The sequence below is a fragment of the Lynx rufus genome, unplaced genomic scaffold, assembly GCF_022079265.1.
Source record: "Lynx rufus isolate CCGP_SWC_20201006 ecotype Redwood Valley unplaced genomic scaffold, mLynRuf1.p SCAF_9, whole genome shotgun sequence".
NCBI lineage: Eukaryota > Metazoa > Chordata > Mammalia > Carnivora > Felidae > Lynx > Lynx rufus.
Window position 1 is genome coordinate 21,945,803 of NW_025814897.1, and position 69,269 is coordinate 22,015,071.

The window sequence follows — 69,269 nt, forward strand, 5'->3', positions numbered from 1 at the left end:
GCTTCTCGGCTGCCAAACGGGCGGCCGCGGGGTAAAGGGGTGGACGTGCCATGCAGTTATTCCCCACCCACTCCCAACTTCCGCTCCAAACCACCCCAGCCTCCAGCACTGCGCCGCTAAGACCCCGGACTTGGGAGGAAATGAAAGCCAGGGCTTTGACAGCCAGGGGAGTGTTCTTGCTCTTTTGCCTAAGGGCCGTTAAAAGAGAGATGGGATTCTTGTTTTAAAGTCAGTCATAAGGGCAGAGTCCGACAGAGCCTCGCCCCTCATCTTGGCTGCTTTGAGAAAGGAGGGAAACTCTCCTGCGGTGTCCAGAACCCGACCCAGGACGCGGGGCGCGGGGCGGGGACTCCAACTCGCGCGCTACGCAACTCTAGTCTCTGGCCCTGCTAGTGGCCATCCGGGTGGGGATGGGAGGGTGGAAGGAGGCGGATTAATCCCTTAATTACGCCGTGATCGGCGTGGCACCTGCTTTCCGCCCGCCCAGCTCCCGGGGGACCCCGGCACTGGGGGGTGGAGAGAAGGACGAGGGAAGGAGGAGGGCACGCGGAGGCACGCACCGTACCCAGGCGCGCCGGCAGGAGAGCGGCACCGTGGCTGGGGCAGTGCGCAGAGGCTGTGGAGGGGCTTTCGGCTCCCGGCCCGCGGGTCTCAGACCCAGGGGCTGGGCCCCGAGCCCCCCGCCCCGGTCCCAGTTGGGTCGCGCCATGCTGCGCTACCTGCTCAAAACACTGCTGCAGATGAACTTGTTCGCGGACTCCCTGGCGGGGGACATTTCCAACTCCAGTGACCTGCTCTTCGGCTTCAACTCCTCGGTAGCGGCGCTCAACCACAGCCTGCTGCCCCCCGGCGATCCCTCTTTCAACGGTAAGACCTTGCTCCATGGGGACCTCAGATCAAGGGATGGTGTAAGGTGGGAGGGCGTCGTGGAAGGGGAGGTCAAAGAGCTCCTGTCCCAATAACTGGGACCAAGCGGCGCCTCCTAGCGCCTCCTCCGGATTGGGGACCAGGGGATAATTTGGAGCTTCTAGCACCCGAGTGGAGGTATCGACGGAAGATCGAGGGCTTGGGAGGAGATGGCTGCTAAGTCCGTTGCTCTCCACCTGCCCCACCGACCGCCACTGCCGCCCCAAGTGAGGAGAACCGTGGCTGGTGACGGGCAACTACGGAGCTTAGAGTGGCTGGGACCCACTGCAGGGAGGACAGAGGAGGAAACGCGGTGACCAAGCCGCACCACTTAGTGACTCACCCAGGTAGCAAGTTTTCCTTCGGGACCCTAAGTTTTCCAAGAGCTCACTTAGGATTAGGATGAGGAAGCTAAAATGTTGGGCGTGTTTACTACAGGGGGCGACAGACGCTGAGACCGTTTTAGGGAAACTCAGAAGTTTGCCCCTCAGAGGTGGAACTCACCCCGGCCCACCCCGCGGAACTGCGGCGGGCTGGCTGCGCCGGCGGCGAGGTCGTTACCGCTAATTACGGTGATTAATAAATGACTAGACAGCGCGCTCGCCCCTAGCGCGGCGGGGAGGCGGCCAGAGTCGATCTCCCGGAGTCTGGGGAGAGGCCCGATCGCGCCCCCTGCGGGCGGTGTCGGGAATCCCCCGCTTTCCCGGACCTCTTTGCGGGTGATTTCCCCCGTGGTTCCTCCCCAGTCCCCATCCCTTGACATCCACCCACTCGAATCTAGGGGCAGCACGGTCCTGGAAACTCGAAGATGACGGTAAAGGAGACCTAGACAATGTGCATGTGTTTGTGTCTGGGGTACTCCAGGTGCTGGGGGAGGAGCCCCAGAGCCCTATTAGCATGATCATTAGCTATTCATTAGCTGCTGTCTGAGCCTCTCCTGAGACCGGGAATGACAGGGAAGAAATTCCAGGGAAAGGGCGCCTGCAGCTGTGTCTACAGGAATTAGGGGGAAAGGGCCGACCAGAAGGGTGTGGTATGTACACGAAGGAGCAGGGACGAAGAAAGTCGGAAATGAGCCGGAGGTCTCCAAATTCCTGACCCGCTGTAGATTCCCAGGAGGGTAGGCACAGAGAGAGCCCTTCTCACAGACGCCCCAGACACACCTCCGTTCCCCCAGCGCTCTTAGGGTGTAGGTTCCACCATACACTGCCTCATTCAAGCTGGAAAATGTAAGGAGGTATGTAGGGAAGGCGTTGATGGCCACATTTTGCAAGTGAGGAAACAAATTCAGAAAAGATGAAAAGTACCCCAGGGGTCACAGAAGCAACATAAAGCTTAGCAATAACAAACCTATTTCCAGTACACTCTAATGATTTGTGAAGGGGAACAAAGGAATATTGGGGCCTTTTAGAATCTGAGTCAGGTATAGACTATAGTAGCCAAGATAAGCTAAGGTAGGCCAGGGAGGGAGAGCCCTCAAGTCATCACAGAATTGACATATATATTGAGCCTTCCCTCAATTGCTTTACATATATTATGATCTGAAGACAACCCTGTCACTACTCCCATATTTAAAATAAATAAACTGAGACTCAAACAAATTCAATAATTTGCCCAAGTTCTTGCAGTCTGGAAGTGTCAAATCTGAGATCCCATCCCTACTTGGTTCCAGGACGACCCCTGAGCTCTTCACCACTCTAGTGTCGCTCAGGATGGAGGTCTGTCTAAACCGGACGGGGACGAGGTGCAGGGGAAGAGACGACCGAGAAGCAGAGATCTCCATTTGGAAGGAAGCAACCGGAGAAAAATTACTCCCTTCCCTAAGTAGGAGGGACACTAATCTGGTCCTAGCCAGTTAAATAAATTCTCCCCGGGACAGTACCAGCATGGGGCAACCTCCTTCCGGCCTAGTCTCCATAAGAACTTCTCAGGGTAGGGGTGGGAAAATGAAACCCGATCCCACACGAAGCGTGAAGCTACAGGGAGGTCCCTGCGGATTTTGGAACAGAGTGGGAGGGGCGCGGGCGGGGAAGGGTAAGGTAGAAAACAGAAGCGGGGGTAGTCCCTGGTTATCGGAGGACACCAAATCACGCGAGGCAGCAGCGGCGCCTACTGGCCGCCATGGGTCACGAATCCACTTCAGAAGAAGCTGGAAGTGTCTGAGCCTAAGGGGTTCCAGGATCCTGGATCCCAAGGCAAGTGCAGAGGATGAAGCCAGCAGAAGTCTGTAGGCCAAGTGAGAGGCAGGAACAGAACATCCAGGTGAATGGATCTGATGAGACAGGAAGGAGAGGAATCCCCTTCCCAGTGGTTCTTAGCCTCTATCCGTCGATCAACCTGTAGAATAATCTGTTGAAAACTTTGCACCTCTAGAAAAGGAGCCACTACTAACATTTTCACTACCATTTTCACTCAAGTCCTGTGACTCTACAGGTTTTTCCAAGCATGATTGTCTGGGGTGTCAGTAAGAGGGGCACCTGGCTGGCTCAGTTGGGAGAGCAGGTGACTCTTGATCTCAAGGTTGTGAGTTGGAGCCCCATGTTGGGCATTGAGTTTACTTAATAAAAAAAAATTTTTTTTTAAGAAATGAAAAAGAAGAAGAAGGGCTCCATGTCCATGCATTGGCTCCAGGTTAAGAACCCCTTCTAGTCCAGTCTCTAGTCGGATCAATCTCCTCTTACCTTTCCTAAGGGAGGGACTCCAGGCTTGTCCCCATTCTCCATTTTTATGATCCGCGGCCATGCAGAGGGCCAAGAAACAAGTGTTAGCTCTGGTGCAGGTCTTCAGGGGCAAGGACAATCTGAAAACCAGTGAGGGTGGGAGACTGAATAACACTGGGCTGGAGGGGAAGCCCTGTCACTCAAACTTGGCCAGAGAGAAGGCTAGTGTCTGTCTTTGGGCAGCCTAGAAAGCCAGCCTAGGAGTTGGTGTCCTGATTCCTCTACCGATCTGCCTGTTTGTAACGTGTGTCCTCACCAGCCCAAGAACGTGGGAGTGCCTTCCCAGAGGAGACAATGGACCCTACAGAGAAAGGGTGGGCAGGGTGGGCAGGAGTGGTTATTTTTCTCTCTGGAGCCTCAATCTCTCCCCTAATTTCCCGGTCTAAATGCTCTGTGCCAACACCCCTACTCTTAGCGTCAAGGTTCGAGCCGGAGGACGCGATGCCGCGCATCGTGGAGCAGCCGCCTGATCTCTTGGTCTCCAGAGGCGAGCCGGCCACTCTGCCCTGTCGCGCGGAGGGCCGGCCCCGGCCCAACATCGAGTGGTACAAGAATGGGGCGCGAGTGGCCACTGCGCGCGAGGACCCGCGCGCGCACCGCCTGCTGCTGCCCAGCGGGGCACTCTTCTTCCCGCGCATCGTTCACGGGCGCCGCGCGCGGCCCGACGAAGGTGTCTACACTTGCGTGGCGCGCAACTACCTGGGGGCAGCTGCTAGTAGAAATGCCTCGCTAGAAGTGGCAGGTGAGAGTCCGCACTGTCCGCTGGTTGCTTCCCCAGCCTAGGGGAGGCGGGAGGGTACCAGATAATCCGATCCAGAACCAGCCCGATCTCAGCTCCTTCAACATCTTCTTTGGAGACCGTGACCTTTGGTCTCTAACATCCATGCCTTGACCGGAGGGAGGAAGTGGCCCTGGTATTTTGGCCCCTGGGCAAGAGTTCCCGTCTGCGGTGATACAGCCCTCCCCAAAACAATTGCCTTGTGTCTTAACCCAGTTACTCCCGTTTATTCCCCTGGTCATTCATTCTCACTGTCTCTTTGTCTCTGTCTCTGTCCTTGTCTGTCTGTCTCTCTTTACAGTCCTCCGTGATGATTTCCGGCAGTCTCCTGGGAACGTGGTGGTGGCAGTGGGGGAGCCAGCGGTAATGGAATGCGTGCCCCCCCGTGGCCACCCAGAGCCTTCCGTGTCTTGGAGGAAGGACAGTGCAAGACTCAAGGAGGAGGAGGGAAGGATCACGGTGAGGAGGCGTGCCCTGGCTAGGGATCTGACTAAGGGCCAGGGCCAGAGCCATCATGAAAGGTGGAGCCACAGGTTAGGGGGTTGGGTATGTCTCAAAGGAGGAAGCAGTGAATCTCAGGGTCTTGGAGGGGCGAGGAATAATGTCTTAGATGTGATAAGGCAGGAGATTTAAGGTCAGGGTATCAGCTGACCAGAGACTGAGAGGCAGCTATTAAGTAAGGGATAAGTTAAGGATGGATAGGAAGAAACTGGTATGAATTAGGTGGGGAGCAAGATGCCCCAGGGACTTGTGGGAGGTGGTTTGGGCTGTGGGAACAAACACAGACCTGAGCCCCACCTTGGGTAAATCACTTAAGGATTCCTTATCTGATAAGTGAGTCAACTTTACAGGTTTTCATTAGTTTACTAGGAGGATCAAATAAATAAATATACTTTGATGGTTACAAAAGACCAAAGTTACCATTATTACTCTGCAGATTCGTGGAGGGAAGCTGATGATGTCACATACACTCAAGAGTGATGCAGGGATGTATGTGTGTGTGGCCTCCAACATGGCAGGAGAACGGGAGAGTGGGGCAGCCGAACTTGTGGTCCTGGGTAGGCACAGGGAGTTTGGGAATTATGGGGGTGTGCAGCCTGGGCAGTAAGAAGCTGTGCAGATCCCTTGATGATTCACTCCTTCCCGATCCATAGAGCGACCCTCATTCCTGCGTAGACCTGTGAATCAGGTGGTCCTGGCAGATGCCCCCGTGGATTTCCCATGTGAGGTGCAAGGAGATCCGCCACCTCGTCTAAGATGGCGCAAGGAAGATGGGGAACTACCCACAGGCAGGTGAGAAGCCCCCTCCTCCTGCCTGTAAGGAGACCCAACCACTCAAGAGCACACCCTGCCCTAGAAAAGGGACAGGCAGACACCCTCTCACTTGACAGCTCAGAGAAATCTGTTACCCTGGAGCCTGTGGCCCCTCCCCTCTCCAGTCCCCAGCTCCTTTCATGGGTCCGTGGGTACCAGCCTCTGTCCCTGTTGAGGCCTACCTTGTCTTTACGTACCCTGATCCTGGTGTCTGTCTGGGGGAGAGAGAAGGGGTCTCTAGCTGTGGCCAACCCATTCTGGGGGTGGGGAGTGGAGCAGGTATGAGATCCGGAGTGACCACAGCCTTTGGATCGGGCGTGTGAGTGCGGACGATGAGGGGACGTACACCTGTGTGGCTGAGAACAGCGTGGGCCGTGCCGAAGCATCTGGCTCCCTCAGTGTTCACGGTGAGGGCTGGCCTGGGACTGTCAGAAGCAGGGATGAAATGAGGGACCAGGGAGGATGGGATGAAGAGGAGAATGAGGGACAAAGGACAGAATGGGAGATATGGTGGTGGGGGGGGATCCCTTGACACTTCTAGAAGGAGAGAGCTGAACAGGCTTGAACAAGAGATGGATATCTGCTCTTACTTAAGCCAAGCTTGGGCTTCTCTCTCCTGTTCCCTCAGTCTCCCTTCTGAGTACCCTGACTCCCTGTTCCTTTATCCCCTCCCCCTTCCCAGTCCCTCCCCAGCTGGTCACCCAGCCCCAGGACCAGATGGCAGCTCCTGGAGAGAGCGTGGCTTTCCAATGCGAGACCAAAGGAAACCCCCCACCTGCCATCTTCTGGCAGAAGGAGGGAAGTCAAGTAGGTGGCCAGCTGCATGGTGGGCCTTCCCACAATCTTCTCCTCTGGGTCTTAGCCTCCCCGCTTCTGTATTCTCTGCACACTTCTCTCTGTTTTACCTTTGGTCCTCCCAGAAACCCTTGCAGGTTATTTGGGTGGGTCAAATAAGATAATGAATATAAAAGGGCTAGCTAACATACCGAACACTTTAAAAAAAAAAAAAACTGATAATATGTTTAGGTGAAAGGAAATAGTCCTGTATGGTAATTCCTTGGAGAATCCTTCTATTTTAGGCAAGGCTGCCCTGAGGATGTAGCACATCCACTTGGATGCCTCCTCTCCCAGACACCTGGGGTCTGGGCTTTAATATGCTGCTCTGGAAAGTGTGTACTGTACCAAAGCTGCCCAGCGAACAGCATTACTTGCTCATCATTTTACAAGGGACTTCCACCAGGGGGAGCTCACAGGCACCCCTCTCCAATCTTTGCAAACAAATTGCTGATTGCACAACAGGAAGGAATATTAACTGAAGTTACAACATGAGTCCCGCCCACTAGGTGAAAGGTGGGCATTTTGCTCCTAGGAAGCAGGGTCAGTATAATAAAATAAGTCTGCCTAACTCCACCTCCCTGGAAAACCAGCTCTCCCACTACCTCATTTCAAATCCACAGCCACAATTTTCCAATATCTTCTCTAGCATCTGGGATTGCTGTATTTTAAATGAATAAAAATGCTGGTGGTAGTAGAGGGTGGGAGTAGGTATCCATCAGGGGATCAGCCTGGTGCCATTTACCTGTGACCCAACCACCTTCCCTACCTTCCATGTATCTAGGTAACGTAAAATGTTAAAGCCAGAAAGAAGGGGAAAGTTTTTGACAATTATCACACAATGCATTAAAAGATTTTCATATGTTTAGTCATTTAATCCTCATGACTATCCTCATGACTATCAACTTTGTGGAAACTGGGGCTCAGGAAGGTTAAATATGTTGCTCAGAGTTTCCCAACTAGTAATCACAAAGCTAGGAAGTGCACCCCAATATCATCTCATAAAATTTCCACATTTTTGTGAGTCAATCTAACTATTTTGCCCAAGGTCATATAACTGGCTGGGGACAGTATGAACTAGAACCTTAGGGATTCTCTGAATTCAGGGGTTGATGGGAATGGGGATCTCTCTGCCAGCTGCCTGTTCATTCCTTGTCTCGTGTCCTGGCTTTGTCCACAGGTCCTGCTTTTCCCCAGTCAGCCACTTCAGCCCAAGGGGCGCTTCTCAGTCTCTCCCAGAGGCCAGCTGAACATTACTGATGTGCAGAGTGGGGACGCTGGCTACTATGTGTGTCAGGCTGTTAGTGTGGCCGGCAGCATCCTGGCCAAGGCCCTGTTGGAGGTAAAAGCAGGTAAGTGCTCATGGAGAGAGGCCTGGCCCCATGGCCTGGAAGGAAATCATGGCTTAAGGACATCTGTTTTTCTTGGGTTCTGTATCATATGTCTGCAAGGGGAGGGGCGTGTTCCTGAGACATGGCCTTGAAGTTAGGAAATCAGCTACAGAAGCCAGTAATAGATGGCTGGTTCCAGGCAGAGACTACAGATGGTTATCGAAACCCTTCCAATCTCCAGGGGAAGGAGGGCTGAAGGAGCAGAGAAGGAGGACAAGGGGCTGGTTTCCTGAACCCAGGATCCTCTCCTGAGGTGCCCAAGTTCTTCCTCTCTCAGCCTCCTCCTTGGACGGGCTGCCTCCCATCATCCTCCAGGGACCAGCCAATCAGACGCTGGCACTTGGCTCCTCTGTGTGGCTGCCATGCAGAGTGACTGGGAACCCTCAACCTAGCATCCAGTGGAAGAAGGACGGGCAGTGGCTGCAGGGGGACGACGTGCAACTCAATCTAATGGCCAACGGTACCCTGTACATCGCCAGGGTGCAGGTGAGTCTCACCCCTGGGCCCTGAGTAACCGAGAATGGCCACACAGTCCACATGCCCAAATCTCGGAAGTACCCTCTGGGACTAACTCCATTTCTACTCCTCTGCTTAGACGGCCTAAAGTGTACAATGCCCTCACCACCCTTCTGTATACCCACTGCCACCCCCTCGCCCTACCTTGATCCACTCTGTTTGCCAGTCCTCTACCCTCTCCCGCAGGAGATGGACATGGGTTTCTACAGCTGTGTGGCCAAGAGTTCCACAGGGGAGGCCACATGGAGTAGCTGGCTTAGGAGGCGGGGTGAGTTTTGTTTGTCCCCTTGCTTTGCCAGCACCTTCATCCAAACCTGCTTCGAAGGTACTCAGTACCTCCCTGAGCCCCAGAACTGATTTATCTTCCAAATGCCACGGCCATGGTGGTGAGGAGGAGCTTGACACAAGTGATGCCCTCGGGAGGCAGATGTGAGGAGGGGTCAGTTCAGTAACCACGTCCCCGTCTCCACCATTACCAATGCCACAGCCCCAGAGCTTCTCTGGGAAGGAGGCTGGTGACGCAGGTGCCGTCCCTTTCCCATCCTTCTACTGAAAGATTATCGCCTCACTGCAGAGGACTGGGGAGTTTCATCAGAGCCCCCTACGGAGCCCAGTACCCCTCCAGGGCCTCCCTCTCAGCCACTGGTCACTGAGATCACCAAGAACAGCATTACCCTGACCTGGAAGCCCAACCCGCAGGCGGGGGCCACAGTCACCTCTTACGTGATAGAGGCCTTCAGGTATGGAGAAAATGTTGAAAGCAAACCTGGAAAGATGGAAGAAGGGAATCTTATGTCCTTAGGGTCTTTGCTATGGTGGGGAGAGTTTTGCCAGTTCCCTCTCCCAGGGCAAGGAGATAGTAGGGGGCCACAGAGAATGGATGAGGGGTCCCCAGGCTCAGACAAGTCTGTCACCCCATTCCTGTTGCAGCCAAGCAGCTGGCAACACGTGGCGGACAGTGGCAGATGGCGTGCAGCTGGAGACACACACTGTCAGCGGTCTGCAGCCCAACACCATCTATCTGTTCCTGGTACGAGCTGTGGGAGCCTGGGGCCTCAGTGAGCCCAGCCCTGTCTCTGAGCCTGTCCGCACCCGGGGTGAGTAGGGCCAGAGTCCCTGGCTCAAGGCTATGACATGAAATGCTGCAGAGCACGCCTCCCCCCAAACCACGGGAGCACAGCCACTCTCTTCTGCTGTGTCATGTCTCTACTGTGGCCCAGCCTGGAGTAGGTCAGGCCTCCCTCTCATCTAGGGACAAGAGAAGAGGGGATTACCCACAGATAACGTAGCTTATGAGGACTGGAAGGGACACTGGAGAGTTCATCTTCATGTTAGAGATGAGGAACTGAGGTCTTTAAAGGCTACATATGTGGTTATGCAGAAAGTAGATTCACATTTGCTGGACACACAGGCCCACCTCTGGAAGCTATTCCCCTGACCAGCCCCCTCCTGAGGCTGGGGTGTGCTCTGGAGGACTGAGGATACAGTCGGTACAGCACACTTTCAGTCTGACTCTATCCTTGGTGGCCCTTGCTGAGTGGGCTTTTTGGTCAATAGACAGCAACCCATCCAGGCCAGTGGAGGACCCATGGAGAGGCCAGAGGGGACTGGCTGAAGTGGCCGTGCGTATGCAGGAGCCCATAGTCCTTGGGCCCCGGACCTTGCAGGTGTCCTGGACTGTGAGTGTGGCATGGGGATGAGGTTAAGGGCAGGGACTATGATGGGGGTGGTAGAGATCTCCAAGAATGGGTACGGGAAAGTGGGAAGTGAGTGGCTGGGAAAGACAGGTAAGTGGAGGAGGGACAGGACCTGGAGGACTTGTGTGGTCCTTACTTCTCCTTCTGGTATGCTTTGTCCTGTCTCCTGTAGGTAGATGGCCCAGTCCAGCTGGTGCAAGGTTTCCGAGTGTCTTGGAAGGTAGCAGGCCCTGATGGGGGACACTGGACAGTACTGGACCTACAGTCCCCAAGCCAGCAAAGTACTGTGCTAAGAGGACTCCCCCCAGGGACCCAAATTCAGGTCAAGGTGCAAGCCCAAGGCCAGGAGGGGCTGGGGCCTGAAAGTCCCTTCATGACCAGAAGCATTCCTGAGGAGGGTAAGGGAGGTGGTGCACAGAGCTGATGAATAGACAACAGGAAAGAGGGAGTGGGGGAGGATAAAGGTTTGCAGGGGGAGAGCAAGGGGAGTTGTGGGAAGAAAAGATACCTTCCTTCCCTAAGATGTCAACCTGGGAGGGGGCAGGTTGGGGCAGGAAGGGTAGCTGGCATGACTGTGTCTTTCTCACCATGCTCTACCCTGGCCCAGCCCCCAGTGGTCCCCCCCAGGGAGTGACAGTAGCCCTGGGGGGTGAAGGCAACAGCAGTGTCACAGTGTCCTGGGAACCTCCACTCCCTTCCCAGCAAAATGGGATCATCAAGGAATACCAGGTACAGGGTTTGGGAAGGGACTGGGGAGGGGAGGGAGAGGGAGGATCTAGGGGCTAGGATTAGGGAGGAGGAAACCCAGGACTGGCTTTGGGGTTGGAGATGAGGTTGGGGGAAAGGAGAGAGGTTTCAAGAGTATCCCTCCAGGCTGAACGATGCCTGGCTAAGCCCCGTCTACCATTCAGAGCTTCAAGTTTCCACGTGAGGCCAGGATCCCATTTCAGACTCTCTGAACCCCGGTCTCCTCTCCCCAGATATGGTGCCTGGGCAATGAGAGTCGCTTCCACCTCAACCGGTCTGCGGCAGGCTGGGCACGCTCTGCGGTGCTCCGGGGACTGCTGCCCGGTGTTCTCTACCGGACCCAGGTCGCGGCGGCCACCAGCGTGGGCGTGGGCGTGGCCAGTGCCCCGGTGTCAGTGCAACTGCGTGAGTCCGGGGGTGGGAGTGGGAGTGGGGGTGGGGGTGGGCGCGCTGGGGAACTGAAGTGGGGTCCTAGTGTAACCGTGCCTGCGGGGTCAGGGATGACCCCTTCCTCGCTCCCGGGTTTCCAGGCCCCTAGTCCCCTCACCTTTCTGACCCCTACAGCTTCCCCGCCGGGATTGGAGCCTGGGCTTGAGGTGGGCCCGGGGCTGGCGGAGCGGCTGGCGAAGGTGTTGCGGGAGCCTGCCTTCCTCGCGGGCAGCGGCGCCGCGTGCGGGGCGCTGCTCCTCGGGCTCTGCGGCGTCCTCTACCGGCGCCGGAGGCAGCGCAAGGAGCTCAGTCACTACACGGGTGAGCGGGACCTGGGGGCCTGCGCGGGCCGAGGGGCGCACTTGGGCTTTGGGAAGACCGAGAGGAGCGCCTTGGAGTGGGCGGAGCCTGGAGGGAGGGAGGCGGGCGGAACCGAGAGCGGGACGGGAGGGGCTCACGGCTCGGTGAGTGGGGGGGCGGGGGAGTCAGAAGGAAGGGGTCGCACCACAGCTCAGCCCCTTGCAGAGGGGCGGGGTACGCAAAGATGGGGCAGGGAGCCGACGGGACTGGGGGAACGGCGGAGCCCGTACCTGAATCTGGGGACAGGGGTAAAATTTCCCCCTAAGATGCCTCGATAAGACAGCGGGCTTTGCCATCCGTCTCTGTATAGAAGGGGCAATTCTGGAGAGGGGGAAAACTCATTTCCTGAAAGGCGGGGCCTAGCAGCAGGTGGGTGGCCAGGACCCTGGACGTTAAATTGTGGGGCGGGATCTGGGTGGAAAGGTGGGGCCCGCTGAGAGGGGCGACTTGATTTCTGCTACTCCCCGATAAGGGGCGTGTCTGGAGAGATTCAGAGGTCTCTGAGATCAGGGGGCCCCCCCATCTTGGCTACACATAAGAATCACTTGGGAACTTTAGAAAAATACTGATGCTTGAGTCCCACTCCTAGAAATTCTGATGAAATTGGTCCAGGGTACAGGTTGAGTGGTGGAATTGGGACCGGGGCCAAGAAGGGGACAAGAATGTGAGTATTTCTGACCCTTTCTCCATTTACCCTCCTCTTTCTCCCATGGATTCCTTTTCGGAAGCCTCCTTTGCCTACACACCTGCAGGTAAGATATCTCTGCTCCAGTGGGGTTCAGACCCCAAGTACGGGCCCTTCTCTCACTTAGTGTCCCCCTCATCTTCCCCAGTGTCCTTCCCACACTCAGAGGGCCTCTCTGGTGCCAGTTCCAGGTAATCCTCTTAATTCATCTCTCAAGGATAATCCCCTCCATCAAGAGACTATTCTCCTTCCTCCCCAGGCCTCAGTGCCTCCCCACGCTGCCTACCACCTGTCACCCCCAAATTCTCCATCACTGCCCTAGGACTCCTGGTTACTGTTACATTCGCTGGCCTGTTCGGCCTCTCAGTCCCCAGCGTTCACGTGCTTTCCCTCAGGCCACCCATGGGCCTTGGCCCCGCCCCCTACCCATGGCTAGCAGACTCGTGGCCCCACCCATCTCGAAGCCCCTCAGCCCCGGAGCCCAGGGGAAGCTGCTGCCCCAGCAATCCTGACCCAGATGACAGATATTACAATGGTGAGGAGTTCTAATTCTCTCAGGGGCACACCTGGCCCCCAACACCCTTCTCTCCTCTCAACCTACTGGGGCAAACTGAAGGGAGCCGAGGATTGCCAGTCTTCCTGAGGTTGGTCAGTCCTTGGGGAGGATATGAGTTGGGGGAGCCTCTCTCATGCCTAACCTTCACCCCGGTTTGGAAGTAAGGTTTGGGAAGGGGGAGAAGTTGGTCTGGTGGGATCTCCTTTTGCCCTCCATTCTCCTGTTGTCCGCTATTTTTCTGTCTCTGCCCCCTGCCCCTTGCCTCCCCCCCTGGCCTCCCTCTTTCTCCTCCTCAGAAGCAGGAATCTCCCTGTACCTGGCTCAGACGGCCCGGGGTCCTGCCGCCCCGACTGAGGGTCCTGTCTACAGCACCATTGACCCAGCTGGGGAGGAGCTGCAGACCTTCCACGGGGGATTCCCCCCAAATCCCTCAGGGGATCCAGGCACCTGGAGCCAGTACGCTCCTCCAGAATGGAGCCAGGGGAACAGTGGTATGACTGTGGTTCCAAATACCCCCCCCCCCTTTTAGCTCTGAGCAGAGGATCCCCAAAGAACATCCTTTACCGTTCCCCTCTGGGACCTAGCCCAGCACTTTCTTCTGACATTTCTCATCTGCCTCCTATCTTGGTGTGTCCCCATCCTACCCTCCTCAGGAGCCAGGGGAGGCAAAGTAAAGCTTCTGGGAAAACCTGTGCAGATGCCCTCTCTCAACTGGCCAGAAGCCCTGCCACCACCTCCCCCTTCCTGTGAACTGAGCTGCCTCCAGGGGCCTGAGGAGGAGCTGGAGGGCGGGTAAGGATGTGCCCTGCTGCGGATGCCCTATACAGATGGGACTGCAGGGCCTCCTGCAGGGGGAGGGCAGAGGTGCTGGGAGAGGAAGGGAAGAGGGCAACTGGAAGGCCAAGGGGAAGGTATGGAAGCTACTCAGTCACCCCTGTTTGCCCCCAGCTCAGAGCCAGAAGAGTGGTGTCCACCAATGCCTGAGAGGAGCCACCTGGCAGAGCCCAGCTCCAGTGGAGGGTGCTTGGTCCCTCCGTCCCAAGGGGAAGCCCCCTCTCCCACATCTTCCTATGGACAGCAGTCCACAGCCACTCTTACCCCCTCACCTCCTGACCCTCCCCAGCCCCCCACTGACATCCCCCATCTCCACCAGATGCCCAGGTAGGGAGGTATATGATGCCTTGCACATTATAGGCCCTGGGTACATATCTATGGAGTGGATGACTGGATGGATAGATGAATGGATGGATGGATGGATGAATCTGGGACGCAGAGGTCTCATGGCCACGTCACAGTGGAAGTGTGATTTGGGAAGGAACGTGGAGGCTGACAAGGTCTCTCACTCCCTTCAGACTGTTTCTCCATTGGACTGGTTCTGCAAGCTTCTCGGGCATTTCAAAGACATGGCTCTCCTCATACTTCACTAGCTGGGGAGCCTTGTTGGGGGCAGGCTGTGCCTTATTCGTCTGAGTGTCTAGCACATGGTAGGCACTTAGCGTTTGTCACGTGAACAAATGCTGAGGCCTCATGTCATTGCAGGAGGGTGCCCCTTGGTCCAAGTTCCCCTCTCAGTGTATCCCAGCCCACTCTGAGTAGCCATGAAGGGAGGCCTGCTGGCCTGGGTGCTGGACCCACAGCCTCCCATCACCTCAGCCCCAGCCCTGTCCCTAGTACAGCCAGCAGTGCCCCAGGTGAGTCTGCAGAAGCCTTAACCTGCTCCTACTTCTCCATACCCTTCAGAAGCTTCTTTCTTCTTCATCCTCAAGCCTCTTTCCTGATCCTCTGTCTCACCTGCTCTTCCTGTCCCCTAATGCTACAGGGAGAACCCGGCAGGTCCCTGGGGAGATGACTCCTCCACTTCAAGCGCCCCGTGCCCGAATCCGGAAACCCAAGGCTGTTCCCTACCGACGGGAGCACAGTCCTGGGGGTGAGGGTGCCAGGGGCCTGAGAGATGGTGAAAGGAGGGGGAACAGGCAGGAAACCAAGGGTGAGCTCTGCTTGGGGGGGGGGTGGTGCTGGAGGAGGAAGCAGGTGCACCCAAATCTTGGGCTGTTCAGTCGCAGCCTCCTGGTGCCAGGGAGTAGGAGTGGGAGGAAGACTGGTATCAGGAGGAGCGGGAGACTCTGCTGAAAACAGGTCTCTCCCCAGACTTGCCCCCGCCGCCCTTGCCGCCACCAGAGGAAGAGGCAAGCTGGGCCGTAGGGCTGAGGGCAGCAGGCAGCATGTCCTCCTTGGAACGGGAACGGGAGCACAGTGGAGAGAGGAGAATGGTGCAGGCCGGGCCCTTGGGGGCCCAGCGGGGTCCCCACCTGGATGGTAAGGAGGGCCAGGAAAGGCCAGAAGGTCATCCCTACCCAAGAAGGTGGGACTGGCGGCTAGTGTAGTACAGCCATGAAGGACTAATATTCACCCAGCTTACCCCTCGTCTTCAGCGGGGTTCATGCACTTGATCAAATCCTACACATGTCTCTGTAGCTCTCTCTGGGAAAGATCCCCAGAAGTTGCCAAGTTGTATAGTTTCCCAGGACTGAAGCCCAGAAGAGGCAAGAGTGGGACTCCATGTTCTGTCCCTCCTTTCCCAAGGCTCCCTCTGCCCGGGAGCTCCCTCTGGGTGTCTGAGCAGGTGCTATGTCAAGGCCATGTGCTGGGTGTTCTATGTCTCCTCAGCCCCCAGAAGGGCCTGGGCCCTATGCCTGCCCTCCACCCTCCTTCCAGATCTGGGATTGCAGTCAATGTGGCACAGTGGGCAAACAGTGACCTTCTGCTCTCTGCCCGGGCCTGGTGGCCCTTCTCTCTTGTGCTGCAGAAGAGGCCTGGCTCCCTTACAGCCGACCCAGCTTCCTGTCCCGGGGCCAGGGCACCAGCACCTGTTCCACAGCTGGCAGCAACTCCTCCAGAGGCTCCAGCAGCTCCCGAGGCTCCCGGGGCCCTGGACGGAGCCGGAGCCGGAGCCGGAGCCAAAGACCAGGACGGAAACGCGGAGAGGTGGGGGCTGGGGTAGGCAAACTATGGGAGACAAGAAGACTAGGAGGGGCGAGCCAAGGGATGATTGGAAACAGGAAAGGAGAGAAGGGCTTTCTGAGCAAGTGTCAAAAAGGAGGGGACCCAGTGGGCGAGGGGGAAGGGAGGGATCCTGGAGAACAGGTGACAAAGGGTGAGGACAAGGTGATATGTGGAGGAGCCTGGGCTCCCCAGAGGAGAGTGGGTTCAGGAGGAGGGCTGAGGAGAAAAGAGGCACGTCCCCCCCTATAGCCTGTTTGCCAGGGCCTAGGGCCTTGCAAACTAGCCTCTTTCTGTCTCTAGGAACCAAGATGACCCTGGATGAGGATATCGGGAGTTCCACGGGGAAGGGCTTGTCCCTGGGCCGGGAGCCTTGGATGGGAGTCCCTCCCCCTGGTAAATGGGTGTGAGCAGAGAGGAGCAGGGGGGGCCCTCTTCCCTCCCAGCAATGATGCTTAAAAGCCAGAGAGCCAGCTCTTCCTACCTGAAACTTTCCACCTCTTTCTACCTGAAACTCATGTCTAAAAGGGACAAATAAAAAGAGTCTGTTCAGAGCTCTGGGCCCTGCTTGTCTGGTTTCATGCGGGGCATGGGGAAGAAAGACTGCGAGACAGTGTAGATCAAGGCACTCGCTTGAAACTCTTCTGTCAAAGCACCAGCTGAGGACAGGGGCTAAGAGATGCTGGCCTGGCCTGCCTCCTGAAGGAGCTGAAACTTGTCCCACCTTCAGATAACTAAGCCAGGCTCTCCCTTGGTGCCCTCCTCTGTGGCCTATCTCCTCTCTAGGGGGAAATATGCCCCTAACAATAATAATGCAAAAAAGGAGTTGGGGCACCTTGGTGGCTCAGTCGGTTAGGCGTCCAACTTTGGGTCAGGTCATGATCTCATGGTTCGTGGGTTCGAGTCCTGCATCAGGCTCTGTGCTGATAGCTTAAAGCCTGAAGCCCGCTTCAGATTCTGTGTCTCCCTCTCTATCTGCCCCTCCCCCACTCACACTGTCTGTCACTCTCTCAAAAATAAATAAACATTAAAAAAAATTAAAAAAAAAATAGAAAGGAGTTGATGGGGGAAACCCTAGCCAAGAAGGGAAAACAGGCTTTTGTCAGGCTCCCTGACCCTGAATGTGTGCAAACAGATACCTCCTGGCCGGGCGAGACCCCAATGTGATGGGTTTGGCTGACACAGGATTTTTTAAAATATTGGCCCCGAATGCCATAGTGACCATTGCTCCCCCACCCACAGCCCATGCCACTCACTGGTTTTCTGTGGTTTGTTTCCTTCTCGTTTTTTCACCCCCAGGCTCAGGAACTGCTCTGGGCTCTCAGGGGATGGCCACTACTCCCCACCCCCACCCCAAGCCCAGGCCTCTGACCTCTCCTGCCACTTTGACCTAAGTGTGCACAAATCCCTTTTTCTCCTTTGGTCTGGCAAACAGGGTTGGAATGTTTTCAAAAGGAATTTTACCAGGAAACTAAAAGAAAAACAAAATCCAAAAAAGGAAAAGCAAATAGAGAGGAACGGATATGTATCCGGAGCACTGATTTCTCATCCTGAGATTATGACATTCCAGACCAGACTGGCCGGTTTAAGGTAGTTCAGGCAGCACCGTGTCCCCCAGGCCCGGCCTCACGCAGCCTCTGGGTTCAGAGCGGCCTCCAGGTAGAGCTGCCTTGGTTTCGGGGGGGGGGGGATTATCACCCCCTTCCAGGGCCTGCTTCCTGATCAGCCCTCCCTAAAGATGTCCTCCGGTGGCCCTGGTCACATGTAGGAACACCATCCCCTGCAGCTTGTGTGTGTCCTGCCCCTGCCTTTCCCACCAAGTTAGAAAAAAGACCAGCCCCCACCTGCCCCGCTTTCTGTGGCTCAGGCTTGTCAGTCCTGCTCCATTTCTCTGTGCTGTTGTTTTGTCTGAAGGGTGCTCACTAGGCAACCATTATAGGTGGTCCTACCTTTTGTGGAATCTAGCTACTTTGTCTATTTTAAGAAAACACCTGTTCTTAACCATCCGGGACTGGTCTCTGGGGAGCGGGGCACCGGGACCGCTGAAAACAGGAGTGTCTTCCCAGGACCAGTTGCTACGACCAGCAGACTGGGAAAATCTGATGGACGCATGTAATTCTTCCCTCGATTGCAGAACAGAAATAAGTGACACGCCCTGAGTGCCAACGAATGCTCAGTTCCGCCCCAACTGAGAGAATTCTTCCCATACCTCCAGGTACCCTCCCCAGAATGGTGCTCTGGGGGATGATCTCAACAAACTCAAGTCATTTCAGTTTAATGGTATCAATTTCTTAAGCTCATAGAGTCCACAGTATGAAGAGGGTGTTGGCCCCACATTTTCCCACCACCCTTCCTTTGGCTCCCTCCCTAGGTCCATTCTGGACCCTCTGCCTTGGAAACAAGGCTGGTCCTCACTGGGTGTTCCTCCATCCTTCCTTTACGGGTGTGGCTGGGGAGAAGTGAGCCTGCCTACGTAGGAAAGGTGCCTTCCTGAGGGGCATGGCTCCATAAAGCTCCTTCCCTAACCAGCCTGTCCCACAAGATGCTGTTGTCGTCTGGGAAGATCTCTGGTTCTTCCACTTCTGGTGATGCAAGTGGGGGGGTGGGGAGATCAGGAGATAAGCCTGCTTCTCACGCCACAAGACCCGGTTTGGGATGGATGGAGCAGAGGAGAAAGCAAGGGGTAGGAGTCAGACCGAGATGACTTTTTGCTCACTGGGGGCTCCAGGTCTGCTTTGCTCTTATTTTGTTTTGCTTTCATTTGTTCTCACAATCCCGGAAGGAGAACTGTCCTGGTGGCGAGGCAAGGTGGTCCCCCAGCTGCAGAGAATACAGGCCAAGACTGACACTCCTCAGCGGGGTGGTTTTGATTCTCCTCTTGGCCGTCTCCTGTCTCAGGTACACTTCATGAGGAGCCTGCAGGGAAGTTGAAGGAGAATGGAGTTACCCTCCTTAATCTCACCTCTCCAACCCCAGGGGTTCCCTCTTGGCTCCTCCCCAGAATCCCTCCATCAAGAGTATGGCAGACAGGCACTTACTGCCGGCCTTGGGCTCAGGACGGCTGAGCTGACTTCTTCCGGAAGAGATCCGAGAGTCGGGGGGCCAGGGAGGCAGCCCCCTTCCCAGCCGCTGGCTGTGGTTGTTCTCCATGTCCTCCAACCAGTCTGACCTCCACTCCCACAGGGGCAGGGAGAGGGTGGAGGTCAGGAAGAGGTCATCCCGCGGGGAGGGAGGTGAGGAGGCATCTGTCAGGGAGGGTAGATTTGTTTGTGGAGGGTTGGCCTTCACTCTGAGGGACCAGTTTAGGGCAGAACACTTAGGACCTGCTTAAGGCATACATCCAACCCAGAAGATAACCTAGCCCCAACTCGGCCCATCAATTCTGGGGGCCACTGGAATGAGTCCATTGGTTTCTTAGGGAAAATAGCTTGAACTGTTTCCTCCTAGCCCACTTCTGGCCTTCTTTTTATTTTTTTATTTATTTATTTTGAGAGAGACAGGCAGTGTGAGTGGGGGGAGGGGCAGAGGGAGAGGGAGACAGAATCCCAAGAAGGCTCCACACTGTTGGTGTGGAAACCATGAGATCACGACCAGAGCCAAAACCAAGAGTCAGACACTTAACTGACTGAACCACCCAGGTGCCCCCCAGCTCTGGCCCTCTATCCATACTCTTTCCCTTCACCCTTCCTCTCCCCGGGCACCTTTCTTCTCCCTCTGTTGTGGGAGCTTCTACCCTGGATAATCCTTGCTTTCCTGTTTACTACAAGCCTGGTTGTTTTTATTGGGGTTCATAAGATGGCGATAGGGGATCTGACAGAGTGTATGAGGAAGGGGCACGGGGAGCCCTGAGCTACCTTCTGTTGCCTTGGAGATAATGGTCCCACTCTGGTAGACATGTGAAGGAGTGAGCCCATCTTCTCTTTACCCCAGCCACAGACAGGACAAGAGGAGGGCTTGCAAGCACAGTGGGAAATAAGAGAGAAAACAGAAGTTCCCATCATGAGGAGAATCTGGAACAGGGGGTTGGAGTAAATAGTAAATAGAAGAGGTGGGGAGCAATCTTTCCTGGTGATCGGTGTCTGGGTAAGACGAGGGACCTGGGGGGAGGGCAATACAACTGGCTGCCTCTGGGCTTTAGACTTGAACATTTTGTCCTTGTTCTTGTGGGAAACCTTGGGCAGGTTAAAAAACCTGTTTGACTTACAGTTCCCTCCTTTGGAAGAGAAAGATAAAGAATATTTTTCATAGAGTTTTAATATTGAATGTATATAAAGCACTTATCACAGGGCCTGGGGCATAGTAATAAAATAAAAAGCTGGCTGTTTTAAGGATAACCACAAAGACAATGATTGGGGGGCGCCTGGGTGGCTCAGTCGGTTTAGCGTCCACCTCTTAATTTCGGCTCAAGTCATGGTCTCACGGTCGTTAGATCGAGCCCCACATCAGGCTCTGTGCTGACAGCACTGAGCCTGCTTGGACTTCTTTCTCTCCCTTTCTCTCTGCCCCTCCCCCTGCTCACGAGGGCTCTCTCTCTCTCAAAATAAAGAAACAAACTTAAAAAAAAAAAAAAAAAAAAAAAAACAAAGACAATGATTAGGAAGCCTGCCTCTTGGTTGGGGAAAAGGAGGGAGGGGTTCTTATGGGATCTGAGTTCATTCCAAGGGGTGGGGTGAGGAGAAAGGCAGGGTGGTCTCACATACCCATGAAGACGCAGTCGGCCTCCCTGGGCTCCAGACCAAAGCCAAAGCTGTCCACAGCCATTGCCAGGGCCCGGGCAAAGTGGGCGTCCGCAAGGAAGGAGCCGTCAGAGGAGCTGACAAGGCTGGCTCTGGCGCTGGGGGCGTTGTCCTCGGAGGCTGAGCCCCAGCCGTTGGCCAAGGAGCCCTCGCTGGGGGTGGGGGTGGGGCAGGGCCGGGGTGGGCACAGCAAGCCCCTCACTTCGGACCCCACCCCTCCTCCGGCCCTGCCCACGTCCGCCAGCTCTGAGGCTGTCGGGATGCTGATGTAGCCGTAGGTGACAGGGGGTGAAGGAGCCCTTGGCATAGGAGAGACACTATTCCTAGAAAAGACAAAATGGGACACAGTGCTATGGTTGAGGTGGGTCTACTGGCACAGCAGAGACATTCCAGTTGAGATAAGCATACCCCTGTTGTGTGCGTATCTGCAGTCCTTTGGTCATCCCTCAGACAACTCACCTGGGGGTCTCCTCACCGTCACTGAGCTCCAGGCACAGGGCCACCTCCTCAGGAGTCAGTACACTGTCCTGATCCTCCCCCAGGGATGACAGCGAGGAGCTGGACAGACGACTGGAAGGTGGACTGGGGCCAGAGAGGGAAGAGGCCTGGGGGCTGGAGGGACTGGGGGGACTGGAGGGGACAGGGATGGGGAGGGGGGCGGCTGGCTGTGGGAGGGAGGAGGGAGCTTGGGGCTCCACCGAGGGCCTGATGGGGGTAAGAGAGTGACGACAGGGTCATTACTGCAGCCCCTGTCCACCCCTCCCCCAGCCCCTGTTCAAGCACAGCAAAGACCCCTCACACCCCAGTCCCCCACCCCTGCTTCCTGACCCCATGCCCTCTTACTGGGTCTGCTGACTCTGAGTGGAGGCTCCTCGAGAAGCGAGGGGTGCTGGGGGGAGAGGGCGCGAAACCAGCTCATTGGAGGATCGGAGGAGCTGCGGTCCCAGGGCCCTCCAGGCAACCAGAGCTTGGGGCACGGCTCCTGGAGAACAATAGCCTAGGGGTGAGAATGGCAGGGCCCCCATGAGCCCCAGCCCCAACCCTGTCCCCCAGCTTCCTGTTCCCACTCCCACCCCTACACCCTGCCTCACCTCCTCACTTTCCTCTCAGGGCCTCCTCTTACCTGGACTTTGGGAAAGGTTCTTGGAGCCTTTACTCCCCAACTCCCAGGCCCAGAACTCCATAGGGTGGCTGGCCCGGAGGGGCGGGGAGCTGTTGGCTTGGTGCAGCTCTGCAAAGGCGAGAGTCAGTGGGTGGGGGGCAAGCCAGGGTGGGCCTTTCAGACCCCAACCACAGGCTCTATGTTCAGCCTTGTCATTCAGTCAGGCATTAGGGTCCCTGAATTCAGAGACAAGAGGGAAGAACCTCCCTGCGTCCTCTGCCCCGCCCCCCTTCCCCCATGCAGGAAGGTAGCACGAGACTTGGAGTCAAAAGACCTGCGCTCACAGCCCAGCGCAGTTACATAGTTGCTGTGTGACCTCAGGCAAATCCACTAAATTTTCTGGGCTCCCGCTTCATTTGGGAACATCCAGTGAAACCATAGTTTTGCCAATTTTAATTTATTTCTAAAAACAGATTGGAAAGTTCCTGGTGCCTGAAAGATACTTGGACAACTTTCTTTTCCTCATGTATACATCCCAATCTTCCTGATCTCTATCCCCCTACCTTGCTACTCTTCTCATGAATTTTGGCTCTGTGAAGACAAATACCCCTTCTTTTCTTGAAGAGAATCTGTTAATTTCCATTTCTCACATTACAAATATCTCACATGGTTGTGGGTAACCTTGCCCGAAAACCCGAGTGTTTTTCCCACTTGGGAAGAAGGGTTGGACTGTCAAGTTGAGCTGAGTAGGTAAGACAACCCCACACCATGCCGAGTGGGACAGGAGTCAGCTGAGGAGGAGAGGACCTCTAGAATAGGAAGAGTGTTGGTCTCACCCAGGGAGACGGTGCCCTACCAATAGATATTCGGTGATATTTGTTGAATGAATGAACAAAGAAATGGATAATATGAGAGAGGTAGATGTAAACACAAGGTGAGAAGAATCACAAGATTGCGGCTACCATCTGGCTCACATGGCCACTTAAGAGACAGGGCTCTCAGTGAACTCTGATAGTGGAGAAGCTGAGGTAACTGAAGAAACAGACCTAGCTGGGTGCAGTGACCCTAGAGCATGCTTCTTGGTCAGGCCAAACCCCAAATGGATCTCAGTTTAAGCCAAAAGGGAACCAGAAGGGTGATGGAAGAGATTTCCTCAAGACCAGGAACCAGGAAACTATCAAGTAAAGGCAAAAAGGAACCAGTCTTCACATTAGTGCCACATGATCAGAAGCTCAGTTAGGAAGGGGGTTCCTTCCTTGGTAAACCAGCGACCAGGCAGGATCCTCAAGGCACAGCTGTCCTCAAAGATTTGGATGCCACCATGGGCAGGTTCAGAGCAGGGAGGAGATCAAGGCTACGGCATTCCCTGAGACTATCTGGCCCCTGGGAATCCCTATACGGTGGCCAGACCTTCTGAGCCTCTGGGATGAAAACCCACACAATGGCTAGACTTCCTCCATCAAAATTTCCTTTTGTACCTAGGCTGCTTTGTTTTTTAAATTTCCTTTAGTTGTTGTATGATCTAGGGAGTTCTGGAGGCCAACTTCAGGTGCTCCAACTCTGCTCTCAACAGCTTTGTCTCGTCTGGTGCCTGGCTTCCTGAGTAAGCTCAGAAATGGGACCCATGTCGGTTGGTTGGTTTGTGTGGAAGAGGAAGAGGAAAGGCCAGTCCTAGAAAAGGCCACATTTGTCCCAACCCATTCATTTCCTCTAAAGGATTCTCATAACAAAAAGCCTCCTTCCACCCTGCTTGTAATTACTTGGATCTTAGTTTCACTGTTATTTGAGCAAACTACACCATAAAAATGTTATGAAGGTTAGGTCAAATCTCACTGGGCACACCTGAATGGCAATTAATATTTGTACTAATTAATTAATGAATTAATTAGGATATTCAGTGGGCGTATCTGGAAGAGTGAAACTAACATCCTTCTATAATGGATGAAACACGGGAGAGTACAGTTCTGAGCATATCAGCGGTGGAGAAAAAAACCCACCTAAAGGCAAATAATAAGAAAAAAGAATAAACAGGTCAAGGGAGCAGGGGGCACTGAGAGAGCTTGCCAGTGTTAGATGACAAAGAATCCTCAGTCTTTTGGACTTACAGCAGCAGAGTCAAACTCCATGGCTCTGACCAGACCATAGCACGAACTTGCTGTGGCTGAGGTCCCAGGAGCCAGAGGTGGGCCATTAAGTGTACACCAGCCCAGGGGCCTTACTGTGGTCAACCAGCGGGGCTGGGGTGAAGAGACACAGGGTGAAGTGAGGACCTAAGTCTCATCTTGGAATTGGAACCTTTCTGAAGAATTGGCTGTAGAAAATTTCTCATTTTTTTCCCAGCAGTATTAACAGTCGAAGATGAGCTCTACATTAAATCCGGGTTAGTGCCGTTCTCCGTGGGAAGGCTGGGTTTTAAATGGGACTGGTTCAACCCCTTTTTAGCTGCTATTTTGTGCCCACTGAGGATTCCTAATGCAATACATCTGAGGCGAAGCTGGAAAGAATGCCAGCTTTGCTAATATTTAGAGTCATAAAGTTCTGGATATTGGACAAGCTCTTAATTACTCTGTATCCATCTTTGTCTCTGTGAAATTTGGATTATATCCACTGGGGGGAAAAAAAGAATTGGCTGTAGGACATTCGTAAGTCTTACTAAGCAGCACAGAAGGCTTGTGAAGACAGCAGGTGGGGCTCAGACCCACGTTCAGAAACAAGAGAAAATAGTGATAGAATCGAATCTTCTAAGGGAGCTCTCAGAGGGTGGCCTTAGGAAGCAGACCTTTTTGGCTTCGAATCTGAGTTCGGCAGCTTACTGACTTGTGGGATTTTGAACAAGTGACTCATTTCTGATCCTCTTTCCCCACCTGCAACATTAGAGAAATAATATCTAGCCAATAGGTTGGGGGGATTAAATGAAACAAATAAAGCACCTAATGTATAGTAGTTCGAAAAGAAACAGAGACTGTAATTATTTCTCTCTGGAAAGGCGAAGCAAGTAGCTGGAATTCAGGAGAGGAATCTGGGCAGAAGGGAATTAATCTTCTCTGGGAATTGAGTGGGGAGTCAGTGCCTGGAGAGGCCCGTGCACAGTGTCCATGGAGATGAGGCTTCAAGCTAGCACCGGTCGCACACCGCCAGGTTCTAGAGTTCCTTATGTGCTGGTCAGGCACTGTCACCATACTCTGAGCCCTTAGATGGCAAGAACTGTCTCTTGTGTCCCCACATCTGGCTTACAGTGGTGCTTACGAAATGTTTGCCAAATTCAATTGCATGCAGAAGGAGGGCCCACTGCTGGTACGGGCCGAGTGGAAGCAGACAACCATGTAAAGAAAAGCGGAGGCCAGCACACCCCTCGCTGAGTGCCTTGGTGATAGCGGAGAGACCTGGTGTCCACCAGGGCAGGGAACTGGAAGCCGTGGGTGGGATACAGCCCACATCTGGCTTCGAGGTCTCCAGGCCCCGGTCCCACCACGTTCCCACTCCTGGTCCTCCTGCCACCCGCTTCGGGCTGTGTCTATGCTCCCCATCCTTACCCTGCTTCTTTTTGGCCTTCCAAGCCTCCACAGGGGCCAGAGGCAAGCGGGGAGAAGAGAGTCCCCTGTGGCTGCAGAGGCTGTCTGGACTGGGCCAGGGGCTGGAGAGCCGGGCCAGCTGGGGCGGGAGGCGCCTGACAGCTGGGGTCCGGGGGCTTGGCCGGGCTGGGGGGCTGGAAGGCAGCTCAGCGATGAGGGAGCCATAAAAAGTGCTGGTGTCGGGAAGCAGGGGCACACCAGGGCTTCGGGGATCCCAGGAGATCACTGTGGTAAAAATGACAGGAAGAATTACGGTGAGTGCCTCCCACCCCCACAACGCCCATCTCCAGCCCTGGGATCCCTGCTCCACTGCAGAGCCCTGGCCCCACTGGGCATGCTCACAGGAGCGACGACAGTCTAGTGGGTCCCGGGGGTCCACTCCCAGCCTGCTGCTGAGGCTGCTGCTGCTGCTCAGGTCCCGAGAGCCAGAGGTAGAGCGCCAAGTGTCTGCCAGCCAAGGGGAGTCACTGTGATCCATCCTGGGACAATGGGGGGGGGACAGAAGAAATGGGGTGAAGCGAGAGCATCATTGGACAAGACCTCCAGTTCAGAGGGTAGCAGAAGGGGTTGAGTAGAGGGTGGCAGCAGCTTTATTCTTGCTGCTTTCCAGGCCTTTACAGACTCCTTAGGATCTCTGACCTGGCATCCCAAAACTCAGTGGTCCTTTCTTATTCTGGGACCGGGGAAGTCCAAGTGGCCCAGAATGAGGAGGCATTAAAGAGAGACAGCTATGTGTTGAAACAAAGGGAACACAGATCCGGGGACAGACAAAGCCAGTGTGAAAATCCCCATCTGCTACAGCCTATGTGTGCGACTCCGGGCAAAGAAGTCTATTAGCCTCTCTAAGCCCTGGTTCTTTATCTGTAAAAGGGCTGCCATATAAGGCTGATGTTTTGAGTTGAAATGAGGAAATGTGAGATCACTCAGCTGGCAGAGCAAGAGTTTGCTACGTGGAATTTGCCTTCTCTACCTCCAGTCTGGTTCCCTTTGAACCGGGCGTCCTGCTGGCTGCCTGAGCAATCTTTCAAGAACAGAGATCATACCAAAGCACTTGTCTGCCTAGAACCGTCAGTGGCTCCCCATTAACCAGCTGCCTAGCAGGGCGAGCAGCACCCTTGTTGGTCTGGCCTTCAGCTCCCTGACCTTATCCTTTACTCCGATACATCTTGCAACCTACATCCTAGCCAGACCAGACAGCTTATCTTTCCCTATGAACATAGCAGGCTAGTTCTTCCCGCTGCTCTTTTGCCTTTCCCCTTCGTACCATCAGGGTAAAAGTGGAATTTTCCCCCACCCCACCTCTTCCACGTGTCTTATACATGTTTCCGCACATCTAGCTCTCGATTGCATGCATATGCTGGCATGGCTGTCCGGTGGACGGAGCCTGTGCTAAAGAGATGGATGAACAAGAGAATCAGAGTGGAATCCCCTTCAGAGACAAGGGATAAAGTTCCAGGGGAGCCAGAGAAGGTTCGGGGACAGAACAAAGGCCAGGAGGTAGCTGGAAGAGAAAGGCCAGTGAGCACAGAATAACGCAGGAATATATGGCCCCAGCCCACTCGGAACCTTGCAAAATGGTAACCCAAGGGCTGGACGTGTCTGGCACATTGTAGGTACTTGATAAACTTCTGTTGAAAGATGCAGACTTGGAACGTGAAGCCCTTCAGAGGAAATCCAACGAGATAAAAGAGCAGAGAGATGAAATGGTTATTTAGTGTGAAACTCAGCCAATAGGACAAAAAAGTACCTTTTCTTTCTTGGCACCCTGTCTCATAACCACAGACTTGCTTTGGCAGCCAAAGACACTTGGAGCAGGTGTACCTGCAGGCTGACCCTGCTACTGAGAACGAGGCGTGAGAGTTGAGAACATAGGGGCAGAGCGCCCTCTGCTGGAACTGTGGGTGATTATTGTGAAGATCACTCCCTATTTGGGTGATTTTCCTGAATGCAAAGGTGCTGCTAGGCAGACCCGGGGTCTACAGAGAAAATGAGAAATTAGGCTGGTCGTCCCGTGCTAGTTATTCCCCACCTAGCAGAATGGGTCAGCAGGAGAGTGTAGTGAGGATTAGTGAAAGGTGGGTGACAAGAGTCCTAGATTGGGAATTCAGAAGGCCAGCTACTAGCAGTGTAGCCTCAGGCAAAGTCACTTAAGTCTGGCGTCTCCGCGTCTCCGTTTACTCAACTGTCAAGCGGTGTGGTAGGAACACTAATGAAAGAGAAATTAATTCTCACTTGGAGTTCAGGAGAGATTTGGGTAGTAGGGTCCCGAACTGCCTGGCAGTAGGGGAGACAGCATTCCATCCAACTCTCTGTCCCAGCTCCATGGCCCCTTGGCCCCTCTACCTGCCCCCTCACCTCAAGCCCCCCCGCATTTCATCTCTCACCTGTGTTTTAGGATGGCGTCCTCACTGGTGTATCTGTACAGACCTGGGAGAGAGCAAAAGGAAGAGAGCTAAATCCAGAGGGCCTAACACCTGGCCAGAGATCTAAGCCCCTGCATTGTGCGGCCTGGGCCACCCGGGGTCCATCCTCTTACCCGGGCCCAGGTGCACCCCAGCTCTGCGCCGGCGGTGGACACACACGGCAGTGCCCAGCAGCAGCAGCCAGAGCACGACACCCCCGCTAGCAATCACTTCTGGCCGCCTTAGGGCGGCCCTCAGCTGCTCCAGGGTCCAGGGACCATCGCTGAGTTCTTGAGTGGCTCGCTCCATGGTCCGCTCTATGTGGGAATTTGAGCTCAGTGGGAGGGGCGGGTGGGGCTATGAGGGTCATGCAGACAATGAGCTGGACGTGTGAGGCGGGAACAGGGCGAGAGGAAGGTGGGGATGGGGGCTCGCGGGGTACGGGTGGGCACTGCCCTCACCTAAGAGGAGGCAGACAGGGCTACTGGGGGGCCCAGCCCCAGCGCCCGTGACCGCAGCCACTTGTACGCAGTAGGAACCTGGCAACTGGGTGGCCATCTCCAGCTGGGTCTGCTCGCCCGCCACAGTCCAGTTGGCTGGGGGCAACGAAGTGTTGCCCAGGCTCCAGACCTGAGGCACAAGGGGAAACGGGCACTCACCACCCCCCGCAACCAACCCCCGCGCCATCCCAGCGGCCGAGTCCTCCACCACTGGCCATGTGGTCATCCTGCCCCGCTGTTCCCCTGGGAGCACTCCCCCACCCGATGTAGCCACACTTCCTATTCCCTTCTCCCTACAGAGTGAGAGAGCCTTCTCTCTAGGCTGACAGCAGGGGGGACAAAAAACAATCTGCTAAAATAGGCGTTAGACCATGGTTCTCCAATTTCACTGTGCTTTCCAGTCACTGGGAGGATTTGTTACCAATCCAGGTTGCTAGGTCCGTCCCTGAGTTTCTGATTCATCAGCCTGGGAAGGACCCAAGGATTTGCATTTCTAACAAGTTGTCAGGCGATGCTGGTGTTGCTGGCCCAAGAGCCACATTCTGATCCCACTGGCTTAGAAGTTGACAGTCAGACACAGCCTGGTTTGATTCCTGCTCTGTTTCCTGCACCTGTGGCCTTGGCCTCACTCTCCATGTCCATAAATTAGGGATAATAACCCAGGACGGACTCTGAGATGAAATGAGATCACGTAGGAAAGTGCCTGACAGTGTCGGGCAGACCCCTTGCTCAGCGACAGCAAGTTTTCCTTGCTTCTCTGCACAGGTGCTGCTTCCTAGTGCCCAGAACAAGGGTATGCAGGATGCCAGGCAAGAGGATGTCCTGGCACCACTAGGCAGGTGGTGGTGGTGGGGTACCTGGTAGCCACGGATGATGCCATTGTGGTTTTCAGCAGGTGGTGGGACCCAGCTTACAAGGACACTGCCGTTGCCAGGTTTTAAGGTCACCTCCCCGGGAGGGGCATTGGGCACTGGAGGGGAGGAAGAGAGGCTGTAAGGGATGCTGAAGGAGGGGACTCTAGGAAAAAGATCTGGGATGGGGACACGGTCAGAGACCACACTGGTAAGAATAGGAGATTCCTGCAGCTCTGCTTGCCTGGCCATGGCAGAAGGGAGTCCAGGAGTAAGGCCTACCGTCCCTCCAAACTGGAGTGGGACAGTCCAGGGACCCGCAGACAAGAAGGCGTCAGAGAGTATACTGTTGGGTCCTTTAGACATCTGTCTCTGACCTTGTTCAGGCAGCCTCAGGAGCAGCACGTTGCTGTCAGGGCCTTGAGCCCGGCCGGAGAACGGTCTCACTTTGAACTCGTAGTCTTTGCCCCAGAGGAGGCCCCCAAGCTCCGCGCTCTGCCAGCCGGCCAGCAGGGCCTCTGCCCAGGGAGCTCCCGGGCCTCCTGGGGCCGTCTGGACCCTGAACAGGGCTGTGTACGACTGAGCAGGTGCAGCAGGGCCGCTCACCTGGGAAAGAGTCCAGAGGAAGGATAGGAGGTCAAGGAGTTGACGGCCGGCTCTTTCTTGAGCTCGGACTGGCACCCATCCCTAGGGCCTGGGCCTCACCTTCCAGCTGAGCCACACAGCAGGCCCGGGCTTGGGGCTCTTTTCGGGGTCTGGGTTCAGCAGGGTCACATTTTCCAGCTGAATATGCACAGCCAGCAACTCCAGAGGTTCCTTGTAGTTCTGGGGCTCTGTGGAGAGCATAGGGCTGGGCTGGGGGCCGTAGGCCAGAGTGATGGGACTGAGGGGTGAAACATCCCCCAGACTTGGAGAAACCACAACTCCTAGATTTCCCAGTCTAGAGCACTCCTATTTCTACTCCAGGATTGGGGAACATCCCTCTCGATGGGGCCCATGTCACTCTGATCCTGATCCCAGGTTGACCCCCACGTACGCTGACCCCAGCCAGAACCAGGCCCTAACTTTAGCTGACCACCCTCGACTTACCCTGGACAGACACCCTGGCTGCCCGGCTCTCCCGTCGTCCTGCGCTGTTGGTGGCCACACACATATAGGTGCCTGTGTCGCTCTTCTCTGCTCTTGCCATCTGCAGCGACCCCCTGGAGACCTGTCAGGGCCAGGCGCTTTGTGAAGTGTCTCATGTGGGAGGGGCTCAGACTGGGGAGGGAAGCTTCAGGCTTCATTGTCTTCCCTTCCTCAAATTCTGCAGGGGACGCGGGGGCTGGAGGGCAGGTGACTCCCTCAGGGTGTGCCCAGTTATGCTCAGGACCAGAGAAAGTATGGGGAAGGGGGGCTCACTCACCACGTGCCGCCCTGGCTGTAGGGCCAGTGGTTTTCCATCCTTCCACCACGAGACTGTGGGCTCCGGGTGGCCCCAGGGCGGCCCGCACTCCAGAACCACCTGCTTGCCCACAGTGGCCACTGTATCCTGAGGCTGGGTCTGGAAAGCCTCCCGAAGGACTGCAGGAATGATGGAGGGTCAGCAGGGAGGAATGTCCAGTGCTCCGCAGAGGTCCTGCCTTGGTGTCTCCTACCACACTGGCCCCATTCTGGTCTATCCACCATTTCGCCGCCTTGTGCTTACTCTTCAGAGCCCCACCCTCCTCCGTTCACCCAGCCCAGGCCTTCCCTCGTAGATATCCCCCTATATGTCCTCACCTCAGGCATCTGGCCTCAGGTGCACCCCGCCCCGGGCCTCCCCTCCCAGGCCTTACCCGCCACAGACAGCCGAGCGCCTCGGCTGACCGCTGTGCCCAGCCGGTTGCTGGCCTCGCATGCATAGACACCCAGGTCTGTTGATAGGGCCTGGTCATCGTGGGCACGTCCCCGGGCAGGGGGCCGCAGCAGTAGGAGCGTTCCGTCTGGTAGGAGGTCGTGTATGTCTGGGGGCACCACGCTCAGGGGCTGCCCGTTCAGCAGCCAGCGGATGGTGGGAGGCGGCTGGCCCGAGGCTCGGCAGCTCATCTTGGCGGGGCCGGGGCCCTGGAGCAGCTGGTCCTGGGGATGGACTAGGATCTGGGGTGGGGAGTCCTGAGCCATACCTCCTGGAAGGGAAAGGGGGGCGGAGCCCAGTCCGACTACCAACAGGGCCCCCAAATCCCTGAACATGTCTTCTGCCCTCTCTTGCCTGAAGATAACTTCCATTAACAATCTGGGAGGGGAGAGAGCTGGTATGCAGGGCATCCAGGCAAGGATCTGCAGAGCTCTCAATCTGTCTGTCTGTCTCTGTCTCACATATACACCATCATCATCATCATCATCATCATCTCTGGTACCCCCATGAAAAAAGGGAAGCAAGGGAGCAAGGGGGACCTCTTCTCCCCTTGTCCAGGCCTTGGATCAAGGGAACAGGGGCTAGGAGAGGGGAGGGCCACACTCACCGGTGACAAGCAGAAGCAGGAGAGGCAGGGGCCACGGGGCCCTGAGGAGGCCTGATCCTCCAGAGCCCATGGCTGCTCTCAGGCCTCTCTCCTGGTCCCAGGCACTTTGTCCTGCAGCTCTGAGCTCACAGCGGAGGGAAGGAGGGGCGGGGTGGGGTGGTGGTGGTTGTTTGTGACCGAGACTCTGCCCCAGGAGGGAAGCAGCTTTGAGGAAACCCATGCTTCCTGCCTGGCCCTCGGTGCCTTGGAGAACTGGGAGGAGACCAGCAGAGAGAAACTCTCTGCCCTTGACCCTTTAGCCATCACCCCTGACTCCAGCCCCGGCCTTAAAGTTTACCTTGTGATCTAGTCTGGGATTTCCTAAAGGCCATCCTCACACTGACGTAGTTCCAAAGCACAGCCTTTGTCCTTTAACTTTCAGCCTCCGTCTAAACCTTGATGGCCGTTCTTACCCCTCTGCTCCGAGTGGCTCCCTGCTAGAGTGGAATGGGGGCCCAGAGGTGGAGGCTCAGGGCACGGCACTAAGAAGCTGAAGGGAGAGAGAAGTGGGCTGAGGCAGCCAAGGGGAGGGAAGCAGGAGCATATTGTCATCCCACAGCCCGGTTGCCCGAGGATAGGCGGTGGGTAGGGCAGAAGATGGGAAGCCTTTAGAGGCTCTGGGACAATCCGGGAGAAGCTCACAGTGTGTTCCTGTTCAGCTCACAGACAAATCAAATAAGCTCTCTGAGACCTTGAGAGAGTCCCTTCATCCTTGCAAGCTCGTTTCCTTACCTGTAAACTAGGAGTAATAATGTGGCACCTGGGTGGCTCAGTGGGTTAAGTGTCCGACTCTTGGTTTCAGCTCAGGTCACGATCTTGCGGTTTCCTGAGTTCAAGCCCCGCATCAGGCTCTGCGCTGGCAGAGCAGAGCCTGCTTGGGATTCTCTGTCTCCCTCTCTCTCAGCCCATCCCCGACTCACGCCGTCTCTGTCTCTCTCAAAATAAATAAACTTAAAAACATTTTAAAAATAAGTAAGAGTAATAATAATAGTTCCCACCTCGAGGGCTGGAGCAAGGATGGGATGAGGTATTGCATGAAATCCTTAGTACAGTGTCTGATGCGTTCTAAGTGATCAGTAAAGGTTAGCCAATATTGCTATTTATTTATTTTTATGCACATCCCATCACCAAAACTATTCGAGCATCTTCGGCAGGGATAATTTTCAGGCCCTGGAAGCGTGGTTGGAGTAAATGAACTTTACTGAGTCTTTCCATCCCTGAAACCTTGTGGCTATAGCAGGCAAGCCTCATAGCTTCTGAACCTGAAAAGTCTGTGCTCACCCTGCCGCTTAACCGCCCCCCCCCCAAGAGAGAGGCTGCTCTCCCCTCTCAGAGCCCAGCTCCTGTTTACAGGTCTCTTCCTCCCAAATCTGGAATCTCAGCCATTTCCTGGAGCCGTTCCCGGAAGGCCAAGGCCAGGAGCTGAGGCTCAGCGGAAGAGTGTCCAGCCTTTGTTCCCCATTGTTCCCGGCCAGCTCCTCTGTGGGGCCCCTAATGCAGCTAACTCCCTCCCTTCCTCCCCCTTCCCAGCCTGACCTCTGTGCCAGCCACAGCCACAGCCCTAGGCCTCCTTCACTCCACCTTCTCTTTCCCCTCAAATGCAGACCAAGACTGATAAAGACAGTCAGAACAAGAGAACACCATGGTCTCTACAAACTGGGCATTTCCAGCTGGTGAAGAATAGACAGAGTGAAAGCAACGTAGTGACAGGGCTGGAAGAATAGGAATTGGGGTTAGAGAACAGAGTCTGGTATTTCAGAAATGGAGGAGCTAAGGGCAATGACAATGTCCTTGGAACGAGCACATGTGTGTCGGGCAGAGTGGAGCAGAGGTTATGACGTCAAGGGTCTGGGAGGCTGGAGTGATGAAAGGGGTATTCATGTGGACACTGAAGTCATCCAAGGACCAGACAAGGAAGGATGTGGCGAGACAGGTGGATTTCCTGCATGTACCACAATTTAGGATTTTCCCAAGTACGGAGCCCCCAAGCCCGTCTGCCCCCCCCCCCCACTGCCTGCTCCCAAGAACGTTGCTATCAGTAGTCTTTCTTTAGTCTCTTCTGCTTATACACTGGACTTAGGGAGCCAAACCAAGTTCTCCGCTAATGATTTGATGCCAACTTGATTTTCCTCAAATTTCTACAATCCATAAAGATGGTACAGATTCGTGACTAGCCCCATCCTCAGTTGAGTGAGAACAGGCAGGTTCACAGTGAGGAGGAGTTCCAGGGCCGCGCCCCAAGAAGGGAGCCCCTGAGGCTATAGCAGCCTGAGGAACAACCCCTACCCCTCAGTCACGTACCTCATCCCTGAAGATGGCCTTCAGCTCAGCCTGTCTCCATTCCCAGACTCTGGAGAGCCAAGGGCTGAGAACTGAGCTGTTCCTCGGGGCCATTAAGACTCTCCTCACTCAGTCCAAGCATCCAGGGCACTCAGATCCATGGCGTGATGGCCAAGGGGAATTCCCAACAGTAGGGTATGTCTGGATGGCTCCCAGACATCACAGTGCTCATTTCCAGCAACCTGGCCTAGCAGCATCCCTATTGTCTCATTTCCACCCACTAAGGAAGAGCCGACTGGATGAGTCATGTGGATGAGATTAGTCAGTGGGAGCTGCCCCCAGTTATTTCAAGGAAGTTCTGCTCTGGGGCCAGTGACCAGTTATATAGTATCTTCCTTCACCTCTTGGTTTTAGAGTTTTGTGTTTTTGTGAGTAATTCTTTAGTTGCATATAAGAGGGAAGAGAGAAGAGAGGAGTTAAGTGTCCTTCTGAAGGACCCTCCAGAGGAAATTTTTTTCTGCTTCTGGCTCCTGGCTTCTCTGGCTTCTTATTCTGTGTTCTCTGAAGATGCAGCCAGGACTCCTGCTGGGCAAGCTGGTAGGGTGCAAGTATGAATTCAGGTAGGATTTAAAGTCAGTCACACTTAGGCATAGATCCTGGTTTCACCTCTTACTGGCAGAGAGACCTTGAATAAGTCACATGACCTCTCTGAGCCCCACGTTCCTTATCTGTAAAATGTTTGTGTGAGGTTTATGGATAGTAGATATGGAGATGTTAATACTAAATATGTGTTAATTATCTGTTGAGTGTTCTGGGAATGCCATACCCCGTCCCTGACCGACACAGCCACAGCCAGCCCCAACTACTCATAGGTTTTCTTTTTGGTCTTGAGATCTTGCCCTTTGGGTCTTCTTGTTTTACCTTTTTTTTCTTCTTCTTCTTTGCTGAAGTCCCAATCTCCAAATTCTCATCTTTGTTGCAAGATGCCAATGGCTGGAGGGAAATGGATTCAGGAGAGGAGACAATAATGATCTCCTCTTAGGTGAATGGGAAAGTTGCCCTGATGCCATCTCACTGGCATAGCATCTAGTCCTTAGTTCCTGGTCCCATCAACATCATGGGCAATAACAAGGTTCATGGGGATATTACACCTAACACTTTCAACCACACAGTTTCTTGAGGTTTTCAGCACCAATGACTATGGATCACACCTAGACCAAACATTGGAGATTGGGCCAAATGGAGATTTCAAAGGCTGTTAGCATCAAAATTTAACCATCTGCTCACATGTCCAAGAAGAAAAAGGCATCAGTTACTGTACTTTGTGTTCAACTTGTCAATGCCTTCCAGCCAAAGACCACCACAAGCACACCTTTTATTGAACATGTTGGATTTATTATTCCTTGCAACTAAGGAGTGTGCACATACCATGGGGAACCGTGTAGTGTCTCAGTAAGAGACACTTACTTACTCAGTGTTATTTAGTAACACTAAGGTGCTAGAAAGAACCTGTTTTAGGATTTGGGCTTTCACTGGGTGATATTGGGGAGGGTCCTAGGAAGTGAAGCTTTGCTTTAAATTGGGTGCTATCAAGAATCAGGAACAATTCTATGATTCTTCGCAGAAGAGTGTCTTTGATAATTTCCTTGCCATGTAGTATATCAAGTGGTTTTTTCTTCTTCTATTATGAACAGTGCTGCCCCTAATCTTTATTTCAGATGTCTTTTGATATGACTATAAGTGTTCAAGAGTTTCTCTAGGGAATAAATAAACCTAGTAGTAAAATTTTCGGGTCTTGGGGCATACAAATATTCAAGTTTAGATGGTAACAATAGTTTTCCCAAACAGTTGGTTGTACCAATGTCCTTGAGCTACATTCTCAGAATGGTTGGTAGACTTCTTAATTTTTGACCATCTAACATGTAAAATAATATTTTATTATTGCCTTAATTTGCATTTGCCTGATTAAATAATAAAGCTGAACATCTTTTCAAGTGTTTACTCACTCTTTGCATTTTTTCTTCTGGGAAGTATTTATTTCCATCTTTTGCTCATTTTTTAATTTATCTTTTTCTCAGTAACTTTCAGTTTTATATATTCTTGATAATAATTCTCTGTGGATTAGAGATGCTGCAAAAACAAATTTGGCCTTATATTTCCTCTTTCTTTATGGTGTAACAGATGTTCTTAATTTTACTGTAGATATGTTTATTTTTATGTTTAGTACATTCTTTCTGTTTTTGAAGAAAACCTCTTCTGCACTAAAGCCAAAATGGCATTCTCCCATATTTTCTTTCGAGACTATAAAAATCTCACATGTAAGTCTTTGATCTATCACTAATTGATTATTTTATATGCCTTATGTGTATATATATATTTCAGATAGTAAACAATAATCCCAGCGTTACTTATTTAATGACCTACAATGATTCCTTGTCACACATCAAATGTCCATATATGTATAGCTTGTTTCATTGGCCTATTTGTCTATTCCTGCATGAACATCAGAGTGTCTCAATTATTAGAGCTGTCTAATCAATTTTGATATCTGGTAGGGTGAGTCCTTTCCTCTTTTTCAGAAGTATCTTGGCTCTACTTGGGGTTTCAGCTTATCAAGTTCCTTGAAAACCTCGTGAACTGATTGAACATATAGAAAGAACTGACTTGTTATAACCTTAAGCCTTCCCGATCATGAACGTGTATACCTCTCCTTTTATTTAGCCCTTCTTTGATGCCTTTCAATGAAGTTTTAGATTTTGCTCTGTATAAATATTACACATATTTTTGTTAAATGTATTTTTAGCTGACTTGGTAAGCCTCCTGTTGACACTATTAACAAAGATATTTGCGATAATCCCTACCATCTTGTATACTTGTTCCTTTGCAATGTTGTCACCCTTCCTCCCACAAAGAACTGGAATCTTTTCCCCAACATCTTGAAGCTAGGCTGGCCTTGTGAATTGCTTTGACTAATGGAATACAGTAGAAGTGATGTGTGGAAACTTCTAGTCTAAGCCTCTAGGGGGCTTACAGCTTCTGCTCTTGACTTTTTGAAACACCACTCTGAGACTGCCATGTGAAGAGGCTTTGTTTAGCTACACGGAGTAGAGATGAGCAAGTTTCCTAAACCTCCGGGCCAACAGCCAGTATCCGTCAGCAGACATGTGCGTGAGGCCATCCTAGGCATCCAGATCGAGTTCAGGATACCAGATGATGTGGTCACACAGGTGACCTCATGCAGCACCGGCAAATGAATCACCTAGCCAGTCCAACACAAACTGCTGACACAGAGAATTGTAACAATATTCTTTTAAGTCACTCAATTTTGGGGTGGTTCATTACAAAGCAAAGAAGAACTGAGATGCCTTGATATATAGTTTGTAGTTTCTTCTGAGTTGCCTGTGTAGGAAATTATGCAATCCAAATATGCTGTTTTTGTTTTTCGTTTCCCATCTTTATACCGTTCTGTTCTTTCTTGCTTTGCAGTACAATGCTGAGTACAAGGAGTGATTGTGGGTATCTCTGTTTACTTTTTCATTTTAAAAAGAATTCTTCTAAAGTTCTACCATTAAGAGTGAGGTCTGCAGGGCACCTGGGTGGCTCAGTTGGTGGAGCGTCCGGCTTCGGCTCAGGTCATGATCTCACGGTTAAGTTCGAGCCCTACATCGGGCTCTCTGCTGTCAACACAGTGTCTGCTTCAGATCCTCTGTCTCCCTCTCTCTCTGCCCCCTCCCCTGCTCTCTCTCTCTCTCAAAAATAAACATTTTTTAAAAAATGAGGTTTGCAGATGGTTTTTGTAGATGCTATTTATCAGGTTTCAAAAGTGCAAAGGGCACTTGTTTCTAGCTTGTTAAGAGCTTTTGATCATGATTAAGTTTTAAATTCTACAAATCTTTTTTGGTATCTATTGAGATAGTTTGTCTCCTTTAATCTGTAGCCGTGGTGTATAACATTTATGAATTTTGTATGTTTAAATTATTCTTGCAGAGCTTTTGATCATGATTAAGTTTTAAATTCTACAAATCTTTTTTGGTATCTAGTGAGATAGTCTCCTTTAATCTGTTAACATGGTGTATAACATTTATGAATTTTGTATGTTTAAATTATTCTTGAATTCTGGCCATTGCACTCTTTGGTACTTACCCAAAGGAGTTGAAAACTTATGTCCATGCAAAAATCTGCACACAGATGTTTCCAGCAGCTTTATTCGTAATTGTCAAAACTTGGAAGCAATCAAGATGTCCTGTAGCAGGTGAATACGTAGCTGTGGTTTATCAGGGAAATGCAAATGAAAACCACAATAACATAACACCTCACATCAGTTAGAATGGCCATCATCAAAAAGACAAAGGACGATGAAGGTATGGAGAAAGGGTAACCCCAGTACACTGCTGGTGGGAATGCAAACTGGTGCAGCCACCGTGGAAAACAGCATGGAGGCTCTTTAAAAAATTAAAAGTAGAGCTACCCTATGATCTAGTAATCCCACTTCTGGGTATATGTCCAAAGGAATTGAAACCAAGATCTCATAAAGATATCTGCAGCCCCATGTTCTTTGCAGTATTACTCACAATAGCCAAGATACAGAAACAACCTGTTGCCATATTCACTCATCAATGGATGAGTGGATAAAGAAAATGTGGTGTATATGTATATATTTCATATATTTTGAGGTTAATTAATTAGATACACATGATTCAATTAAAAAATTTTTTGGTGAAGTAAATCATTTAATATTATATAGTTACCCTCTGTAGCAAACACTATTGAGGCTCCATTTATAATTCCTCAGAATTTACCTCTACACTGAAGGCTGCTTTCTGTGAATACATGGAGCTCTATTTGGGGACCATATTTGGACACATGCAGGGCAAGTTGGAAGCACTAAGAGGTAAGGCCTGAAAAGAGGGCCTTCTATCCTAAATGAATGATGGATGAGGATTTGGGGGATCAATACCCCCATTACCTTGCCTCTCAGTTGGGATTATCCTAAAGTTTGTTTATCTAAAATCTGATTTCAAACTATTCGTTCAGGATTCCCCATAGTATTGAGCTCTAGTTTCCCACAGTATTAACTGGTTTGATAACATGTCCTTCACTGACTTTGATGTCTTTCCTGATCTACTTCCTTACTACTCTACTGGTATTTCCTGAAATAAATGATTTGCAAATTCAAGGCACCTTATTAAGGACTAATACTAAAGGAGTCCATCTATTTAATTGGGATACTTTTGGGAGTCAAAGAGCATACTAGTTGTTGCTAGGCTAATGGGAGTAAGCCAGGACTGTCACAGGCAAACAGGATGTAAGGTCAACCTACTAATTAGGCTTTTTGTTCCAAGTCCATTTGTCTTATGTTAATAGCTACCCCAGCTTCCTTTCACTTGCTATATGCCTGGTATATCTTTTTCCATTACTTTATTCTCAACTTTTCCAAATCTTTGTTTTGGGTATATTTCATTTAAATGGCAGATAGCTGAATTATTAAAAATATAATCCAACTGATGAATTTGGGCCTTTTACAATTTATAATTTAGCCTTGTTTCTACCACCTTATTTTTGGCTTTCTATTGTCTCACTTTTTCTGTGTCAATTTTTTTTTCTTTTTTCTTGGCTTAAAAAATTGATTGTGTTTGTGTTTGTTTCTTTATTCTATTTTCCCTTTACTGGTTTGGAAATTATACCAATTCTCTCATTTTATTCTTTCGGTGGTTACTCTGATAAGATTCCCTTGAATATTTAATCAAATCTGAAGTTTAATATCTTAACCATCTTCCCTTCCCAAAGAATTCCAAGACCTTGCAATAGTTTCATGCTGATAACCCCCTCCCAATTTGCATGCTATTATTTCCCTGTATTTTATTTGTTAGGTTTTGGAAAGTACAAGTTAGATACTATTACTATCATTTTATAAGGCACTATTTAGATTTGCCTACCTTTCTACTCATGATCGTTTCTTGTCTCTCAAACCTTGCTTTTCCTCTTCCCAAAAGATGTCCTTAAGGAGTTGTTATAGTGTTGATGGTAAACTGTAGTTTTTGTTCATCTGGTAATATCTTTATTTTACCCTCATATTTGGAAGATCGCTTGGCAAGGTACGATCTTCTGGGTTGGTACTCGTGTCCATGATTTTGAAGGTCCTACTCCACTTTCCAAGGCTTTCTATTATGGTTGTTGTCTAAACATACAAGACCTGTCTTTCTCTCTCTGGATGCTTTTAATATCTTCTCTTTGTCTTTGGTGTGCTCAGGTTTTACTATATTTTATGTAGGTGTGGAAACCTTTTTACATATGCTCTGTGTTAACCTTCCTATATATTTCCACTTACCATGAGTTCTACAAAAACTTCAGTCATTACTCTTAAAATAGTTTCTCCTCCATCTCTCTATTCTCCACTTTGAGCTCTTGATGAAATATATGTTCGATCTTTTCATTCTGTATGTCACATCCCTTATTCTCTTTTTCATATTTTTCATCCCCTTGTTGGTCTGTGCCTTACTCTTACATTTCTTTAGAAACATCTTCCAATCGAACTGACTCTCTTCAGCTGTATGTAATGTGCTGTTTAATTTCCTCATTTACATTTTTATTTCAATACATTTTATTTTTATTTATAAAAGTTCCATTTTGTTCCTGTTCAACTTTGGTTGCTTTTGACAGTCTCTTATTGATCGTTCATTTCTGTAATTTTGTCTTTCATTTCTTCAGGCATTTCATAATTATTTAAATTCTAATATTTTTTTTAGTGTTTATTTTTGAGACAGACAGAGAGACAGGGTCCAAGCTGGGGAGGGGCAGAGAGAGAGGGAGACACAGAATCTGAAGCAGGTTCCAGGCTCTGAGCTGTCAGCACAGAGCCCAATGCGGGGCTCGAACCCACAAATCGCGAGATCATGACCTGAGCTGAAGTAGGACGCCTAACCGACTGAGCCACCCAGGCGCCCCTTTAATTATTTAAATTCTATACCTGATAATTTCAATATCTGAAGGTCTTAGGGTTCTAAATCTACTGCTTCTTATAACTGCTGACTCTTACTCATAGTGATTCGTTTCCTTCTATGTTTAATGGACTTTCATGATCAACTCATCTTTGACTGGTCTTAAACTCTGAAAATTTTAGGAGATGCTTTTCTCCAAAAAGGATTTGCATTTTTATTTTAGAAGCTTGTGGGGGCGTCTGGGTGGTTCAGTTGGTGAAGCATCTGGCTTTGGCTCAGGTCATGATCTCATGGCTTGTGAGTCCGAGGCCTGCATCAGGCTCTGTGCTGACACCTCAGAGTCTGGAGCCTGTTTCAGATTCTGTGTCTCTGTCTCCCTCTGCCCCTCCCCTGCTCACACACACACACACACACTGCTCTCTCAAAAATAAATAAACATGTAAAAAAATTAAAAAATAAAAAGAAGTTTAGGACTCCCTTCTATGATACCAACTTAATCCAGGAGTCTCAGACTCAGCCCTCTCACCCAGCCACTAGCCCAAGTCTAGTCGTCCATTATAGTGCTAAAATAAACCTTTTCCCCTAGGTAATCCACACTTAATAAGTGCTAAGTAGTCTGGACTTACCTTCTACTTCCAAATTTTTAAACATGCTGCCCCTCTCCCTGGAATGCGTCCTTTCATCCTGTTTTTCACCTGATCAACTAATCTAAGACTAAGTTCAGACCTGTTCTCTTCTAAGATACCTTTGCTGATACCCCTAATCTAAGTTGGATGATGCTTTTACATGGTGTCAGATGACACTGTATCTATCTCTGGCATGCATTTTTCACACTGTATTATGCTGATCTGCTTACTCCGTGGGACTATCTTCTGGGTAGGGGTCATGGCATAGTTACACTGTTTCCCCAGCGACTAGCACAGGGCCTAGTGCATGGTAGGTTAACAAATGTTTGTTGAATAAATGAAAGAGCACTGGAATGAATGAATGAATGAATGAATACATAGTGAGTGAGTGATGGCTGTGAAGCGGACAATTTGGGATTTGCAAAGAGGCTGAAGAATGATGATGGAAAATGAGAAGAAAAGGGAAAAGGGAAAGGACTGGTATTTTTAAGCTGTCTGCTTTGTTCTCCTCACTCAAGAGCAATAAAGTTGCCATTCCATTTCATTAAAAGTTTATTGAGCATCCAGGATGTGCTAGGCACTCTGCTAGATGCTGGTAATACAAAGATGAAGATCAAAACCAAAGCAAACCAAACCAAAACCACTTCCTTACTTACCCCCCCCCCCCCGGATTTAAGGCAGATTTGGCTTGAGCCTGGGACGCCAGCCCGTCAGGGGTTCAGCACCAGGGCAGGGGGTGCAGCATGCTCTCATCTCCCTCACTCCAACCCCGCCTCGCAAGGCTGAGCAGCCTGCACCCCTTCTCCAAGTCCTCCGTCTCCCACCTGCCTGAGCAACTCTCCCCTCCAGGCATGACCTCATTCTGGATGAGGCACCTGGGAGAGTGAGGGGAGCAGTCCTGGCTATGGGGGCAGGGAGGGAGCTGGGAGGGGCATGCTGTGGAGGTCAGGGTGAAGGGGGCCGATTAGAAATGTTGTTGCCCTTGGGGTTGGCACAAAACCTGCCCCAGTGTGGAGGGGCGGGGCGGGGAACAGGGGGGTCTCTGTGAGATAGCGGAGAGTCAGGGCTGGAGCTCAGGAGGTTGGAGAGGGGCCAGGGATGCAAGGGACCCAAAGGCATCACGGAAGAGAGGTTAGAACACAGAGGCCCTCCTTCTCTTTCAGTGTTTTAATTGCCCTCACTCCTCGCACAGTAGATTACTGTCTGTCTTGCAAACTGTTCAAGAGTCAGTGACATGGGCATGGCCCAGTGACACAGCGGCCCAGCCTCTCTGTATTCTGTTTGTGTGCTTAGGGAGTCTGCCCTTGTCCTGTCTCCTGGGATCTGAGCATCTGGGAGCAGGGCAGGTGGGAGGCTGGAGGCCAAGGGTTGGATCTTGTCTCCCTGCCATCCTGGGGAGCAGTAAACCTCCTCCTCCTCCCCTCCCCCACCATTACTCTGCAGACTGGAACCTTATTCTCTTACAGCTGAAGGAAGACCAGGGACCTTCCCCAGGGACAATGATTGTTTGAAAGGCTTGTTTTGTAAGGAAGCCAGGGAGAAGGCATAGGTGTGAGGGTTTTTAAAAAGTTCTTCACTTGATGTAGCTTTGTGGGTCAGGGGAGGGAGAACCCCTTTCTCTATAGGAATAGAGGCTAAAGGCGGAAAGAATTCTTGGTATACCCAGAGGGAGGCTTTGGGAGGAGGCCAAGCACGGGGCAGGGGCTTGAATCCTTTGCCCTTGCTAGGGTTCAGGTCAGGGGCCAAAGCAATGTACTTGACTCCTGCCTCACCAAACTGGTAGGTCCCCAGGTACCAGGTGTCCAGAGAAGGGTGCTTGGAGGCACTGCCTTCACAGTGACTCCCCGGATGCTCAGAACAGTCCTCTCTGCACACCCAGTAACCGGCATCTGATTTCCCCTTAGTTTAGGACAGGTGTTCCTCTTGGGCAAGTGGCCTCACTAATCTGAGCTTGCCAAAAAAGTGTCCCAGGAAACCAGGCGTTCATTCGGAGGGAAGGAAGGTTGGGTGGAAGCTTAGAGCTCCCTAGGAAGGGCACCGGATAGTCACGGGAGTTAGGTTACTGATGTTAGTTTTCATAAGACCCTTGGGGGATTGGGCCAGAAATTTAATAATCTATATGGTCCTAAGAGGGCACAACCCATACCCACTAAGAACACAGCCGGTGAAACAGGAGCAGACGCGACCCAGTTTCACCACTAGAGCCACTCCTCCCTGCCCCACCGCGTCCCCCACCCGCGCATGCTCACACTCGCCCACAAGCGAGCCTCATCCCCGCGGGGACCTCCCCTGGCCCCTCGCGGCAGCGGCGGCGGCCGCGTTCCCCCGCGTTCCCCCGCCTTCCCCCGGGCCCCGGCCGCTTTGCCGGGCGTCCCCCCCACCCCCCGGGGGTGCCGAGGCGGCTCAGGCGCTGATCTCCACCGGGCTGGCCTCGTCTTGCTCGCGGATCAGGTGCACGCCCGCAGTCCGCAGTGTGCGCGAGGCGCTGCGCGAGCGGCCGGGCGAGCCCGGGGCCCGGGGCGGCGACGTGTGCGTCCGGCCCGTGGCGGGGGAGCGCGCCGGAGAGCGCGGGTAGCGGCGGGCCGAGCGGATGGGCAGCCCTGGCGAGCGGCCGGGTACCGCCGGCGACACGGAGTAGCCTGGCGGGCCGGGCTCGGTGGCGCTCCGAGGCTCCGGGGCAGGGTTCTCCTCGGGCTCCGGGGAGTCCTGCAAGGACACGCGCCGCGGGGTGAGCGTCCCCTGGAGGGCGCTGGGAATACCGAGGCGGGCACGGCTCCCTCCACACTCCCACCTCGTGGAAGGCGGCAGACATACGTCTGGTTTTTCTTGCAATACAGACCCCTTAGCATAGTGCCTGGTAAGTAAGTGCTCAGGAAATGTTCAAATGCATTAACTTGAGTGCTTTATCCCCTTATTGTCTTCTTCCCGCTTGGCTTGGACAGCCTGGGACAGACTTAGTTGTAGTATAGTGGGGGAAATCACCAGAGTTGGTGTCCAGAGACCTAGGTTTGAAGCCTAGATCTGACACTTATGTGTATTTACTTGTTCGATCCTGGGCAAGTCATTTCACCTCTGTAGGCCTTAGTTTTCTAATCCCTAAAGTGCGGGTGAGGCAAATATTTCTCAGGGTTAGTCTGAGCGCTGGAAAGAGACATGAGCATGGTATGGCTACCCAGCAGCAGAACGTGGCAGGGCTCACTGTGTGTTTGTGGGGCACCAGCAGGAAGCCGCTCACCTTGTCCTTCAGGATATACAGTGCCATGGGGTTCTTCCGCTCCTGCTCGCCGCTTCGTGGGAGGGTGTCTGCTGCACAGGGTGAAGAATGGGGGTGGCTGGCCCAGGTACAGAGCCCTTGCCACCAGCCAGCACCTGTACTCTTTGCTCCCCAAGTGGCCAGTCAAGGCCCCAACACAACCTCCACCAAAGGATCCAGAATACCTGGGGTCCTACCTTGGCCGCACCTCTCCCTGCTCTGCAGTCTTCGTGCAGTTGGTGGAGGAAGGGGCCCTGCAGAGCTGGCTTCCTTGTGGCCCAGTTCTGCCTTTTCCCAGCAGCCCACTGATCTGAGTGGCGATGGGATGGGTGAGTGGGTGGCTGGGAGCTCACCTTCTGGTTTCAGACGGTCATCATTCTGATCCATATATTCCAGGGAGTTTTGCTTCTCCAGCTTCCTCTTCTTCCTGCAAATCAACCCACCAGCTTCTGAACAGAGCTGTTGAGCATGAGCAGGAGAGGGCCTGGGGTCAGGGTCCCTAGAGGAATCTGGTGGCAGTAGGAGAGGCCTTGTAACAGGGAGATGGGCTGGGCACAGTGGGCGCAGCAATAGTCCATAGGCTTTGGAATGAGTCACATCTAGGCTTGCATCCTGCGTCTGTGGCTAGCATTGAGGGCAAGTCACTTAACACATCTGAGTCTGGGTGTTATTATCTGTAAATTGCAGATGATCATACTTAAAAGGCAGTTCACTGCCCACAACCTTGGTGCCTGGCCCACAAAAGGTGCCCTGCAAGTGTGACCGTTATTACAGCACTGGGCTGTCGGGGGTGGTGAGCACATGATGTCATTCCCATACGCAACACATGGAATGGTAAGATGGATCTTCTGGGAAGAGGCGCAGGGTCCTGGGAGGATAAGTATTTACGAGACTAAGAAAAGAACAGAGCTCGGGGTGGGGACAGATTGAAGGATTAGGGTGTCAGGGTGTGGAGCTTGGAGAGTTACCCAGACTTTTTGGAGGGTTTCCAGCAGGCACAGACTGTCACCAAGGTCACAAGGAGGAAGATGCCTCCTGTGGACAAGATGATGTAGAGGGAACTTCTTCCTAGGGAGAGAGAGAGGCAGAGAGGCGAGGGAGACTTCAGAGGGGCCGCAAGTATGGTGAGTAGAGCTCCTGCAGTGGAAGGAAAAGGAGCCCCAAGCAGCATGGCTGGCCCATGGCAGAACTTACTGAACCCACTGCCCACTGTTGCTGTCCTCCATGGAAAGTTGGCCCATCTCTGCCTCTCCCCATCCAGGGGCACTCTGTCTGGGATGTCCTCAGTCCCTCATAGCACTTGCCTCTCGGGGTTTTGAGTCCTAGGGGCAGGCGGACAGGGAGACTCACTGTATACGGTGATCTTGATGGGCAGGCTGCGGCCCTGGCTGATGGGGTTCTCCACCACACAGCTGTACAGGTCGTCGTCCTCCATGAGCACGCGGGTGATGGTGAGCACCTTGTGGTCAGGGGACAGGAGCATTCTCGAGTCATTGAGAAGGGGTTTGCCATCCTTCAGCCAGGTGTAGCTGGGCTTGGTGCCGTTCTCGTGCGAGCAGTTCAGGGTGAAGGCCTCGCTGAGCTCCAGCACAGTGGTCGAAGCCACTAACACCTGTGGCCTGGAAATGGGCACTGAGTCCCGGGGGTGAGAGAGGCTGTGAGCCATGGGCCAGACAGCTTTTCCCTTCCCCTTCTTACCTCCCGCCTTCTAATATATCACAACTCAATTTGTGGTCTCAGAGGCCCTTCAGGGATCTTCGGTCCCATCTTTCCCCATCATCCACCCATCCGTTCGTTCATTCATTCATTTCTTTACCAAGTATTTGCTGAGCACCTACTAAGTGCAGAGGGTACAATGCTGAACAAGATAGCCATGGTCCCCGCCCTCATGGGCCTTCCCTTCCTTCTTCTCAAATGCCCTTTCAAGATGTTGTAAACTGGCCCAGCCTGAAACATATTTCACTTGAGTGAAACCTAGGTCCAAATGTCTGGGTTCAAATAGTGGTTCTATCATGTGCTAGCTGTGTGACTTTGGGCAAGTTACTCAACCTCTTCGTGCAATTTCCTCATCTACAAAATGGGAATAATGATATTAACTATCCCTACCTTATTATAAGCATTAAATGAGTCAGTATATTTCAAAACACAGAATAGTTTCTGGTACGTAGTAAACACGCTATACACGTTCACTGTGGCCTATGTGCCAACTTCTGATGTCCAGTGGTCTCCCTCTCAGCTCCCTGGTGGCTTTTGTGTTGCGATTCCCAGAGTCTGGCCAGTGTACAGGGCAGACCCTGCCCCAGTCCCAGGCACCAGCCCCGCCCCCTTCCCTGTCAGAGCACTTTACCATCTACAGTGAGGTTGATCGTTTTCTCCCCGGTGAACGTGTCATCCGTGATTGAGATCTCAACCTCATAGGTGCCCTCATCGGCCAGCTGCAGGTCACTGAGAAGCAGGGAGCCGTTTTCAAAGAGGCGGATGCGGTCTCGGTAGTCAGGCCGTAAGGTGCCAATGACCTCTGTGCCGATGGACTGTACCACGGTCACTGGCTTGTCCCGCTTCAGCTGCCACTTCACGACGGGCTTGTCACTGCTGGTGCTGCTGTACTGCACGGAAAGCAGGGCTGACTTCCCCACCGTGCCATGGATCAGGCGCACCGGGCTGGTGATGTTCACCCCCTCCAGGGGCTCTGTGAACAGACGCCCATGGGGAGATGGCAGTGTCAGGCCCGTGGCTCCCTACTCCTGCTCCCTCCCTTAGGTCCTCTGATGCCTTGGTGCCTCACCCTCTGGGCCCTTCACTCCCTGGCAGTCCTTCCTTCTTACCTTTGGTGCCATGCCTCTCGACTACAGCTCTGGCCCCTCTGATTCTCCATCACCCCTCACACCCATCCCTTGCCCTAAGTCCTTCTTCTCCTTGGCTCTCTACCTCTGGCAGTTTTCTCCATTGCCTCCTCTCGAGGAGGACCTGTGGCCAACGCACGCGCTATGTGCTCCATTCACAGAAATGTTTACTGAGTACTATGCCGTGTCCTCGCGATAGATCAGTGAGCAAAACAGACAAACACAGATCTCAGGGTGAATTTGTCAGATTTTCTTCTTGATTGGGGATTGGGAAAGTAGAGAATGGAGAACCATGGGAACACAGATTCATAAAGAAAGGAGTATGCCACAAGACAGTGCCAATAAAGGGGAAGTTTAGGGGCCAGAAGACAACTAGACCATTCTTCATTCATACCAAGAGTCTCCCCCTCTCCTTGCCCCTGCTGCATGTAACACTTCACTTGACCTGCCTGGGGGCGAATAGTCCTGCAACTGAGGTTTTGAAATACACCCCAGCCCGACTTGCAACCCCTATAGAAGAGGGATTTGGGATGGGTAGAACAAAGAGTTTGGAATCAAAAGGCCTTATGAGATTGGGCTCCACCACTGACAGGCTGTGTGGACCTGGGCAAGCCAATATTCTAGGCCTCATTCTTCTTGTTTAGAAACTCAGGATGCAAACAATAACAAGAACAACTGCCTTATCAAGCTCACAATGGAAGAGCACAACACATACATCAGCTATTATTGTGTAGTGGAGAGAACACAAGAGTGAGCATCAGAGACTTGGGCCCTTACTGTTGACTTAGGACCTGGGAAAAGTCACTTACCTGTTCGGGACTCAGAGAGGTAAAATAAGTGGTAATCTTGATGTCTCATTCATTTGTTCCAGCCCTGAAATTCTGGGATTTTACTATCTTGTCCAATGGTTGCCCCATCTAGAGACATATCTCATATTTCAGAGATCTCTTAGAAGCTTTGGAACCTGAACAGATGCCATTCATTGGTGTTACATGGCCTTGCAGAGCAACACAACCACCCAAAGGAGGGTCTTCTTTTGGGAGGGATGTCAGTTGGGAGTGGGGCTGAGTTTAGCTAAACAGACACATACATGTCAGGTTCTCAGTCTCTCTGCACCCCCAGCTGCTCTCTTTGATGGTAACACACCCCTGAAGTTCCCTCTTTCTTTCTCTCCAGTTTCCCACTCTGCTACTACTGCTGTTTAGATTTGGGGAAGCAAATTGTACCTTTCCTTTCCTTATTCTTCTCCTTGTGCTTAGAGGACCCAGACCAAACCAAAAAGGAATTAAACTAAAAGATGAATTGAGGAGATTGAAGCAAATTTAATAAACGTATTTAGTCAATTTTTGGAACAAATGCTTTGTTAAGTAGCAAGCTCATCATCTTTGGAAGGGGTCAAGGAAAGGCCAATTGTTGTTCTTTCACCTCTCTATGCCTCAGTTTCCTCCTCTGCATAATGAGGTTTTGGGCCAGATGATCACAAGGGGCCTTCTCAGCTCTGACATTCTATGATCCCATACCTGCCAGGTCTGTTAGAATCAGGAAACCTTAAGTATGAAGGTTGAATCATGAAACCTTAAGTCCTAGAATGATTAAAGCTGCCATATGTATGAATATCATATGTTTGTTATTGAGAGGATTTTTGATTTAGGGGAACTAGAATGGCCAAATCAAATATTGTCAAAAAAATTTTTTAAGTAGGCTCCATGTGGCTTGAATAAGCCCCCCCCCAAGGCAGGGCTTGAACTCACAACCCTGAGATCAAAACCTGAGCTGAGATCTAGTGTGATGCTGAACCGGCTAAGCCACCCAGGTGCCCCTCAAATATTTTTTATTAAAGATATTTGGCAGGGCGCCTAGGTGGCTCAGTCAGTTAAGCATCTGACTCTTTTTTTTTTTAATTTTTTTTTAACATTTATTTATTTTTGAGACAGAGAGAGACAGAGCATGAACGGGGGAGGGGCAGAGAGAGAGGGAGACACAGAATCGGAAGAAGGCTCCAGGCTCTGAGCCATCAGCCCAGAGCCCGACGAGGGGCTCGAACTCACGGACCACGAGATCGTGACCTGGCTGAAGTCGGACGCTTAACCGACTGCGCCACCCAAGCGCCCCAGCATCTGACTCTTGATTTCAGCTCAGGTCATGATCTCATGGGTTGTGGGATTGAGCCCCGCATCAGGCTCTGTCTGTGCTGACAGAATGGCGCCTGCTTGAGATTCTCGCTCTCCCTCTCTCTCTGCCCCTCCCCCACTCACACTCTGTCTCTCTCAAAATAAATAAACATTTTAAAAAAAGATATATTTGCTCCCATAGAACCAGGTATGAAGATGAAAACAAATGAAATCTAGTTCTGGCTCATCAATTTGGAAGAAGAGGTGGTGGAGACTAGACTCTTGTCCTCCCCAATAACTTGGGGTGCTTCTAGGAATCCCTCTGGCTGTCTGTGTCAGATTGAAATCAATTTAACCACAGAATCCTTAGGATTTCTTCCAACTGTTAATTTCTTAAGATTTCCTACCTAGCAACTGCTAGGTCCCAGGCTTGGCTTGATTTAGAAAAGCAAGCTTTCGGATTTCCCTGAAGAGGCAAATAGACTTTGGTATGTGTGACTTGAGGTGGCCCTGAAAAGAGTCATTGAGTTTCATTAAAGGCCAGGGTGGTGATGATCAAATAGTTGGGGAACATCTATTCAGGACATAGTCTGCAGCAGTGGGGTTTGAATGTGAGGGTGGTAAATGCAGAGGCATCTTGGGGCTTAGCCACCCCAAACACCAAACCTTGAGGGTTCTCATTTCCTCCTTCTAGGAAGCTGAAAAGTGATAGTCCAAGCCCCAAGGAGAAGTGAAAGGGATTCTCTGTTCCTTCGTTCTTCTCTGGCCCTCTCTTGAGCTTCCCTTGTCTTATATCTCTCCTATTCCGTACAAGGTCCTCGTGGTCCTTTTGTGATGTCTTCCCAGCTCAGGTCAGTTCTTTCTGCCAGTTTAAACTTGATTCTTCTGCATAAAAACATTGGAAAACCTATAACATATGGATTGCCCTAGGCTTTCCCCTCCTGTAGGTGGGCGCCTTCCTCATGTGCAGGAACATGGGTATGCCCACGAATTGCAGGGGTGTTTGTACACATGTTCAGAAGTGAATGGAGCAGTCTTTCTCGGAAGCTGACAAAGAGAGTATTTTGCTGAGCAAACACTGTTTCCCAAAACTCTAGCCAAAATTGGAGTCAGTATTAAGTTCAGGGTTCCACAACTTAACAGGGGACACAGTGAACTGGGATGGGTGCCAAAGCAGGACACAGAAATGAGGAAATGGCTAACAACTAGGATCCACAGTGGAAATAAAAGAGACTAGGGCTATTCAACCTTGAGAAGCGATTAACTTAATCATGGTGCTTGAGTCTCTGAGGCATCATTATGTAGAAAGTCTCTGTTCCCACTGGAGGCTGAACAAAAGGAAATTGACATCACAGCAAGATTTACCTGTCAACTTAAATGATGCCATGCTGGGTCAGATGGGTGGCCCCTCTCAAGTGGGATTTTGACCAGCTGTGACACCAAGGAATGTCAAGCTTTAAAGCATGAGAATGTACCTGCCAGTAGCCTTGGGTTCCCTTCATAGCCTCTCCCTTTAAGGCAACCATCATCTGCTGATCTTTATGTGCTCCTTTATGCTTGCCAAAATTTTTCTCTTGGGGCGCCTGGGTGGCTCAGTCGGTTAATTGGCCAACTTCGGCTCAGGTCATGATCTCGCGGTCCGTGAGTTCGAGCCCTGCATCGAGCTCTGTGCTGACAGCTCAGAGCCTGGAGCCTGTTTCAGATTCTGTGTCTCCCTCTCTCTGACCCTCCCCTGTTCATGCTCTGTCTCTCCCTGTCTCAAAAATAAATAAAACGTTAAAAAAAATTTAAAAAAACAACAAAATTTTTCTCTTACCAGTATTTGCCTTGAATTTTCCTTTTAAAAGTCGATGAAACAATGCCAAACATGTATTCTAGGATTTGGTCTTTATACACCTAATTCATACTCACTAACACCATTGACTCCAGTTATAGACTTTGTGTGTGTGTGTGTTTGTTTTTTTGTCTCGTTTGTGTCTGTCACCACAAGGAAGTCCTTTTGACCATCATAGACACACTTCTCTGGGCTTTCTCCAATTCTATTATTTCTTTTTTGAGGTGCAGTGACCAGAACTACAATAATACAATAATCCAAAGACAGCACACAGCATGATTTTCTAAATGGAAAACTTTTTGCTTTCCGTTTTCGGTTTTTCATATTCTTCCTAACAAAACGATGCTCTGAAAACAACCCCCTCCTCTGCTCCTGTCTTAGAGGTGTACCACTGATTGCATACATGTTGAGGTTCCTGTGTTGTGTTCTTACACTGGTATCTGTTGAGCCCTCCAAGGGCCTACAAGAGTGTGAAATCATTTTAAGTGTCAACCACTCAGGAACATAGGGGAAAGTCAGGAAACAGAAATTGTGAAGAAGGCCCTTGGGATCCAGGAAGAGAGGGGTCCATATACCTTTATCTGTACTCAAAGAGTATAGATGTCCAGTAACGCATACCTAGCTATTAGGTATTAAGATGCCACACGGAGATTTATCCTATTTTAGATCAGAACTAGCACTATTGTTAAGCTGTCCGTTCTGCCAAACCGACTTACAAGTTTACCACAATACCAATAAAAATCGCAGGAGGTTTACTTTGTAATAGTGGCAGGAGAATAGACAAATAGATCGATGGAATAGGATAGAGAGGCCCAAAATAAACATATATGATCACTTGGCTAACGACAAAGGTGACATTGCAGTGCACTGGGAAAAGGATTATCTTTTTAATAAGTGGCGCTGGACCATGTAGGAAAGAAATGAATTGTGACCCTTACCTCACACCTTACACAAATATCAATCCTAGATGGATTGCAGATCTAAATGCAAAAGGTAAAACAATGTGTTTTTTAAAAGAAAACATAGGAGGGGGTGTCTAGGTGGCTCAGTGGGCTAAGCATCCGACTTCGGCTCAGGTCGTGATCTCACAGTCTGTGAGTTTGAGCCCTGCGTCAGGCTCTGTGCTGACAGCTCAGAGTCTGGAGCCTGCTTCACATTCTGTGTGTGTCTCTCTCACTTGGCCCCTCCCCTGCTCATGTTCTGTCTCCTCCCTCTCTCAAAAATAAATAAACATTAAAAAAAGAAAAGAAAACATAGAATATCTCCGTGACTTGAGGGCAGACACAGATTTCTTAAACAGGACACAAAAGTGGTACCCATAAAAGAAAAAAATGATACATTGGACACAGTGAAATCAAGAGCTTCTGTTCATCAAAAGACGCCATTAAGAGAGTGAAGAGGCAAGCTGCAGAGCGAGAGATATTTGCAATGCATATACCCTTTAGGGGACTCATATCCAAAATATATTTCTTAAACTCCTACAAATCGATAATTTTTTAAAAATCCAGAAAACTTAGTAGAAAATGGGCAAAAGACTTAGAACAGGTACTTCACAAAAAAGGATCTCTAAATGGCAAATAATGGTATGAAAAAGATACAACTTTATTAATAATCATGGGAATGCAATTTGAAACTATAATTTGATACCACTGCCTACTCATTAGGATGACTAACATGAAAAAGAGAAAACACAGTTGTTGGTGAAGATGTGGGGTATCTGGAGCTCTGTTACACTGCTGGTGGGAATGTAGATGGACATAATCGCTTCTGAAAATTGTTTGACCATATTTACTAAAGCTAACCACATATAACTCAACAATTCAACTCCTTGTTGTATCCCCAAAGAAATGTGTACATCTGTTCACCAAAAGACAGGCACTAGAATATCTTAGCAACTATATTGACAAAGCCCCAAACTAGAAACAACCAAAGTGTCTATGAAATTTTAATAGATAATTTTTTAATGTTTACTTATTTATTTCGAGAGAGCACGCTCATGCTTGTGTGCAAGCAGGGGAGGAGCAGAGAGAGAGGGAGAGAGAGAATCCCAAGCAGGCTCCTCACTGTCAGCACAGAGGGGCTCCATCTCATGAACCGTGAGATCATGACCTGAGCTGAAATCAAGAGTTGGTTGCTTAACCCACTGAGCTACCCAGGTGCCCCAAATAGATAAATAAATTGTGGTGTATGCATACAATGGAGTACCATACAGCACTGAGACCAAACAAATTACAATTTCAACAACAACATGAATGAATCTTACAAATTGTGGGGTACCTGGGTGGCTTAGTTGGTTAAGCATCAGTCTTTGCCTCAGGTCTTGATGTCACAGTTCATAAGTTCGAGCCCACTTTGGACCCTCTAGTCCCCCCACCCCCCTTCAAAAACAACAACAACAACAACAACAACAAATTTGGAGTTCAGCCAAAGAAGCCAGATACAAAAGAATGCAGGCATATGATTCAGTTTATATGAAGTTCAAAGACATGAAAAATTAATCAGTTAGAAGTTAGGATATCACTGTATCCCTGGGGGAGGGCAATAGTAACTGAAGTATTGGGGGAGGTGCTTCTGAGATGCTGAAATATTCTATTTCTTGATCTTGGAGGCTGATTACATGGGTTCATTCACTTTTTAAAGGTTTATCAACATATCCTTACACTCAATGCATTTCTGTGCATATCTCTGTTAGAAGAAAAAGACAGCACCTACAATGTGAAGGTGATCTTAAGGCTAAAAGGGTGGAACCCAGGTAAGGGACTTCTTCCCATTGGGTCCCTGGAGGATGGAATAGTTCTAGGATCTGGGAGAGGAAAATTTTGCAAATCAGATTATGTAGATTTATGGCATGCCATGTTTATGTCTATATGTCAGCCTCTAGAAAAACCTTGTTTGAATGTTTCATGACTTGGGCTGTGATCAGTTTAGGAAAGCCTCATTTGTCCATATTAGGGACAAAGCATTAAAGACTATTACTTGCCCCCTTTAAGCGTCAATCTTAAAAAACTACATTTCCCAGTCTTCTTTGCAGGTAGGTATGGCCATGTGACCAAGTTCCAGCCAGTAGAACCAGTGGAAGTGATAGGTACCAGTTCTAGGCTAGTTTAGAAAAATGTTTTTCCTTAAAAAAAAAAAAAATTCTCTGCCTGAAAGAAATGGAGATAAACCTCGGGGTGACTACTGGAAGTTGACAGAGAGCTTTATCAGCTTGGTCCCTGAAAAAGCTTCAGGAATCAGAGCACTTCCTCATCCCAGGCCTAGTCTAGAACCACACTGTACTGTTACATGGCTAGTGCCAGGAACGTAAATTTTGGGATTCATTACAGACGCTAGTATCTTCCTAACTAATATAGTGAGGATGGCAGAAATTCCTTATGGAATCCCAGCTCTTTATTGTTCTTGAGTCCACAGCAGTACAGTGGCCTGACCCTGTAGTTCTTTACCTCTTTACCCACCACAGGTCATAAGAGAGTGAAGAGGCAAGCTGCAGAGCGAGAGATATTTGCAATGCATATACCCTTTAGGGGACTCATATCCAAAATATATTTCTTAATTAGCATAATTTATATTTAGAATGTTTTTTGCCACATATACTGAGTAATATGTTCCCACACAGAAGAGACTTTGTCACTTTTTGTTTTCACTTGGCCATGCTGACTGACAAGATCTTTCTATAATTTTTTTCCTTACCATTCGATGAACGGTTTCCTTACCATTCCTGAAAGCATTTAGGGAGAACTCCGATTGGTATATTACATTGAGCACTTCGTGTTCCCAATCCACTGACTGCCTACCTTTGACCTTGTAATTTCCACTAGACCGCTCTCACTAAGGCTAAGAGTTAGCCTCTGAATTTCTGTATCCAACAAACTCTTTGAATTGTAATATAATAATAATAATAATGATGATGATAATGATAATAATAGTTGCAGATATAATTGGCCCTTGATATACTGGACCTCTTTGACACTTTTGATGCTATCAGAAAAACTCCCACTCCCTTTCTGGACACCACAGTCTTTTAGTTTCCCCTCTGTCCCTCTTGCATGTTCCTTCTTGGTCTCCTCAGCCGGCCTTTTCCCCCTCTACCTCCTACAAATCTGGGGTTACTCAGTGCTCCACGGTTAGCCCATTTTCTCCCCCTTGGCGATATTACCCATTCTCACTGTTTTGGATCTCACCTATAGGCTGAGAGCTTCACCTGTCTCTCTTCACCTCTCTCCCCTGTCCCCACCCCTACTTCAGGCTTTTCAACATTCCCCCACAAATGTCTCTTAGGCATTTCAACCTCAACCTGGTCAGGACTCATTATCACACCTCAGACCCCATCCCAGTGATTGGTTCAAGTTTCACACAGAAATCCTACCTCCCTTTCTGGATCCTCCTACTTCCTGCCAATCACTAGGTCCTGACTTTCCCTCCAAAATATTATCTCCATGTGCCTGCTTCTCCCTCTTTTTATTCTAATTCCAGCTCATGTGATTTCTCTCTTGAACTATTGCAATAGCCTTGTCATGGGTTAAATTGTGTCCACTCCTGAATCCATATATTGAAGTCCTAACCTCAGTATATTGAGTGTGACCTTCTTTGGCAATGGGATTATTGCTAAACTGCAGTCATCCTGGGGTAGGCTGGGCCCCTAATCCAACATGACTCATGTCCTGACAAAAAGTGGAAGTTTGGACACAGACACAAGCACAGGGGGAATGTCCTGTGAAAACAGGTTATGTTGGCACCAGCCAAGGAACTACCTGAAGCGAGCAGAGAGGCCTGGAACAGATCTTTCCCTAGAGCCCCGAAGAGCCTGTGACCTTATCTCAGACTTTCAGCCTGCAGAACTGTGATACTATACATTTCTGTTGTTTAAGCTACCCAGTTTGTGGTTCTCTATGACAGCGGCCCTAGCAAATGGATACAGGCTTCCTTTCCTCTCATGTTTGCCTCTGGTTTCTTCTCCAATGTCTCCCTGTAGAGTGAGCTATCTGAAATACAAATCTGGTCCTGCCAGTCCCGATTACCAACCGCCTAATACCCCTTCCCCTCCTCCACTGTTTACAGATTATATTCCAGGGACCTTAGTATGGTTTCCAAGGCTCTTGCCTGATTCACATTTTCCTCTTTAGCAGTGGTGAATGGCTGGGCTCCTACTAAACACAGGATGCTATTCCAAAATGTTGACCTTTACCCACTTCTCCAACTATAATGCACACTCTCACACCTACCTCTTTTTCTCATCCTTTAAAATTTAGTCCAGACACTCCCAGGAAACCTCCCCTGATGTTCCCCCACCCCACCCTACACCTCTAGCACCAGCTTTCTGGATGGAGTAGGTGACCTCTCTCTGATCCTGGACATCCTTTGTGTATCTGACTCATAGTAGTTTCTGCATTTTACTAAAATGATCTCTGCATCTGTTTGCTTCATCAAACTGTGAATTTCTAGGCTCTCTGGAATAGTGCATGTGTGCACATGCCTGCACACACACACACACACACACACACACACAGAGAAACACATCTATTTAAAGTAAGATCAATTCTCTAAGGAGTTGGTAGGGGGCAGTACAGAAGGTAGGTGTCTAGGGCATGGGGTGAGTTATGGATGGATTGGTGTTATTTCCAAAAACCAAAAGGCTCATTATCTCCAAAGCTTATTTCATCTCCCTTGCTGTTTTGTGCTCAGAGAAGCCAGGGTGGGGGTTGGGGAGGCACAAACCCCAGATCTCCCCCACCCCTCCAAGCCCATCATGATCCCTTGGAAAGAATGCCTGACTGGCCCACGCCAACAAGACATCCCATAAGAAATGGCTCACTGCCCTCTATCTAATGTACTGAATGCCGTGGGAGCTCCAAAGTCATGCAGCCTTTTGGGGGAGGGGCGCAGGGGCTGGGCGGGAGGCACACAGAATGAAGAAATACATTCAACACTAATGCCTGAATTCACTGAGATGCTTCCCACGGGGCGGCAGCTGAGCTCTCTCCCCTCCTCCCAACCTAAAGTCATTCTGCCCTTTAACTCCCCCTCCCTCTCTTTTGAAAGTACCAGGTCCCCTCTCCAGACCCTTTCTTACCCTTCTGGTCTCCTACCTGTCTGGATCAGAAGAAGGTAGACAAAAGGGGTGAGGCTCAGGGCACTGAAGGCTCTGGACAGGGCTCCCCTTTCTCTCTTCATTTTGGGTGGCGTTCTCCAGCTCTGGTGCAGACAATTAGCATGATTTCTCCACTCTGGGCACGTCCCTTTGTACCACTCGGAGTTTCTCTGCCCGAACACAACCCTGCCAACTTCCCTCTGAATACACAGAGCCCTGTGTATTGCTGGACTTGTTCTTTCCTCTCTTTCAGACCTGGCATTTTCTAGTTTCAAAGCACTACATCCCCAGTTCAGAATGGGGTATCTACTTAGGATATAATCTCCAATGTGGGTTCTAATCTGATGGGTCCCATCAGTTCTTTGCCTGCTTGCGCTGAGCCCCACTACCAGGGGGAGATGAGGATCTGGGCTCCGTGAGGGGACTGGGCTGGGACACACTCTGAACTGGATCTTGTGTCCCAACCTATCCTGTCTCCACCTCACGCTCCTTGTTCCTGCGAAGGAGGGTGCGTGCCAGGGACAGACCTCCAATAAGCTCTGAAAAGGGAGGGAGAGGAGCTTTTAAAAAGCTGGGAGAAAGAGAGATCCCAGAGAACTGCTGAAGAATGGAAAACCCCTGTTCCACCCCAAAGGAAGAAGATTGGAAAATGGCTTGAATTCTATTATTTTCATACCTGTCCTGGTCCTGCTTGGGATTCTCTCTCCTATCACAGAATCACATAGATGCTGGGGACCTCTTTCCAGAAGCCATTCTGTTCATTCCCCTGCCTCCAGCCACTTTTCTAGAACATGTCAGAGCACAGATGAAGGTAATACTCTAACAGCCAGCATCCTGGGGTTCTGTTAACAGCTTCACAGCCTCGATATCTCCTCTTGTCTCGAGGCTGTGATGAGGAAAAACACCCTTAGCTCCACCTCACCCCTCATGACTGTGTCCACACCTTCTCACGGGCACTGTTACTGGAATGTATGCTTACTAAATGAGATCTTGGGAAGGGCTTACAGTCTGGTTAAGTCTCCAATTTCACATCTAAAAATTGGGGAAACAGTAGCTTCCTTATAGGAATTGTTGGGAGGACTGATAACAGTTTAGTACAGTGGAAATTGTACAGTTTAGTATCTTGGAAATTGTTAGAGAGATAACATTTTAAACTTAAAAAGTAAACCTGCCTCTTCTTTTTCATTCCTGTAGTGATCTTTACATTTTGAGGAGACCAAAGTTACAGCTTCCCTCTTGGTTTATAAGCCGGGTCTTAGTTGTGTAAATGTGGTGGCTACCTTTGGAAATATTCTTGTTACATCCTGGAGAAAGCCTGAGTAGGTCAGGTTTCTAGAACTGAAGACTCATTGCATGGCTCAGATGAGCCTAAGGGTGCAGAGTAGAAGAGGGAAGCATTGATTTTTAACTCTACAGAGGAACTCCAAAAAATATTCTGAAATATGTAAATGAGATTCTTGTTTTCATTTTGCATCTCTGTGCCTATGACTTTCCCCTACACAGCTCAAGGCACCTGTCTGCCTCTGGTAAAGTTAGTTTTGTTTTGGCAGACATACAATGAGAAGGAGAAAGTCAATATCCAGTTTCTGACATCTAAAATAGTGTTTTATTTATTTATTTAAAAATTTTAATGTTTATTTATTTTTGAGAGGCAGAGAGAGAGAGACAGACAGACAGAATACAAGTGGGGGAGGGGCAGAGAGAGAGGGAGACACAGAATCTGAAGCAGGCTCCAGGCTCCGAGCTGCCGGCACAGAGCCCAACACAGGGCTTGAACCCACAAACCACGAGATCATGACCTGAGACGAAGTCAGATGTTTAACCAACCGACTGAGCCACCCAGGTGTCCCTAAAATAGTACTTTAGAGTCAGTAGTGAGACAAAAGGCTTGTGAGCCAGTCTTTGTAAAGGACAAAAGGCTATTTTAATTTCTTCTAACTAGCACTTCCACATATCACAGAGCAACCTGTGGCCTGGATCACAGAGTTCTTCTGCTGTACAGTATAGATAAATGGCCTCTTTTGCCTGTGATGGCTAGGCCTTGAGGCTTATTGTCTAAGAGTAAAAGCAGGATATTATGTTCAGGAAATAGAAAGCCTGGAGTCTGCCTTTTTTAGCCTGAAGGACGATGGAAAGGAAATTGTGATAGCAGGAGACCTAAGTGGGATCTAACTTCTCAACATCCTCCCTTCTCTTGCCCTAGGGGGGAACCTCAGGCTCCTCATACCCATGGAATATGCGAGTGCCCCAAAGTGCCCACAGGTTCCCCCGAGGGGGCTCAGAAGTGCCAAGAGGCAAAGAACCGACAACAGCTGCTGGTGCGGGGTCAGCATGTAGCTCATCACACCAGGGAGCAACCTCGAGGGGTGCAGGGACCAGCGGGGGTCCTGAGAATGCCACACAGGCCTACAGACACCATCTTCCCTCTTGTCACGAGGTCACCTAAGCCATACCACCTACACTCACCCCAATGCTCCTTTGAGAGGAACTGGGTTGGGGGAGGAACCTAAACAGATTGAATGAGCAGTTGCCAGAGTTGTCTAAGCAGTGACTGAGACACTTCAAGAGAATGTTAAAATAGTCGGTCAGAGTGAGTTTACCAGGATAGACTAATAGTTAGCTTTTCCCTGCTGCCTGGGGGGCTGTGAGTGGCTTCTGTGGCAGGTGACAGCAGCTGTAAGGGCACGAAGACACTGCAGTTGCTTTGTGGCCGAGTGTCCAACCAGCACCCTTGCAATCGTGCTACAGGTCTTTTTTTTTCTTAAGTTTACTTATTTTGAGAGAGAGGGAAAGCTCACATATGTGGGCAGAGAGAGAGAGAGAGAGAGAGGGAGACAGAGAGAGAGAGAGAGAGAATATCCCAAGCAGGCTTTACACTTTCAGCGAGCAGCCCGATGCAGGGCTCAAACTCATGAGCTGTGAGATCATGACCCGAGCTAAAGTCAAGAGTTGGATGTTTAACCCACTGAGCCATGTGGGTGCCCCTTGCTTCAGGTCTTTTTAAAATGAATAGGCCTACAGAAGCTTATGGTATTTGCTTTCTCCCTTAAAACAGAGAGCTCTCTTATTGAAGAACTATGGCTTACTGGTCTCTGTAGACCTAATACAGGGCAGGGCGCAGAGTAGGTTCTCAGCAAACAGTTGCTGAATATTGCATGGATGAGAATTTGAGGGGGGCACCTTAAGCAACTGGATGCAATAGAGGATGGCCGTGAAGGGGGAGCTGGGGCAGAGGAGTGAGTGCACAGACGGCACCAAATAATGACTGCAAGACAATAGACTAGTTTGTGAGCACAGATAAAGCACCTCTTTGTGAATTCCCAGAAATAACTGGGATTCACTTTTGGGGGGTGGTACTGATAAGAAATTGGGTTACAGAGACATAAAATAACAGTCAAGCCAACTTATTCTCATACATAATGTAACATTTATGCCACCTGTCCTGGCTTACCTAGTTTTCTCCTTCCATATGTTCTATGGGTATGTCTGTCTCATCTTACTACTGATGATAAACTTCATAAGGATATCCTGATCATAAATATTACGTCGCTTCAACTCTAAGTCCATTAATACTTGTCAGTCTTCATGCCCCACTCTTAGATCAGAAAATGTTACTGTGGCCATATCCTCATTAGCCTGGGAGCTTCTCCAGTGCGGGGACTATAACTCTTCATTCTTATGAGTCTCCTTGCAGGGCCCAATTCTGAGCTCTGCTTAATGTGGCTGCTCAAACAAATGATGTTGATGGACCGCTTGACAGTAATGCCCTTGCTTAGCCAAGACCTGTGCCCCTCTCTCCTCTGAACACTTCCAATAGATGCATTTCCAGAGGCATTGTCCTCTTCCGAGCAGCATGGCCCAGTCCTCTTGGCTCTGCTACACAGAGTTGCTTCTGGTCGCTCCATATGGCCCCTTCTCTGGGGGTCTGGGATTCCAACTCCTCATCCCTGCACCCATGACAGCCCTGGCCTGCTGTACTCACACCTCTGTGCTGAGCACCTGGATAGGGCCCCCAAGGCTCAGAATGGAGCCCCCAGCACGCACATATGCACACACACACACACGCACACACACGCACACCTGCCTACTTAAACTCACAAGTATTCCATCCCCAGGACAAGAAGCAGTTACTTAGTGATTTTGAATAAGTCAGCACCCTACACAGACCTCTACGGGAAATAGGGGGAGAAGGAAATACAATTCCTGGCTGGGGAATTGGGAAGTGTAAATATGAGCTCCACCTTCAAAGAACTGAAGGTCTAGCAGGAATGGCAGAACAGTAGATTTACTCCACAGCAAGAGACATCTGAGATTTACCTTGTCCCACTTCTTCATTTCTTAGATGAGGGAATTGAGAGAGAAGATAAGTAACTTGCCCTGTTATGTAATGATCAATCCAGAACTCCTAATGTTACTTTATAGTAGAGGCAAGAAGAGGTAAAACACACACACACACAAATTGGTATATAAGTACCAATTTTAATAATTCGACCATTAGATTTAAAAATGTCTCCACCCATCTGGCCTGTTTCTTTGTCTCCAGAATCCAGGAAGATTGTGCTGGCACTGATGATACTACTGGAGAGGTTCTGGCTTGATTAATACTATAATACCAGTGGTGGTTTTTATATTTAGCCCTCTCCTCTCTTTCTCTCCATTCACTTCCTGGCATTAATTGAGCCATATCTGTTCTTCCACTAGATTGTAAATAATCTTCAGTAGCAGAATGAAAAAGAATCTATCAACAAATAAATGGAACCAGGGGCGCCTGGGTGGCGCAGTCGGTTAAGCGTCCGACTTCAGCCAGGTCACGATCTCGCGGTCCGTGAGTTCGAGCCCCGCGTCGGGCTCTGGGCTGATGGCTCAGAGCCTGGAGCCTGTTTCCGATTCTGTGTCTCCCTCTCTCTCTGCCCCTCCCCCGTTCATGCTCTGTCTCTCTCTGTTCCAAAAAAAATAAATAAACGTTGAAAAAAAAATTAAAAAAAAAAAAACAAATAAATGGAACCAAAACCCCTCTTTAGAGAGGGAATTTTCTTTAGCAAGGAAAAGATTTAAATACATCACATGGAGTAGAAGGTAAGGTCTTAAGCATAAAAAGTCAAGGAACAAAAAGGTAAACTGCTGTGCTTTAGAAATAAACAGGAATTTGGGGAGGGGACGGGCAGAGAGGACAGAAGTCAAGGAAAGAAGGGACAGAAGGGACGAGAGAGCCACTTGCTGGGCGGGGGGGGGGGGGGCTGAAGACAAAAAAAAAACAAAAACAGCTCGCACAGCTACACTGTGAAACTCTTCTTCCTTTGACTTCTTCGAAACTTCCAGAAAAGTTCACTACACAAATGCAGAACGTGTGTGCTTCTAGCTGATGGAATATGGCAAAGGCAGTAAAATAGCCACTCCCTTGATTAGGTTATGTTGTTGAAGACTCAGGCTCAGCAGACCAGACAGGGATTGTCCTGCTGGCTTTGAAGGTGTAAACAGTGTGGTGGGCAAAGGCCAGGTGGAAAGGAACTGCCAGTGGCCTCTCAGAGCCAAGGGCGACCCTCTGCCAAAAGGTGGCCAGAAACCTGGGACCTCAGCCCTGCAATCACAAGGAGCTGAATTCTCCCAACAACCACGGAAGCCCGGAAGCGGACCCCAAGCTTCGGAGAGGAATGCTGGCCAGCCAACCCCTGAATTGAAGTCTGGTGAGACCTTGAGCAGATGCGCCAGTGAAGCCTGCACTCCTGACCCACAGGAACTGTAAGCTAACAAGTATATATTGTTTTAAGCTGCTAAATTTGTTGCTATTTGTTATACAGCATGAAAAACTAATATAGATGTGTTTGTGAGTGTGTGTGTGTGTGTGTGTGTGTGTGTGTAAACTACTCCTCATTGTACTCTGTCAGGCATAGTGTATCTATTTGTTCCTTTAATTCTCCTAATATCCCTTTTAGGTAGACATGATAACCCCACTTTGCAAACAAGAAAATCTAAAATTCCAAGAAGTTAGCAACTTGCTGAGGTCCTGTAGCTACTCAGTGGCAGAGCTTGGATTAGAGCTGCAGGCTGATCACCAATAAAGCTGGGGCTTCTGACCACCTCCCTAACTCAGCAATAGGATCCACTTGCCTGTGCTGGAGTCTTCGTCCTGGTCTAATCTTTTACCCCCCAGCACCAACTCTCTGGCTAAGCTCCAGAGCATAAGGTGGCCCTCTCTGTCCACCCCCGACACCCTCTATTATTGCTGAAGCTGTTTTTGATTCTTGGTTCCATAAACCTATATGTGAATGGTGCTGGAGTTGTCCCTGACATAAATTCAATTTGCCAGAACAGAGAGAGAGGGAGGAATCAGGATGCCAACATCAGCCAGAGAATTTGTAGAACTGCAGTGCATTGCCTGGGAAACAAGGAATTTGTGTGAGGCTTTGTGTTCAAAGGAGGCAGGGCCTAGCTGCTCTAGCAACCACTGAACAAGAGACAGATTAGCTAGCTCCCTTTGAACAAAACAAGCTTTTTGGGGATCTGGACAGCAAGAAATGTACCACCACCACCCCCCCCCCATCCCCCACCGGCAAAGGACATTTTGTCTTTCCTTTTCCTATTTAAAGTTCTCCTAGGTAGCCTTACTCCAGGTCACTTCTGAGAAACATCAAATAGAAACTGGAGACTGGGTCAAAAGGCTCTTCCTGCCCTTTTCAGGGCCTTCATCCTGAATGGTTCGAATGTGAGGAGTCCCTCAGAGGAAAAGCCCTCTGCAGACATAGGGTATCTCAAAAAAGTGGGGTGTGTGTTGGGAGAAGTATATGATCTTGGGACAGCAAGGGGTCCTGGGTGAATTTCAGTAAGGCAGAGAGGAGATGCGCCTGTTTCCATGCTGGCAAACGGAAAAACATCAATGCCTTTTATGCTGAGAGTAAATATTTGACTTCTGAATAGAATTCCCGCCCCCTCAGAAACTGGGAGGAACTCAGGCTTGTGTCCATGGCTGCTGAACGCGCCCTATTCAGCAACTCTCCAGAGGAACAAAGGAGGGAAATTAATTGGCATTAAAGTGTTGCAAAGATCATGCTTTTGCAGACCTGTTTAAGATGTAGTGAGGACATTCTAGAGGACATCTCTGGAGTTCTGTTCTTGTAAAGCTTCAGTACTCAAATAAAAACAGGTTGAAAAATCCTGGGGGAGCCACAATTCCCCCCAACTCATGAAAAGCTTCATTGTTTCCCTTCTAGATCCTCAAATGGTGTCTTCCCAACAACCATTGTCCTGCCCCCAGGGAAGAATTTGCTGTCACACTCCCTCTCTCCCTCCCCCACTCTCCCTCCTCCCAGTGGGGGAGGCACAGAAATGCAAATCAGCTAGCCAGCATTTAATAATTCCTTACTGTGTGAAGAGCACTCCATGTTCTAGACGTTAATAGGAGGAGTGGGATGTGGCATAAGAGGAAAGGCGGCTCATTCGAAAGGAAAGGAAGACACAATTTAAGCACAATATAGGTGCTTAAATATAGTTGGGAGAGATACATTTCAATCTGTAAGCAAGTATAATTGCTAATACATTTGCATTGCCTCTTACAAATTGCCTTTTAAATTATTATTTTATTTAATCTTCTATCAACCCTTTGTGGCAGGTATTTTTTTTTTTTCCCTAAAGATCATCATGAAGATCAGGGAGGCTAAGTCGCCTGTTCAAAGTCACACGTTTTGTAAGTTGGCAAGGTCCAGACTCAGCCTGTGCTTCTTGGTCTAGTGTTTACATACACTATACTCCAGAAAGAGGTTGCCTACCAATGTAAAAAGTCAGTAGAATAAAAGAAGGCTCTGAAACAAGACGTGAAACAAAGAAGGATAAGGCAGACAACAGGACCTAAAAAAACAAAGCCTAATCAGCAAGAGAATGATTGGGTCCCCAATAGTGAGTCCAAGGCCACTAAGATGGATTATGTTACACAAGACAAAACAGGGGGAGAAACAAATTTTCTTAAAAGAGGACCCCTTATAGGGAAGGTGACCTTGAAGACAGGCCAAAGTGGGGCGCCTGGGTGGCGCAGTCGGTTAAGCGTCCGACTTCAGCCAGGTCACGATCTCGCGGTCTGTGAGTTCGAGCCCCGCGTCGGGCTCTGGGCTGATGGCTCAGACCCTGGAGCCTGTTTCCGATTCTGTGTCTCCCTCTCTCTCTGCCCCTCGCCCGTTCATGCTCTGTCTCTCTCTGTCCCAAAAATAAATAAAAACGTTGAGAGAAAAAAAAAAATTTAAAAAAAAGACAGGCCAAAGTTTTCACCCCTTGTTGCGGTACTTGTAGGGTTCAACTTTGTCTCATTCAGAGTTCTTTGCCAAAGTTAGCCCTCCAGGATTCTGCATCTGGTTTGCTGTCTTGATTTGTCAAGACTTTTTGGCTGTGATAGTTCAATGTGAACTATTTGAGGCAAAAAGGGAAAAATTTCTTGTACCATGTAACAAAATCTTGAAGGGAGCTGGAATAATTGGAATTAAGATACTTAAAAGCCATTTTGGTTATTACTCATCCCTTGCTTAGCTCTTGGTGTCAGCTTCATTTTCTCAAACCTTCTTATAGTTTTTTTTTTTTAATTTTTTTTTTCAATGTTTATTTTTGACAGAGAGAGACAGAGCATGAACGGGGGAGGGGCAGAGAGAGAGGGAGACACAGAATCGGAAACAGGCTCCAGGCTCTGAGCCATCAGCCCAGAGCCCGACGCGGGGCTCGAACTCACGGACCGCGAGATCGTGACCTGGCTGAAGTCGGACGCTTAACCGACTGCGCCACCCCGGCGCCCCAACCTTCTTATAGTTTTTGATGGTTGCCAGATTCTATAGATTATCAATGCTCTCCAACATAACTTTCTGTGATGATGGAAATGTTCTGTATCTGCATTGTGAAGTATAGTAGCTATCAGTCACACATGGCTATTCAGTACTTTACACTGTGGCTAGTGGGACTGAATTATATGAATTATAAATTTTATATAAATTATAAATTTTATAATTATATGAATTATACATTTTATCTAATTTTAAATAGTTTAAAATTAAATAGCCACATGTAGCTAGTGGTTAACATATGGGACCGTGCTTCTTGTCATCCAGAGATATTTTAGATGAAGCTAGTTTTAAAAAAATCTTGGTGAAGGACTGTGGTTGGTTTAGCCTGTGTCACATGCACAGCTCTGGATCAATCATTATAACCAGAATAGAATACCACCCCAGCTTGGTCATGTGCCTAACCTCACAGTCAGAGGTGGGGCAGTCTATTACCTACTTCAAAATAGAAGGGAGGCTTGGGCAGACAAATCAAAATCTTCTAAAGGTAGAAGAGATGACTTCTATCTTGATTCCTAAAAAAAAAAAAAAATAATAAAAAAAGTAAAAAAATAAGCATTTATTGAAAACCTATTATATATCATGTATTTCATATATTACTGAATTCTCACAGAAAAATCCTGATTGCTCCCATTTTACAAATGAAGAAACAAAGACTCAGATTATGTGATTTGACCACAGACAGTCAATTGCCGAGCCAGAATATAAATCCAAGTTTGTATCCAAAGCTCTGTTCTCTAGACTGCTAATGTGCTGTCCCTAGAAGTTTGGGATGCAGAAAATGTGACTATTAATAGTGAATTATTAACAATCAAAACAGAACACACAAAAATCAATGGCTTGGTTTTTCTCCAAATAGTTACCTTGAGTCCTTTGCTACTTATTCTAGAAAACATATTTAAAATTCTTCTTTTGACATACTTTAAGAACCTGCGACATATTTTTAAAGTATGTTTAATGATTGCAACCTTTATATTTTAGGAGTACATTTTCTAAAACAGTCAAAAGTATGGTGGATAATACAGATAAAAATTTATAGATAGATTAAACTCATTTTGGCCAAATCTGCTTTATGTTAAAGCAGTGTCCTTAGTGAAACATCTCTGGCTTCACAGAACAGATATCCCCGTGAAGTTGCCATCAGAGGAGAGGCATATTGCATGGATCTGGAATAGGAGAGCTCAAACACTGGGGCAGTTTCTGGAATCAATTTTTGTAGGTAACTCTTCTGCTCTGTTCTCCTCTCTTGACCAACTGACTCCCTCTATTTTGCGTATCTCAGAGCTCTTTATGTTACCAACAGTATAAGACCTAATGCAAATTGGCATTAACAAGAGCTTCATTAGCTCACATATTTACAAAGTCTAGAGGCTATCTAGAGAAAGTCTTGAGAGTTAGCTTAATCCAGAGGCTACAACGTGTCAACAGGGAATAGGAAGAAGGACTTTAACTGTGGTTAGACCCTATCCTTGAAATATTGCAGGTGTCTTTGATGAAAAAGAAAAGAATAATGATCAGAAGTCTATGGGTTTTAGCACTAGGACTTAGATGGTCTGGTCTGAGAGCTGCCAGGGCTTCGGTGTCTGAGGCCTAACAACCCTCAGAGGGTGTCAGAGTTGGGTTCTCTAGGAAGTAGACTCTGTGACAGAATTTCCTGTCCAGGATGTTTATCAGGGAGTGTGCCTGAGATGGACACCTGTGGAAAGGAGGATGGACTAGGAGTGGGCAAGGGAGAAGTCAAGCCGTGATGCGGGCCAGGCAGCCTCAGCTGACCCCACAGGGAGCTCTGGAGCTGAAATGATGACCCATCAGAGTTGTTCCAACTTAGGCAGAAACCTCTGGGCCTTTATATCCCCATATCGGTCAGTCACTGGATATGGCTGTTCCTCAACGGGAAGGCAGGGCAACAATCTGGAGCCAAAGCAGTCCCTGAAGGAGCTGACAGCTGGAAAAATGACAACATTCCCCAAAGCTGAGCCAGCAAGTCCTTCCTTGAAGCGGGATCTGGGAAGTGCATCCCTGTGTCCATCCTAGAAGAGTATTTGATACTGTGGAGAGATGCTGAGACTGCTATGTTAATTTTTTTAAATCACTCATCAAGAGAAAGGAGAAAAGACTTCTGTATCCATGATAAAATTAGAGAATCTTTTGCAAAGATCAGTATGGCAGATGCTATTGAGACAACTGAGTGATCTGCTACTGGTGCCATTTACAATGAATTGTTGCTACAAAAACCTGGTCTGTGTAGGCAAGCAGAAGGACCCTCACAGATTATATACCAGTTAGGAAGGTTATTTGGAGAGGTGGCTAAGGAGGAGGAAGATCGAAGAAGGACAGTCCTATGGTCTACTTTCAGGAAATAGCCCGAACATTGGTTAGTCCTGGGGAAATCCAACTCAAGTTTGGGCAAGAGAGTGAAAGTGGGCATGATTCAGCTGCCTGGGGTTGAGTTCCCAACATCTAGATCCCATCCAGATCCCATCCAGACCCCATGAGAGTGGAATAGGCAGGTTTCCCATCTCTTTGAGGTAGGCTCTTTGGACTAACTGGTGATCAAGTTTTCTGATTTGTTACCGGTGTGGGTCAGTCAGGCACAAATAGCACAGTGGCAAACAAACAACAAATTGCCTCTTACTGCTCATCAAACAATTGGTTCTGTGTGGAGTGGACTGTTGCCAAGGACCCAGTGACTCAGGGCTTTGTGCAGAGATGGCTAGGGATCCCCCAGCCATATACATCAGAGATAATTCAGCTCTGGTGAGTTCTGGGGTATAGGACCTCAAGACTCTGGTGCCAGAAACACTCATTCTTTTAAGTTTCTGAAGAAAACAGATGTTCTTGAGCAAACAGATCCCTTTGCTGAGA

At 50.0% G+C, this 69,269-nt stretch overlaps 3 protein-coding genes across 3 annotated transcripts; 1 reads left to right on the top strand and 2 right to left on the bottom strand.

The window, feature by feature from the left end:
• Positions 1–707: 707 nt before the first annotated feature.
• ROBO3 (roundabout guidance receptor 3) lies at positions 708–18,522 on the top strand. Its single transcript, XM_047071948.1, has 28 exons — positions 708–867; positions 4,042–4,368; positions 4,706–4,863; positions 5,342–5,462; positions 5,559–5,697; positions 5,998–6,125; positions 6,401–6,525; positions 7,733–7,904; positions 8,221–8,429; positions 8,646–8,727; positions 9,034–9,199; positions 9,390–9,556; positions 10,017–10,138; positions 10,329–10,554; positions 10,764–10,885; positions 11,137–11,308; positions 11,468–11,653; positions 12,421–12,444; positions 12,526–12,568; positions 12,773–12,912; positions 13,230–13,424; positions 13,587–13,725; positions 13,882–14,094; positions 14,473–14,624; positions 14,753–14,860; positions 15,082–15,249; positions 15,740–15,930; positions 18,463–18,522. Exons 1-28 carry the CDS (start codon positions 708–710, stop codon positions 18,520–18,522), a joined length of 4,215 nt encoding a protein of 1,404 aa, XP_046927904.1.
• A 168-nt stretch (positions 18,523–18,690) lies between these two features.
• On the bottom strand, positions 18,691–31,649 carry ROBO4 (roundabout guidance receptor 4). Its single transcript, XM_047071949.1, has 18 exons — positions 31,580–31,649; positions 30,914–31,243; positions 30,502–30,659; positions 30,186–30,306; positions 29,802–29,929; positions 29,474–29,702; positions 29,103–29,215; positions 28,207–28,375; positions 27,880–28,062; positions 27,728–27,770; positions 25,686–25,822; positions 25,305–25,568; positions 21,793–21,900; positions 21,513–21,651; positions 21,129–21,374; positions 20,634–20,992; positions 18,972–19,178; positions 18,691–18,836 (listed from the first exon to the last, which is right to left on the bottom strand). Exons 1-18 carry the CDS (start codon positions 31,647–31,649, stop codon positions 18,691–18,693), a joined length of 3,150 nt encoding a protein of 1,049 aa, XP_046927905.1.
• A 12,216-nt stretch (positions 31,650–43,865) lies between these two features.
• HEPACAM (hepatic and glial cell adhesion molecule) lies at positions 43,866–57,674 on the bottom strand. The gene is made up of 7 exons (XM_047070135.1): positions 57,590–57,674; positions 47,063–47,404; positions 46,066–46,347; positions 45,690–45,783; positions 45,069–45,142; positions 44,698–44,768; positions 43,866–44,168 (listed from the first exon to the last, which is right to left on the bottom strand). Exons 1-7 carry the CDS (start codon positions 57,672–57,674, stop codon positions 43,866–43,868), a joined length of 1,251 nt encoding a protein of 416 aa, XP_046926091.1.
• Between the last annotated feature and the right edge of the window lie 11,595 nt (positions 57,675–69,269).

Excerpts from the sequence above, each read along its gene's own strand:
- ROBO3 (XM_047071948.1), top strand. The coding sequence starts at position 708 with ATGCTGCGCTACCTGCTCAAAACACTGCTGCAGATGAACTTGTTCGCG. Across the intron at positions 5,463-5,558 it reads AGCCGAACTTGTGGTCCTGG|AGCGACCCTCATTCCTGCGT; the intron begins GTAGGCACAGGG and ends CCCGATCCATAG. Across the intron at positions 14,095-14,472 it reads CATCTCCACCAGATGCCCAG|GAGGGTGCCCCTTGGTCCAA; the intron begins GTAGGGAGGTAT and ends ATGTCATTGCAG.
- ROBO4 (XM_047071949.1), bottom strand. The coding sequence starts at position 31,649 with ATGGGCTCTGGAGGATCAGGCCTCCTCAGGGCCCCGTGGCCCCTGCCT. Across the intron at positions 25,569-25,685 it reads ACTAGACTGTCGTCGCTCCT|TGATCTCCTGGGATCCCCGA; the intron begins GTGAGCATGCCC and ends TTTTTACCACAG. Across the intron at positions 21,652-21,792 it reads GAACCTTTCCCAAAGTCCAG|GAGCCGTGCCCCAAGCTCTG; the intron begins GTAAGAGGAGGC and ends ATTGTTCTCCAG.
- HEPACAM (XM_047070135.1), bottom strand. The coding sequence starts at position 57,674 with ATGAAGAGAGAAAGGGGAGCCCTGTCCAGAGCCTTCAGTGCCCTGAGC. Across the intron at positions 47,405-57,589 it reads CCTTCTTCTGATCCAGACAG|AGCCCCTGGAGGGGGTGAAC; the intron begins GTAGGAGACCAG and ends GTCTGTTCACAG. Across the intron at positions 46,348-47,062 it reads GATCAACCTCACTGTAGATG|TGCCCATTTCCAGGCCACAG; the intron begins GTAAAGTGCTCT and ends CCCGGGACTCAG.